Source organism: Brachypodium distachyon, chromosome 4 (genome assembly GCF_000005505.3).
Source record: "Brachypodium distachyon strain Bd21 chromosome 4, Brachypodium_distachyon_v3.0, whole genome shotgun sequence".
NCBI lineage: Eukaryota > Viridiplantae > Streptophyta > Magnoliopsida > Poales > Poaceae > Brachypodium > Brachypodium distachyon.
In genome coordinates, this window is record NC_016134.3 from 38,259,802 (window position 1) to 38,329,809 (window position 70,008).

Consider the following 70,008-nt stretch of genomic DNA (forward strand, 5'->3'; position numbering starts at 1 on the left):
TCGTCCAGCTTGCCGGGCAGGCTGGTCTCCGGCTCTTCTTCTTCTATGCCCGGCACTCTTAATACTCTTGGTGTTGGTGAAGTGTAGATCGAACTCCGACAACTCCATCCTCCACTCGTCCACCCTTCCGGTGGCTTCACGGTTGGTGAGGGCCCGCTCAAGGCAAAACCCTGATGCTACCATGACACGGTGTGCCTGGAAGTAGTGGCACAGCTTGCTTGATGCAAGCAGAATCCCCAGCAAGAGCTTCTGCACTTGCGGGTACCGCGTGCGGGCGTCGCGCAACACCGTGCTGACGAAGTACACCGGGTGCTGCACGAGCCACTTGCGCGGTGTTGACGCCGCTGGCTCGACGGCGGTTCCCGGGTCCGAGGCGGTTGCCGAGGCTGGCTCAGCCCCCTGCCCCGCAAGCTCAGCCCCCGGGAGGTCCTCTTCTCTCTCAAAAACTAGCACCGAGCTGACCACTTTGTCAGTCACCGCTAGGTAGAGTAGCAGCGGCTCGCCCGGCTTGGGGGCGACGAGGATCGACGGCGACTTCAGGTACTTCTTGAGATCCTGGAACGCCGCCTCAGCCTCGGGGGTCCAGTCAATTGGGCCCTTCTTCTTCATCACCTTGAAGAAACGCAGGGCGCGTTCGCCCAGCCTCGAGATGAAGCGCCCCAGCAAGGCTACGCAGCCGTTGAGGCGCTGCACGTCCTTCACCCTGCGGGGAGCCTCCATTTTCTCGATAGCTTCTATCTTTTTTGGGTTGGCTTGAATCCCCCTATGTGAAACCAAGAAGCCCAGAAGCTGCCCCGAGTCTACACCAAAGGTGCATTTCTCAGGGTTCAACTTGAGCTTGATCCTGCGAAGGTTATCGAACGTTTCCCGCAGGTCATCAATCAGCGAGTCCCCGCTCTTCGATTTGATAACGATATCATCCATGTAGGCCTCAACGTTTTGGCCTAGCTGGGATCCCAAACACTCGCGTAAAGCACGCTGGAATGTTGAGCCCGCGTTCTTCAACCCGAATGGCATGCACGTGTAGCAGTAACAGCCAATCGGGGTGATGAACGCCGTTTTTTCTTCGTCTTCGACTGCCATCTTAATTTGATGGTAGCCGAAAAAAGCATCCAAAAAACACAGCAAATCACAACCGGCAGTGGAATCTACTTTTTGATCAAAGCGAGGTACATGGAAAGTATCTTTTGGACACGCACGGTTAAGATCAGTAAAATCTACACACATGCGAAGTTTATTCTCCCCCTTGGGTACTACTACAGGGTTAGCTAACCAAGTAGGGTACAGTACTTCCCTGATAGCCCCCGCAACTTTCAGCTTGTCCAATTCTTGCTTGATGAAATCTTTGCGCTCCTGTGCTTGCTGGCGGATCTTCTGCTTGACGGGGCGGGCGTCTGGACACACCGGGAGTCGATGCTCGATCACCTCTCTAGGGACTCCGGGAAGGTCCGACGGTTCCCAAGCAAACACGTTGGCATTCTCCCGGAGGAAAGTGATGAGGGCGCTTTCCTATTTGGCATCGAGGTTCGCACCGACGGTGACGGTGCGCTCCTCGTTGCCGGCTTGGAGGGGCAGCTTCATCACCTTGGCGGCCTCCTCCTTGAGCTTCTGGCTCTTGCCGGGGAGTGAGCTCGAGCCTGCGCCTCCCCCGACAGGCTCCTGCGGGGTAGCGCGGGCCTTCTTTGCTGCGGGGCCGTCACCCGGCAGCGAGCCTTCACTTGCGGCAACGCCCTCGTCACCGGAGTCGGCTGCGGCGGCGGCCCTGACGACCTCGCCAATGCACCAAGCGGCGTCCTTGAGATCGCACCTGACGGAGAGGACCCCGTAAGTGGACGGGATCTTCATCACGCTGTAGGCGCAATGAGTTGCCGCCATGAACTTGATCAGCGCCAGCCGACCAAGGATCCCGTTGTACGGCAACGGGGTATGAGCCACATCGAACACGAGGTGCTCAGTCCGAAACGCTTTCCGGGACCCGAAGGTAACCGGCAGCGTGATGCGCCCTAGGGGGCGCACGATCCCGGGGTTCACTCCCCGGAACGGGTCGGTGGGTTTCAACTGCTCCAACGGCAGCTGAACCTTCTCCACCAACTTGGCGGACAGGAGGTTCAACCCCGCTCCGTTGTCCACCAGCACCTTGGTCACCGTCATGTTGTTGATGATCGGTGAGACCACGAGGGGCAGAACCCCTGAACCCAGCTGCCGGGCTGGGTGATCGTCGGCGCTGAAGGTGATCGGCACGTGCGACCACTTCAGCGGCAGCTGCGCCTCCATGCCCGGCAGCAGCGCACACACCTCCCGGATGAGGCGCTTCACCGCGCTATGGGATGAGAGAGCGTAGGCTCCCCCATGGATGCAGGTGACGCCGCGGGGCTCCTGGAAGCCGGGCTCGTTGCCCCTGCTGTAGTCGGACTCGCGCTGCTCCTCAGCATGAGCCTTGTCTCGTCCCCGGGGAGGCCGCTCCCTGCCGGCGCGGGCTTGGCCGTGTCCCCCCTGGGCTTCTTCTGGGGTCGTTCGGGCAATCCCGGGAGAGATGCCCGATATCCCCGCAGTTGAAGCAGGCGCCGGCCGCTCGGCGCTCCTCGTGGCGCTGCTCGCGCCTCTGCTTGATCCCCTGCAAGATGCGGAAATCCTGCACGTCGTGTGTGGCATTGGCGTGGATGGGGCAACGGGGTGCGTCGCCCGACTTGCCGCCAGACCCGCTAGCGGGCGCGGCCTTTTTCGCAGGCCTCAAGGCAGGCCCCGACTCCGCAGCGAGGACTTACTTCCTGTTACGCTTCCGGGAACCCTTCTTCTGCGAGCCCTCAGCGGGGCTCGCGGCAGCCTTAGCTGCAAGTTCAGGCGCCAAGCGCCCTTCCTCGGCCATGGCACACTTGTGTGCCAAGGCGTAGAGCTCCTGCGTCGTCCGGATCCGATGCGTTCTCAGGTTCTCCCGCATCTTGGGGTCGCGGACGTTGATGGCGAAGGTGTTGATGATGGCGGCAGCCTCCGCCTCTGGAATGGAGTAGGAGAGACTGGAGAAGCGGTTGACGAAACTCCGCAACGTCTCCCCCGCCTTCTGCACCACGGTGTGCAGCTCCGCCATGGTTCCTGGGTGCTTCTAGCCACCCTGGAACGCGCTCACGAATTGCTCGCGCAGGTCCGCCCAGGAGGCTATGCACCCGGCAGGCAGGTTGAGCAGCCAAGTTCTCGCTGCTCCTCTGAGGACCATCGGGAACCAGTTGGCCCTGACCTTGTCGTCCGCGCCGATGGCGTGCATCCCTAACGTGTAGGTCAGGAAGAAATCCTTGGGGTTCACGGACCCGTCGTACGTTCCAAGCGCAGGCGCTCGGAACTTGCAGGACCATGTCACCCGGCGCAGCTCGCGGGTGAACGCGGTGCAGGCGTCCTCAGCGCCCATGAGAGCACCCTCTTGCTCCTCCGGGCGTTGGCGCTCTACCTCGCGCCGGCGCCGGCGCTCCAGGCGCTGGAGGAGGTCTTCCTGCTGGCAGGCGTTCAAGACGCCCCGCGCGTCACCCCGCGTGACGGTCGGTGACGAATCTGAGGACCCCTCAGGATCCCCACCTCCTTGCCCTCCCTGCGGGCTACAAGCGTCTCGGGGGGTGCGTCTCCGCGCCCTGGGTTCTGCCCCCGGCCTGAGCCAGCCGGGGCGTCCTCACCTTGCGGCTACTGGGCGGCGAGCGCGAGGAGCGCGTCCATCTCTGCACTCCAAGCCTCGTGTGCCGCCGTGCCTTGCTGCGGCTCATACCGAACCATGACTCGCACGGCGATGATGGCTTCTGGCGGGGTTTGAGTTGGAGGCAGTCGATTCTCCGACCAGCTACCCTCCGCCCTGTCCCCCGACGCACCCGGGTGGGTAGGGTGCGACCCCGACGGTGTCGCTCGCGACGCGGTGTGTTCGTGGCGCAGTTGCCGCTGCGCGTCTTCGGCCCGCGAGTGGACTCGCTGGCCGGCACGGGCAACGTCGTGGCCACTCGCGCGACTGGCTCCGGCGCTGGGAGCCGCTGCCGCCCTCAGCCGGTTGTCCGTCGACGGCCGAGGAGGCGGGGGTGGCAGCTGTGACTCCTGCACCCGAGAGGGCTCAGGGTTGCGGGTCATGTGACCGCGTATGCGCCGCCGGGGCACCACGCGGATCGATCCGAGTCACCAGCCCGCTTAGGAGGCATGATGACTGGTCCTGTCGGCGAAGAAGACGATGCCGATGTAGCTGCAGACGACGGCACCGGCGGTCTCCGGCGAGCTATCCACACGCGCCCCCTACCTGGCGCGCCAGATGTCATAGCCCGGGGCTTAGACACCGGGGGTGGGTAGCACCCCCTTTTAGGTTCGGCAGAGGGCGTCGGGGATTGCTCCGGCGATCGCCAGCGAGGCCAATGTCAAGCGTGAATATGCACACGACCGTTTTACCCAGGCTCGAGCCACCCTGAGGTGTAAAACCCTACGACCTGCTTCTGTGTTTTTATTAACCGATGAACAAGGGTTTATAGGTTGCTGGGGGAGTCCCCGGGTGCTCTCTCCTTCCTCGCTAAGGGCTACTTGCTATTTCTGGCTAAAACTAGTAAGGAACCGAACCCTTTGACCGTTGGCGATGGTCCTCCTTTTATACTCAAAGGGATGCCACAGGTGCCTTGGTGCATGGCAACAAGTGGCGAACAAAGAAACCGAGCAGCTTGCCCTCGCTGTGTTGGCTTGCATGCATGGTGAGTAGCCCTGCGGCTAGGGCGCTACGTGCCTAGAATTCACAGCGGACCAGTCACTGTGGGCTGACTGGACGGGGAATCCCCTTTCTGTCGGAGCATTAAATGTTTGCTTGTGCTTCACTCCTTGCCCTGATGAGCGCTGCGCACAGGGAACCCGCCGGGTAGCCATGTGGCGTCGTTGCTCTACCCGCTTGGTCCCGCCCCTGTAGTAAGTGCCTACGCCCGGGGACGCCCTCCCAGGGGAACCCTCCCGTGGGGCACCCGGACGGGAACCCTCACGTTGCCTCCCAGGGCAACCCCCGCAACCCGGCTACCCTTGCCGGGCTGGTGACTTGCCGGGCAGCTTGCACGGGTCTGCCCGGGGTGATATCCTTGCGGGGAGCAAGCGAGGCGAGCCACGCGTCATGCAGCGGTGGTACCTCGGGTACCACTGGTGCGACAGACATTGATGGTGCTGATCCCAAAAAAGCCTGACGCCGCGACCTTGCGAGAATATAGACCAATCAGTTTAATCCACTCGTTTGCCAAACTTGTGGCTAAAGCTCTTGCGCTTCGCTTGTCTCCTAGGCTGGGTTCCTTGGTTGGCGAGAATCAATGCGCATTCATCAAGAACTGTTGTATTCACGACAACTTCATGTTGGTACAGCAAACGGCCCGATTTCTCCATCGGCTCAAGGAACCTCGCACTATGCTAAAGTTGGACATTGCCCACGTGTTCGACTCGGTGTCCTGGGCCCTTCTCTTCGAGGTGTTACGGCATGCATGATTCGGACCTCGATTCCGTGAGTGGATCGCCATTCTCCTGTCATCTGCGAGCACCCGCATTCTCCTCAATGGGGAACCGGAACCACCAATGTGGCACCGGAAGGGGCTGCGGCAAGGAGACCCTCTCTCGCCCATGTTGTTCGTGTTGGTGATTGACACGCTCAACCGGCTTTTTGCCCGAGCGGCCGAGCTGGGCATTCTCCGGCGTCTTGCGGACCGCCATCTATCCTCAAGCGTGTCCATGTATGCAGACGATGTTATCATTTTCTGCCACTCGGACCGCTCCGAGCTACGGACGGTCCGTCGGCTCCTCGCCTTTTTTGAGCAGGCATCGGGGCTACACACTAACTTTTCCAAATGCTCGGTGACCCCAATTGGTTGCACCGATGATGAGGCTGCGGCGGCGGCTGACACGATAAGTTGTGCCCTGGCCCCTTTCCCAGTGAAATACCTGGGGATCCCCTTGGCGATCCGGAAACCTTCTGCGGAGGCGTTTGGCCCGCTCATCGGCAAGATCGCCGACCGCCTTCCGACTTGGAAAGCCGGGATGATGACTAAGGCTGGTCGCTTGACTTTGGTCAAGTCGGTCCTGTCGGCCATTCCCCTTCACCAGATGCTGGTCCTGGGTCTTTACTAGAAGGTCCAAAAGCGGGTGGACAAAATCCTACGTGGTTTTCAATTGGTACAGAGTCTGCAAACTGCTATGCTTTGGCGAGCTGTGCATCCCGGACTTTTCCAGGCTGGCCGTCAGCCTCCGCGTTCGTTGGATGTGGCGTATGAGGACCGACCCCCTCCGCCCTTGGCGTGGTCTGGACTTACAGTTCTCTCAGTTGGAGAGAAGTGTCTTTTTCGCCTCCACCTGGATGTCAATTGGCAACGGTGAATTTGCGTTATTCTGGGAGGATCGTTGGTTGGAAGGTCGTGCAATCTCAGAGTTGGCACCGAACCTCACCCTGCTGGTCCCGAGACACATCCAGAAGAAACGCACCGTTCGCGAAGCTCTTGGTGATAGACGCTGGATACGCGACATCCAGGGGTCTTTGGATCCGCTTTCTCTGTGGCAATATATCCAGATTTGGGAAAAGGTCCGCACGATCCAATTTTCGGCTGCGACAGATGTCCTTCACTGTAGATGGACGGCCAACGGCGAATACTCTTCCAAGTCATGCTACCATAGTCTCTTCTGTGGAGGGGTTGTCTTAGACACCTGGAAGCTGAACTGGAAGTCCTGGGCACCGCCACGGGTTAAGTTTTTCCTCTGGTTGGCATGTCAGGACCGCTGCTGGACAGCGGAGAGGAGGGCGCGTCACGGTTTGGCTCATGCCTCGAGATGCTCGTTGTGCGACCAGACGATGGAGACCATGAATCATCTCCTGGTCGATTGTCCATTCTCCCGCTCAGTCTGGTACGAGGTTCTCTCTTGGATTCGATCCACGGGCGCCCCACCGACCACCGGTGTCTCGTTCGCAGATTGGTGGCAGGCATCCGTCCACTCTGCCCCTTCCGTGGCTAGAAAGGGCACTTCATCGATCATCATGCTTACGGCCTGGTGGATTTGGAAGCATCGCAACGCGGCCGTCTTTGACAATGCGACCCCCAATATCGGCTCCCTTGCTGACCAGATCAAGGTGACGCTTGGCTTTGGGCACGTGCAAGGGCGGTTGGGCTTGGAGCATTGCTCCCAGCGAGCACCTAGTTGTGTAGCGTTGTATTCTCTGGGTGTTGCCCTCTTGGGCCTGTACATAACTCTGTTTCTTAATATATGCATCGAGACGCAAAGTTTTTGTGTTTTCTCGAAAAAAAATAATGTAGATTTTAAAAGTGCGCTTATGGTTCACCAAATTAAGGGGTGGCTCATTTTATTTTATTCATTTTATTTTTGTCAACGGGCGGCCATCCGTATATGTAGTAATATAAAGTGTTTTTTCTCAAAAAGAAAGTAATATAAGTGCTATTTTAGTGATTGCTTATCATAGTTATCATCGTAACACTATTTTGTATTTGCCATTATAAAAGATGTGTAGTTTTAATTGGCATTATTGGCACCATTGACGCAATAAGATAGGAGTATAGACAGAAGGATTTTTGGCCATCTCCTTTTCTCCAGATACGCATCACTTATACCCAACAACTATAGTGCAATTGTACAAACTTAAACAGAAACTCGAAAGACTAGAAGAGGCTAGCCGTAGATTGTCGCTGGCAGCTACTTATAGAAAATAGAGCTTATTTTGATCATTGGTACTATATGATAGCATCAACCAGCTAAGATCGGGTGCCCAAATAATTAATGCCTTCGGAATAAAATGATTGGTTTGGTGCTGATCAATGGAGCGCACGTTTCACAGCCTAAATCTATATTCAACCGTTGGCAAATGATGGGTTGCTATCGCCATTTTTCCAAAGAAATTTGGGTCTACGACAGGTCAAAAATAAGAAACTAGTATATCCTGTGCAACTGTAAGCGAGGCAAAAAGAACGCCCTCTGCCAATTCAACCAAATAACGCAAGGTCACTGGTCACAGGGAATATTACATGCGAGTTAAAAAAGAGGACTATTTTTTAGAACGGCAAGCTCTCACTCTCTCTTCTTGAAGTCTACTTTATAAGTTTAGTTTTTGGTTACTTTCTTTATGTGTTCTCTAGAAGGAGGAAATCGAGTTTACTTGTGCAAGTTAAGGTACTAAATACTGATTCACAAGATAAGTTCATTCCAACCTAACCAAACAATTCCAAAACCTTAAGTTCCACTCATTCACAATGCTCACTTTGGTCCATAGGAACATACACGTAGTTATCAGCAACCTAACGAAATATTTCCAAAACGTAAGTCTTGCTCCATAAGATAAATCCAGATCGATTTCCAACCAAACCGGACCCTTCCAAAACCCAACTTTCCTTTTCTTGAACCGAATACACACACAAATGCACTTGTCTAGTTCTTAAGAACCATGTAGACAAAGGGAGATTATGTCAGCGGGTAGGTAGCTCAAAACCAAAGAGGAAAGAATATTATCCTTGTCTCGATCGAAGCAACAATCCCAAGGAAATATGGACCAATCGCATTACTCCTTAAAATTCCCTTTAATTTCATTTTGCCATCAGGACCAATTCCTTCACCTAAAGTAGCTTTAAATTCTTTTGTGACTCTAGGACTCCTTGGAATTAGAAATAATATATGATATCTCGGTGAAAAAATAGCGAATTCGGTATTATCCATGGAATGACATATCAACCTATCCAATTTAAGAATAGCAGATTTGCCAGAAATGAGTTCGTTCGATCAAAATCGGCACTGCACCGTCAGGTCCATTAAAATGTGCTGTGCCCAGGGTGGAAGATTCCAGCCGGCCAACCAGCAACCATGGACAGAGGTACGTGACACCGACGTACCAACTAGCAGAGACAAGCCCCAGCCACCTTCCAAACGAATTGACTACGTGCTGCCATGCTTCTGTCAAAAAATAAAAGACTACGTGCTGCCGGGCTCGATTGCTACGTGACAGCCATAAGCTTTCCTGTAGACTGTAATTCGCCAAAGTGTTCCCGTTGCACGCACGCCCACGAGTAATGTACTAGTCAGGAATAGTTGGCATGTTTGGATCGAAATGTCGAGTGGCCAGTGGAGGCTAGATATCAGAAAAAGATCAGCAGGCAACTGGTGATTTCTACCACTAAAGCCCTCAGATTAGAAAACAGGCTCCTCGTGAATTTCATGGCAAGTCCCACATTCGGTAAATTCCTACCGGCCCTGTCCCAAATAACTGGTGTCTAACGCCGGCTACAAATTAAGAAGATTTATTAGTTAGTTGGAAGACCTTCATATATTCTCCCTTGGAGAGACCAGTGGTGGAGCCAGCTCGACATGATTATACACAAGACTGGTTCATTGGCCATCAACGAATGATTGGAATTTTTCCTAAACAATTTCTAACTTCCACTGTCCATAAGTTAAGAGGTAGTTAGTACTTAGTGTACTGTGGCAAAGCAATTGCTCTCACAAATATAAAATGAGCAAATCAAAAAGATAGCCACAGCTTGCAAAGCATGTACCCCCAACCTTAAGATCCGGACCCCCTAACAGGACAGCTAAGTTCCCCGTTGGTTCGTTCAGCTAAAGGCACTAGCCAAAGCTTCATCTCGTTTCCTTTCCTTCCTTTGGAACTTAATGAAAGGTTAGGTGGTTGCCAATGATTGAGGATTACCTGGCTGTGATGGGAGGGAGCTGGCCGCATTGGTTGCCTTCAGGTGAGATGGACATGCAAACTTTGATCACATGCCCGGTTTCATCTCAATTCCTGTGTGAAAATGCTGTAACAATTCTCCTGACGCAGATGTAGAAAAAATTCCCAGTGCTAACCACTGTCAACGCCACAGCATGGCCCCAATTGCTACAGGCAAAAACTCGCACCAGAATGTTAGTTCTAAGAAATTGATGGTACAGGATATTACAGAATTTACCGTTAACTTCTAGCATAAAGCATGCAGGGCTGGAGGCCTCATGGCTCAGTCCAAGCTGTTAGCAACATCATGCTTAAAAAGATGAAACAAAATCTTTCACCTCCATACGCTTATCATATATGTTCATTCTAGGAATGTTTTTGGTCTCGTAAAAACACAAGTTGTGGATCTCATGCCAAATTATTATCAGAACAAGAGCTTGATAGCCATTCTTAGGACACATGAAAAATGAAAGAACAGACTGCTACAAAGAGTACTTAGACTAGATTCCCTCGAGCCTCCTTGTACCCAACTGAAGGACTTGCAACTTCAGTCCCAGGCTTTTCTTGTTTCTTATGCGTGGAAACAAAGTGTGCTGGACGTGTTATTTATTAGACGAAGTCCTATACCAGTTGCAACTGTGGCTCCTGCTGGTCGATTTTCACAGAGATGCGCCTGACTCCCTGCTTGAAGTTTGTAAGGCTTTGCAGTACAGGTAGCCAAAAGCTCGGAAAGTGTGATCTGCGTGTTGTTTTATCCAACCAACTCACCAAAAATAGCCGGAAGTGACATTATTCTTGTGCTTTCTTCAGACGGACTTGTCTCCACCAATCTATGGGTTTGCCTTGAGCAGGATGGAAGAGTATGGAGCTATTCTGTAACCTGATCCAGTAAATGGCACCCCTTCCGGTACAATATCATTTGGTGATTCCAGGTTGGTATCCACCTGCAAGAAGGCGAGAATAGCAGTTTCAAGCTAATTATCCATTCCACTTCTAGCCAAAATTCCCTCATAACTAACTAAGCCTCTTGCTTCCAAATTTGTGAGAATATGCTTTTCTTAGAAAAGATTATGAAAAAATATTGGTAGAATTGTCCAAGCGATAGCTATAGTAGCATATGAAGAACTACAGACAGTACTATTACAAGATTAGACCTTGACTATACTAGGACTACATAGTATTGAGTTACAAAATTTATCAAGACCAGGAAATATGTATACCACACGGTTCCAACGTTTATGCTGAGGTGCTGGGGGAATTACAGCATCCACAAAATAGTCATGGGCGTTGAATGCCAAATAGATATCTCCACCCGAACTGTGGTCATGTATCCTACATAAAAATTGCCAAATCAACAGTGAAAAAAATAATATAAGAATTCGTCACAACCAAGCTACAACAATACTATCATATGTTCAAAAGAAGTACATAATCAAAACCGATAAGCAAACTTCCTTACGTAAATGCCAAGAATTTGCTTTCCATGTTCTCCCAACAATCCTCATGCCAGGTGACATCATTCTACCAAAAAGAAATATCACAACGCAATGAAAACCTTTGGAAGAGAAGTTAAACCAAGAGTTGCATCATAAGAAGCGGTGGGTATTATCGCGTCCGTTATGCGTGTAACCAGGGAGATGACATTCTTAGCAAATACAAAATAGACACTGATAACTACTTTTTGGCAAAGGAAGATATGCTTATTTTCAATAAACCAGTCAACAGCCAGAATAAGAGTAAGAATACGAGCATACTTTGTTAAGAAACCTGTCTCGTTTCAGTATTGGGTGATTCTGGCGAAACTTAATCATCTCTGAGAAAAATCTGAAATGGCCATATCTTCTTTCTTCCAACTATATCAACACAAACACCGGGGGAAACACGTTAGCATATAGATCTTCCACATCCATAAACACATTTGTAATGGAAGAAGGAAATAATCATGTAACCTGTCCCCACTGGAAATTATTTATGCAGGTATCATGTCCATAGCTATTATTATTTCCATAACGTGTATGACCATATTCATCTCCCATCAACATCATTGGGGTGCCCTGTTTCATTAAATCGGAACTAATTTAGTAATTTTAACATGATGCAGTACTACATAAAATCCAACTGTGGAGTAATCAACGATATTTACTTGAGAAATCATTAATGCCAGATGGAAGTTCTTCATTTGTCTTGAACGCAGAGCTAACACATTTGAATCATTTGTTTCTCCTGTTTGATGAACATGACCATAAGTTAGTACCAATATTAAAAATAGCATGTATTCACATAACATGATAGCGTTAAGTGAAACAAATTCGGTTATTTCCTTTCAAGAAAATGGTAGCTTCCATTGCTGTATTTGAAAAGGTACTACAACACTTCTATAATTAATCGGTTCAACATTGATAGAGAAGCTTCACTACTAGAGTAGCCTTTGAGTTCTGTCGAAGTGCTAAATATACTGCAAAACTAGTTGAACAAAAACAAATCTCATTCTCCTGATAACCGTATAATATGCTAACAGTCAAATCAAGGACACAGGAAATACCATTGCTTTTCACTTGCTAGTGTTAATGTGCAGAACAATACATGACATCGGGTAACGCATGTACCTTCAACACCACAGTTCCAGCTAAAATTGTCATTGCATCCATCACGCCCACTTTCTCCATTTGCATCATTGTGCTATATTGATTGTGGTCAAAGAAAAAATATATTAACATGGATAGCACGTCTTGACTTAATACTGTTTGGTCTACTCCAGTTACCTTTAAGTTGTATGAAACAAGGTCGCATAAGGTAAACCCATCATGTGCGATTATGAAATTCACACCATGATAAGGCTTCCGCTTGTTCACCTGCCAAACAAACCCACATCAGGGAAACTTGACTTTACATATGTTCCTATTTTGAACAATGTAATCGGCAAATTTCCAAATAAATAGAAGTCTCGGAGCTCTTTCACAGAGGCTGCTAATACCTCCATACTCAGACTGCAGTTAATGCCATTAAACATTTTGATGGATCAAGGAGAAATTAATGAAGAACACTGGGAATAAAGAAAATCGTGCATAAATATAAATTTGGAGGTTGACATATGTTGATAGCATAAGCTGCACTCTGCTGAAGTGCATAGTTTCAACAACACTGAAGGCTTCGCTCTGGAATAAATACAACAAAACATCAAGAAAAAACAGGCTCTAACAGAGTACATTGATGAGATGACCAGGCAAGGAAAATCCTTAACAGGTGGATAAAATGGTAAAGTAGTCTGCAGAAGTGCGATCTAAACAAAATTACCTGGTAGAGATCGGCTGATCCAGAGACACGAGTTGCCAACACCCCCTTCATACCAGGATCACCCTGGAAAATTCCAAAAAGATTAGTGATGTTCGATCATTCCTTAGTGCTCGCAGAAACAAGCATTGAAACGAAATAAACACAGTAATCAGGACAAAAGAAATGCAAAACAGCACTATAAATTCGAACCTACAGTTGCAAAAATCCATTTTGGTTCTCAAAACAGATAATATTGATGTTGCAGAATCAAAGACATTACACTATGGAAAGGAGCCGGTGAAAGAAACAGTAGTTCCAGAATTGCATGCAGAACTGGGCCAATAAATTCAAACAGAAGATCGGTTGTAATCTGTCTCCCTGATGTTGTTCCGAGCTTTTTATGTGTCTCCACTTTTTCCACGTTTGTAACTTGAATTTGATCGATGAAATTATAAGATAGAGCATCCTCAATCTTTCGTCTCACAAAAACAGTTATCCACAGATTCATCTAACAGTTTGGCTCGAGTATACACGACGATGATAAGATTTGAAGACGACATGCCACCTTATTATAGCAAAAATGCACATACTCATTTTGGGCAAGGTACTATTTTTTAATATGTCACTTTGCGCAAACAGTACCTTGATGAATCTTCGAATATCGTCTCTGTACTTTCCATTCCATTCAGCCCACCTACAATAGCATTTTATCATATCTTAGAGATCTAGGCAGTAATCTACAACAACATTCTAAATATTGCGGCTCTTTGTATCTTGCAAATAAATTTTTTATAACAGAACATTGATCTGTGCATGGACAAAGTAGGTTCAACTCATCAATTTAGACAATAAAAGGGATCACCATCAATCTCATTTGAGAAGAAGTAATATGTGAATAACTCTCTGATCATTATATCAGCTATTATAGAAAAAAGACTGCTAGTGTTACATTATCATCATGATGTAAAATTAGTTCTAGCACCAAACACGAATACAGTCATAGTGCTAAATTACCTGTCCCAGTTAGGGAACTGCCCTACTAAATAAAGGCCACCACAATCCCAAGGTTCGGCAATAATCTTACATCGAGATAATACAGAATCTTTGGCAATTTCCTGTGACAAAAACAATAAACAATCTGACAGAACTGCAACTAACATCCCAGGCTGATATAGCTTTACAGAAACAGTAATGTAAGCTGTCAGATGATTAGAGATTGACAAACGAGATTTAGGGAATCATGAGAAGGTGTTCAGCATATAGAAATTCACACTGTAAGAATGTCATTCAAAAGGTTACCCATTCATATCACTCTCAGGTACCTGTAAACCTAGTTCATTCGTGCAGTCATCCAACACTTGATGTTGAAATTTTGCATGACTGCACTAAATAAGTGCCCAACAATAAAGAAAGAGCAACCAAATACAATATACAATGGAGTGAAGTCCATAAAATTCAAGCTGACATCCCAATAGGTTTATGTGAATTCCCTAGGTCACAGCCTGTATCCAATCAACCGTAGTATGTAACTTATGGTTAGCAGTTTATGTATAAATTAATGGCTTGTGTTTTCATGGTATCAATGAACTCCATCTGTCTGGCTAAAAAGAGGAAAATGGTAGCTCTTGTTTCAAGTTCATCTTTGCAAGTCTGCACTGCAACTATAAAATTACCTTAATGAGCGGAGGAGCATCAAGAGGACTGCCATCTGTTCCACGACAAAGAACACTTGCAAGGTCAAACCGAAATCCATCTATGTGATACTCCTTCACCCTTGAAGCACAAATAACCATGCAAATATGAAAACACACATGAAATATGATGGGTTTTAATACATAAATTACAAAATATGGAAGAAATCAAAGTGCAGCTGTTTGTCTGCAAATAAGTAGAGATGATTTGTTGGACCATTAGGGTACCCTCCAACCCTCTTTAGTTCAAACAAATGAACTAGTTTTCCAAAAAATGATTTGTTGGAATTTTAGTTCATTTGATTGAACTAATTAGGGCCGGAGGGTACCCTAATGGTGGCCATTTGCATCTCTAAGAATAAGCATGCAAGCAATGCCATACCAATGTCTCAAGCTGTCGAGTACGAGTTCCATGACAACCGGATGGTTGCAGTTTAGTGTATTCCCTGGAAATCAAACATATTGTCAAAATGTCAAGACTTACAGTGGACACAGGTTCCACTTACTTGAAGATTTTAAACATATCAGAACAGGCATGTTGGCATTGGCACGCGGGGGGATAAAACATACTCCCTCCGATCCTAAATTGTTGTCGAAATATCACATGTATCTAGACGTTTTTTAAGAATAGATACATCCATATTTGGACAAAATTGAGTCAACAATTTAGGATCAGAGGGAGTATTATTCATTTGAAGTAAATCACACCAGAGTAGTAGCCACAGATACAATTTAATTGCATAGAAAGAGACAAATGCAAGATGAATTCACAAGGTACGTGGCAAGTAAGCAGATAAGCAAAACAAGATACATTAGGATCCTTGGAGCCAAAACAAAGAAGAAGAGATAAAACAACAGGCAGCACCCAAGATTATACTGTTCACAAAGCACATCTCAAATAACATGGTTTTTACCACAGCCAGAGAAGTTCAGCAGTTGAGCGTTGTTCTTTGGATCTAAAATGTAATAAACCTGCACACAGAAGTAGTTATTTAGTATAAATTCATCCAAAACCTGAAGTAGGTTTACACTGCCAAACAAAGATGGCTCGAACTGGGTTAATTTAACATGGCCAAAGCCTTTTAAGACTACTGACTACTAAGTACTGACACATTATTAAATTAACAAGCCAAAAGCGTGGAATAAGTAAACCAGTACACAAAAATGACTTTAGCACCCTAGTTGGATTACGGGATTAGGTTAGAAAACCTAGTTATTTTTTTATTCCTAAAAATAACCTACTCCTGAACATAACACAGTCTATGCATTCTTGAGTCCTGTCCACAGTCTATGCCTCTCCTATAGTTTTCTCCCTCAGATAGATAAATCACCTTGTTATCGATGCCACGAAAAGAAGTAACATAAGGGTTAGCATCATCCGCTTCATTTGTATGATTGTAAACAACGTCCAGAATAACCTACACAGAATGATACAACCATTAAACATGTTTTATCATGAGGGATAAGAATACCACACTAGGTTGCCATGACTACTGGATGTCAATACCTCTATCCCAGCATTATGCAGTGCTTTGACCATCTGCTTGAGCTCTCTGGAAGCAGCCAGTGGTCCACCACCAGCACTTGCATAGCGGCTCATGGGAGCAAAGAAGTTTATTGTAGAATAACCCCATGTATTGACCTTCCAATTGAGAAATGGAAAGTCACTCCACAATGATCCCACTGATAATTTGTGTAGATATTATGCACGAAAGAGTATGAGAGTTTTACCATGTGGTCCCTTGGGTTTGGGTACCTCTTGAATTCCAGTTCATCAAACTCAAAAACAGGAAGTAATTCCACTGCATTAACTCCAAGTTCCAGCAAATGTGGGATCTACAAAACCACAACTATTGCATGCATAAGGCATTACATAATAAGCATGAACATTGGAATCTAATATGAATTACGGGACACATCAATTTATTTTGATATTTACCATAAGATGGCATACGATCCAGGCAATCTAAGGACCATACGAGTAATTGTGGTCACAAACCACAATAAAAAAACTTACTTTGTCGATAAAGCCAAGATAGCTTCCACGGACAGCTGGATCAACCCCACTTGATTCATCCGCAGTGAATGCGCGAACATTCATTTCATATATAACTAGATCTGTCTAGATTAAAGAACAGAAGAAAAGCAGTGAACTTAATGTATGGGATGCTTTCTACATTCTATTAATGATCCTAGTACCTCAGGCAAATTTGGAAGCCGGTAATCAACACCCCAGTCAAAAGGAGGGCTATCAAAATCATATGTTCCAAAAGGCTGACTTGGCTTCTCTTTGTCAACCCCAAAGTAATTTCGACCAGAGACTAATTTCGCATAAGGATCAAGAAGAATAATGTTGCTATCAAATCTATGGCCATGTTGCCATCCTTGAGGACCATCAACACGATATCCATAGAGAACTCCAGAAGTAGGCAACCCCTGAATGTACAGATAGAGACGGTTTCATTCAGCTTAGATGGAAATACATAGGAACCAAATAGGCGCAGATTTCTCCTCCTAAAAATTCTATATACAGCATAAGGATGTACTTTTGTAGCCAAGACCAAAACAAGAAGTTGCGAAACATGCTACAAATGACATGACAAAATAAGATTTATGGGCCTGCAATACGCAGTAGTGTTTTTTTTTTTGAAGAAGAAAACTGTAGGGCAGATCTCTACAGTATAAATAGGAAACTAAATTTGCATTCGTGAGGACTTGAACCTAGATGGTGGGATTGTACATCCACTCCTCCAACCAGGATCACTTCCTCGTGGAATCTTGTTTTGAAGAATATGTAATAATAGTACAAATGCACATGAGATGAGACTGAATTCTTGTTCCTTAAATGTCAGCCACACCTTTTTGGCAACATAGAAAAGAATAAGGCTTTATCTTCAAAGGTACCTATAACATCACAACTTTATAAAATACCTCCACTGACACATGCCATATATCTCCAGTTTTGTTGTTCTGGCAGTCTAAAGCAAACTCCACAACTTCTGCATTTTCTTCATCCTTGGTGCCTCTGAAGAACAAAGCAGTATGTCAGATGACGAGACATATCATATTCTTTTGGTAAGAGAATCCGAGATGAACAAACTAAATTACAGTGCTGATCTATAAAAGGTTATTTCAACCAGGCCACACTTCAGATCAACTAACAAAATGGTAACCATGAAAGAAATCAGGCATTGTTTTGTGCACTCATTTTCCAATTTTTCAATATGTTACAGCATAAAGCGATGCCATGGACACAGCGTGAATGCAATCACATACTGCACTTTCAAAGCAACCAGAAGCCAGGAACAACACGGGTTTGCATGCAGGGAAAAAGGAGTTCTGTAAGTTAGCAAACAGTTAACTTTGAGAAACATTTTCCAATTTGACCATAAAGGTGTCATAGACCATATCCTTTACTGGCTTGACTTCTGGGGTGATTTGCAGAAACACGGGGTTTGGTGTGTGCTGCAGCAAAGCTGCAAGGGTTCTAGGATGCTGAAGAACATGCTCTCAGAGATTTTTAACACATAGCGGGAATGGGGTCCTATAAGTCGTCTAATGCCAGTCGTTTGAAATGTGATGCATGTATGTATGAATGTATTTTGTCCTTGTAAACATATTGTTCTGTGGAAACCAGGAGTCATGAGTCAAAGCCTTTGTTTCTGGACGAGCTGGGTCACTTATCGATCTGGTGCGATGACAATCTGGTTCTAATTGGGTCACATTAATCTGTGAAGGGACTGATCTGTCACCCCTCTGCTAAGTTTTTCTTGCTTTTTTTTGTTTATTTTTGAAGTAGTTGTCATGTAACTTTGCCAAGTTTCTTAAATGGAGCTGGGAATCACCTTGTATATGTAAAAAGAAAAAAGAAACAGTTAACTTGAATGAACATCGAAAACAACAACAATGCCATTTTAGGAATCATGTCTGTACCTCTCAGGAACCTTGATGCAGAGGGTGACGGAAGAAGCGTGCTGAGAGAAAATTGCGAAGTTCAGACCACCTTCAACTTGCGACACTCCTAGTGGGGATGCTTTACCAGAAGAATATTTCAGGGTTTCTGACATTGTGCATTCCCTTTGCTGTGTTACAGAACGGACAGACGTTAGCAAAGATAACACAGCATAGAAGGCCAGATGAGAAGATGTGTGATCAGTACTGTGTGGGATGATACATTTAATGACTTATTTGCATAGCTGAAGGTTTTAGCGGGACAATACTTTATAACGTGCTAAACTATTACGAATACATCAAACAAACGATTCAGTAAACTGGTAGCAAAAGGGGGCGACGAATACAGCACCATACAACCATACTGGCCTGAACCCTGGAACACGGTGCCACATACCTCGGTCATACTTTTCCCAGCATTCCCGCTCTGTGCTCTCGCCGTGGTAATCCGAACGGACCCAAATCGCTGCGCCTAAACCGCGACAAAAACGGCTTTGATTAATCCACCAGTTAGTAGAATAGACACAGGAAGCCTCTGCATGCCACGAAAACAATAACAAAATCGAGACGCCTGCCTTTCCAAATAGCCGTCCTCCGCACCCAGGCGCGACCCCGAACCTGCTCGCTCCCACACTGCACAGTATCTCGATGAACAGAAGACACCACTCAGCGCGGCCGAAGGGCACGAATCGACAGAATGCAGCGCGGCGCGGAAGAACGAAAAAAACCCACCGGTTCGGAAGCGCGGAGCAGCTGGACGGGCTGCTTCGACGAGCGGCGGTGGCGGCGGAGCGCAGCGGGGAGCGATTTGTAGAGACCGAATCCATCCAAATGTGGGGTGGGACGGGTAGCAGGAAGGATCCCATTCGAGATCGGGGCTAGTTATAGGGGCTCGTGGACACGGTCATGGGTCGCCTCCTAGGCTAGCGGCTCTGGAGCGGAGAGCGGTGGGGGGAGAGTGGCGATGGGGAGGGCGTGTCGGAGAAGGGGGCGGTGATCTTACCTTGGGGAGCGCGCGCGGACGAATGGGGCGCGAGGGCGAACGGGATTGGCGGCGGACACGTGGTGTCGCATGCCGGAGGGGGGGCAACACGGTCGACAGAGTGAACGGACGACATCTCTTCCGGGCACGTCTGGTACTCTTATACAAAATCCGTCGGTTAATTCGGGACGACGGAGGGAGTAGCTCTTGTACAATTGTAATCAACGAGCATGTATGAGAAATAGCAAAGAATTTAGAAAATTCGATCACTTATACAGTTTACCAAAAAAAACTAAATAAGCAAGAAAAAAAAAGTGAGAACTGCCAAGAACCTAGTCCTTAGCCCATCTATTTATTGAGGCCCAACACACCACACATGCTCCATGGATGTGCACCTCCATATCAATCAATCCATGTACTGCTGAATCTCATTTTTCAACCTACAGAACCTAGACGTCTAGCATATACTCCCTCCGATTCTAAATTTTTGTCGTTGTTCTAGTATATTTTAGTTCAAATTTGCACAACGACAAGAATTTAGGATCGAAGGGAGTACATCATTGTGGCAACAGGTGGTGGCGGAGCCAGGGAACACAGTAAAAGCAAGCCGAACATGGAGCAGACTCTAAGTGAAAATAAGTGTACGGAAAATATAGAGATTGCAACAATTTTAGCAAAATACGCACTATGATCACCTATAAATATTGATAGCATGGCGATTTAGCAAGACAAGCAGCAGGAAGGCAAAATATAGACAATTAGATGGTAACTAGGAGTAGGTAACTGACAATTTTTACATGTACACCTCGGAAGCAATCATTTGAAAATCCGTCTTCCACTTTTTTCGAAGCCTTGTCGGAGTCATAAGAGTGTATATTATAAGACATGTCAATAAAAAAAATCAACTAATTCCAATCATCTCGGTTGTGGACGACTGTGCAAAAGAGCAAAAACTAAAGACGGCTAGAGGATGGGTCTCGGAGCGAAAATTCTAGGACCAGCCCAGCAGAGAGCACTGTTTCATACGGTATAATGGGCCGAAAAAGCTTCCACCTAAGCCATAGGCTGGGGGAAACCAGGACGATTGACGTTCCCAGATTCCACGATCCCTGGCACACGGGTGCCAAAAATCTACGTTCGGGCTCGGAGACTCAAGAGGATCATGGACTGAACAAAATGTCGTTGCAGCGTGGTGATCTATTGGGTTTTTCTCTTCTTTTGTCGCTAGCCGACAATTGTAGAACTTGATAGCTTTTATTTTGCTTCTTCTCAATTCCGTTCTTAGTGACTGTTGGTGTTGTTTGAATTGAAATTGACGGAAGAAGACCATTGTTTTTCTAATTCTAATAATATAAAGAAAAAAACTGATCTAAATCTAAAACCATGGTGGTCTGTCTTGACAGGACGAAAGATTTTCTTTTATTTTTTCTTTTGAAGGAGACGGGGGGAGTTTTTTTTTTGAGAGCTGACAGGGCGAAGATTTTTTTAATGAGAAACCGGCAGGGCGAAGATAAGATAAGTGCACCAAATAAGAAGAGAACGGAATTTATACCGTTCACTCGGGCCGGCCGAAGAAGCACCGGGCCCGATCAGCCCGATCCATCACCAATCAACGGCAGGGTGGGCAACAAATCCGACACCCGAAACCCGAACCCGAGAAACCCTGATGCGAACCCGAATAACCCGAAGCTGAAAAGTTCGGATGGGAACTCGGGTATCAAATATGGAAACCCAATTTAATTTCGGGAATTTCGGGATTGCACATGCGGTGCCCGATTAGACCGAACAACACGACTAGTCTAAAAGCCCATCACAGCTTCACTGCACAGCATGCCTCAGGCCCACTTCATTCTCTCAGCCCACTAGTGCTCTCCTTTTGCCCCTAAACCTAGCGCACGAGCAGCAGGCTGCAACTCCCGTCTCTGGTCCAGCCGCCGCCACCCGCGCTCGCCGCTTGCCGCCACCGTGGCGCTGCTGGCGACAATGCAACCCGGCCGCAGCTCCTCACCTCCTCCATCTTGTCCACTCGTTCGGTCCAGCGCGAGCGCGACATGGTCACAAAGCGACGACCACGGCGAGTCGACGACTACCTCGAGTTCGTTGCCTCCTTCCATCTCCCATCTCCTCCCACTCTACCTCCTCATCTCCTAGTCTCTCGCGACCTGTAATTCGGGATTACCCGAAGCCTGAATCCGAAATGTCGGGCACCCGAATTTTCAGGATTTGGTTTTGCAAGCTAAATTCGGGTATTAATTTTGGAAACCCGAAATTTAAAAAGCCCGAAATACCCGACCCGAATTATCGGGTAAACCCGAACGCCCAGCCTTTCAACGCCAATTGTCCAGCCGAGCCTCCAGCGAAACCCTCCTTCCTCTTTCCTTTTTTAAACTCGTTCTAGACTTCGGCCGGCCGCCGCCACGGTCCACGGAGTCGTTCCATTCGGGAGAGGCGAAGCGTTTTTAGGGCTTCTTCCTCCCCCGCCGCCGGCTCCGTGCACGACAAACCCTACCTTCTTGACGTCTCATCCGAGGTTAGTTTCCTTGTCCGCTTCGGTGTTTTATTTCGCGCCAAAATACAAGCACCTATCTTGCTCCTGCCCCGAGCTAATTGAAAATGCGGGAGCGCAGGTTCGGCTCGGTAGTTTGAGTCCCCCGGCTCCCTCTCCATGGCGCTCCGGTTCGAGGTTGGTCGAAGTTTTTTAGTTGATTACATCCCTTTCCTTTTCTCTTGGAAATTACATTTTTATAGTACAATTTGTGCCTTCTGATTCCGAGACGAGAATTAACGCTGGCCGGTTCTTTGTTTGGACAGCAAAATGCGAAGTTTAGCTGAAGTTAGTGGTGACGAAGTAGATAAGATTGTACTGCTTCTGTGGTCCTTGCTGATAACCTGATATGACGTTGGATGTGATGCAATGTGGGGTTATGAAAAATATTGTTTCAGACGAGTTTATTCAGCCATAGATTCCCAGTTAGGCTCATAACGTTTTATTTCAAGATTGCAATCGGTATTGACTAATCCCGAAAAGAGCAGTTGACCATAGTTAGTGCACGTGCTGTCCCAGGCCCGTGTTATCCAGAGTTGCGTATTGTATTTACCTGGCACTGTTGTAGTGTTGTTGGCTCAAGTGTTATAGCCAGATACCTTAAAAAACCATCTGTCTTAAGAAAAAGAATAAACAAAAATGCTTAAGAAGTGGGCGAGATGTAATAGCACGTGGCACAAGCTGTCAAAATGATACAGAGGCTGGTAGTCTGGTCTGGTGGTACCTGAGTTAGTACCTGACAGCTCAATGCTGCTTCTGTCAATCGTCATCACCTCTGTTGGATAAAATGATGGAAACGTTCTTATAATTGGGGATATAAATATCAAAATTTGAAATACTCCCTCCAATCCATATTAATTGTCTCAAATTTGTCCAAATATGGATGTATCTATGCCTGAAAAACATCTAGATACATGTAATATTTCGACAATTAATATGGATCGGAGGGAATAGTAGACCTTAAAGATGAAGCATTGAACATAATGATGAATACGAAGTGAAAATTATTTATTTTTGCTTGCAGGTATTAGGAAGATTTAATCGTGCTCGTGCAGCGCGGTTAACTCTACCACACTTTACTTGTCAAACACCGCTTTTTATGCCTGTTGGAACCCAAGGTATTATATATGTTATCTTAGCTCCATTTCTCTACCATATACTGTTTCAGTCTGAAATGGAAACTTTGTTCTTCTATAAAATATGATTTTCTGTTTTTCTTTTGTATATTGAGTTCATACAAGCAATTGCCTGAGGTAACTTGACTGGATTTATATACATGTAGTGTGCTCATGAATAATGTTTTATTGTCTTATCTGAAAAAATGGAAATTCTTATTTTGTATGCCTCCATTCCCCAGTCTTCACTAATGCAAATAATAGTTTCAACATTTAATTACTATTCTCGGTTAACCAAGGTTTGGCTATACTTGCTTCTTTTCCAAGAGCTGTTGTTTTCATGTTATCTGAGCCACCATAGCTGTGCACCAAAGAATCTTTATTTTCTATTAAAGTATTTCAGTGTGATTAAGAGATTTTGGATGTGATGCAACTTTGTGGAATTATGTGCATGTTTCTTGCATCTCACAATTTTTCTTTGTGGTTTCTCTGTTCTTTTTACCCAGGTACAATAAAAGGCTTGACTACTGACCAGTTAGAGGATATAGGTTGCCAGATTATACTTGGAAATACTTACCACCTTGAACTTCGTCCGGGCTCTCAACTTATTGATGATCTGGGTGGCCTTCACAAGTTTATGAATTGGAAAAGGGCATTGCTGACTGACTCTGGTGGTTTCCAAATGGTTGCTCCAAATCCTTGTTTTCTTTCACATTAAATACCATAGTTGCCCATTTGAACTTGCTGAACTGAGTCAGCTAATTCGTTATTCCTAATGTGTTTTTTTCATAAATGCTCCTGCACTCTGGATGTTACTTAAATTCTAGTGTCAACAATTATTGATTTGTGACAGTTGCCTAGTGATCTGCGATGGATAATAATGTTTGGTATACCAGTAGTCAGTTACTCTACACATGAAGTCTTGATTCCAGTTAATGAAGCAAAATCTGAAATATGTAGTTGTTCGCTAGAAAATTAAATAGCATGCTTTTTTTCATTCGTGTTCTTTACATTAGGACTGGATACGATCGCATATATATTCAAAATATGAAGCTGGTGTCTGTTGGAAGATTACTATTGACACCACCAACACTTGTTTGTCTTCGCAGCCCTTTCAATAGTTTAGGCTTGCTTCTGAAATGTTACTAATTGGTAAACATGGTTTAGGTTTCTTTGCTGCATTTGGCTGACATTACTGAGGAAGGAGTTACATTTCAGGTACTCTTGCAGCTAACTATGCTCTTTTTCTTCACAAAAGTCAACTTAAATTAGTTTTCTTACTTTCGTCACAGGAATATATGTCTTCCAATATAGTACGCAAATATTTTATTTCTGAATTTAGCTGTTTTTTTTTCCTGTGACCTTGTTCTTTTCCATTGTGCAAACTGTAGTTTCCCATATGACAAGGTGAATAGAAATTCATAAGTTGTCCTCTGAGGCTGATGTACAATTAGCTGATAGTATTTTGACAAATATATATTAAATGTTTGGCAGATATTGAATAATTAATATTCAGGTGTCGTGTTGCATGTCATATCATCATGTACAATATCCTTTTTCTAGTCTGTCTTTAGTTTTTCTGTGTCCCTGGATAACAGTTACTGCTGCCGATAACTGCTTCCTGTTTTGTGCCTTTTTTCTAATTTTCTTATTCTTTCACGCCCAATCTACAGTCACCTGTTGATGGGAAACCCATGCTCTTGACACCTGAGGAATCAATCCATATTCAGGTGCGTCCTTTCCTTGATGAGCTTTGTACTCATTGGGCCATTGGGAATTAGATCTGTGTTATCACAAGATCCTGATTTTTTTTACAACTTAACATGTACGTGCCCATCATTATTTTTCATATATATGGAACATGAATGCAGAACAACATTGGAGCTGATATAATCATGGCTCTTGATGATGTTGTGAAGACCACAATTACTGGTCCAAGGATAGAGGAAGCTATGTATCGTACCCTTCGCTGGATCGATAGGTGCATATCTGGTATGTTACTACTTACTAGTCTGTCTGACTGTTGACCAAATTGTATATCTATGTGGCATTTTTAATCAACTATTTCACATCTTCAAGTTAGAGCTTGGCTTCGTTTCACTTACTGCATCCTACTTACACTTGGTGTCAAAAACAATTTGAAACTGTTAAGCACGGCAACTAATGTCTGGTGTTCAATGTTCAAATGTAGCTCATAAGAAACCTGATGTCCAAAACTTATTTGGGATTGTGCAAGGAGGATTAGATCCAGTTCTTAGGTGAGTTTATCTGTCTTCTTGTAGTACATGCATATAAGGTACTTGTTAATGTTTGATAAGTTAATATGCAACTCTTTTAATTCCAGAGATATTTGCGTAAGGGGCTTGGTCGAGCGGAAGCTTCCTGGGTATGCCAGATTTAATATTCATAGGATTACAGTTTTTTGCAAAAAAAAATTCTCTCCTTAAATAACAAATCCATGGACAATTTTCTGACGTGCAGCCAAAACATGTTTTTAGTTTTTCCATACTTGAGAAGATGTTCTTTCTATATGCATGTTTGTTCTGTTCAAGGATTAATTCAACAGTTCATTGGCTGATGTTTTGAAGCTTTTGTTGCTAGATATGCTATCGGAGGTCTTGCAGGTGGTGAAGATAAAGACTCGTTCTGGCGTGTTGTTGCTCAGTGCACTGCTGGATTGCCTGAAGATAAACCACGATATGTGATGGTAAGTTTAAATTTCTCAAAGTGGTCATGTTAAGACGAATCTTTTCAACCACGCAACAGCTGAGCTTATTTGGTTGATGTTGTTGCTATACTGATATGCAGGGTGTTGGTTATCCACTTGATATTGTAGTATGCAGTGCTTTGGGTGCAGATATGTATGACTGTGTTTATCCAACACGCACTGCTCGCTTTGGGACTGCACTTGTGCCTGAGGTAGGAATTTTATCCCATTTGACAGGCCTATGCAATTAAAGCTAGAGAGTGACTGTCTGATACATTTTTTCTGCACCGACAACTAGATTTATGGTCTTCTGCTCGAAAATTTCTATCAACCTTTGGCATTCAAATTAATTACTCTTCCTTTAGCCTGATTTCGGTGTGGGAACATTAACATATGCAACGTCCATCCTGACTTCTGAGATTACTTGGTCTGCGCTGCATCACACTAACAAATTCACATAAATGTCTGGCGTTAGTGGGAGGGGGCATTTTTTTCCTGCAAACCTTATAAACTGGACTTGTTGATAAATCATTTGAGGGTGCACGAAGGGCGCCCCATATAGGGCTGTTGGAGACATCTTATAGATTATCAGAAGCAGACATTTTTTATAGGGGCTTTAGGCTTTAAGCTTATGTTAATGTCGTCTTAATTTCTAAGCTGGCGCTTTTTTACTTTATCTGCCCCCTTTAACCTGGTTACTGTTGATAATTTCTGCAATTTTTTTCTGCATCTCCTTAGGGTGTTCTGAAGTTGAAACAAAACGCAATGGCAACTGATGAACGGCCGATTGATCCTTCCTGTTTATGTATGGTATGGCTTCAGCACCAGTGTGAACAAAGTGGTAAACTTATTGATAACTATCACCTTTGGTATTTTATAACATAGTTATATTACCAGGTCTGCAAAAACTACACGCGTGCTTACTTGCATTGTCTCGTCACCAAAGATCCTATGGGTTCTCAACTGCTATCATATCACAACTTATATTTTATGATGCGGGTATGGTAAACATGTCTTGTTGAGTTCTTTGTTTTGAGCACTGTCGGCTATTGTTTGATCATTCACCCTGTTTCAGTTAAGTAGAGATCTCCACATGTCAATTCTTGAGGGACGGTTTCCAGAGTATGTTCTCTCATATGACCTAAATTTGTCTATATATCAACAGAATCATGGCAAATAATGAAATTCCCATGCCATATTGTAGATTCGTGAGAGGATTCCTGAGGGTACAGGTATGTGCTGTTCTCTGTTTTATCATGTACATAAGTCTCAGAGAAATCTTTTGTGGCTGAATACATAATACTTGAGCTGTTGAGCAGACAAGCTACATAATATAACTAGGAAACCAAAAGTATGCTCTGTTTCATTATTTTGTTTCTTGATATGCTCAAACCATGATGAAACAGTTCCCAAAGGGTGATGTCCCGAAGTGGGTTCTTAATGCGATGGAGGTTGCTGGCATTGACATATCAGAGTGCTGCACTCCCACCAAATGTCAGCATGATGCGATGGGGGCTGCTGGCGTCGACATACCAGAGTTCTGCGTTCCCACCGAATGTCCCTGATGGTACGGATTACACGGTATGAGGGCGGTCACATAGAGGTCAAGGTGACCCCCCATATTTAACATGACAGGTTTTCACAAGATTTTTGTCATAGATGTAGGCCTCATACTGCTTCAGCATAGAATTTTCCAACAGTATGCCGAGACTGGCTGATAGGTTTGATAGTTCCGGTGATGTCGGATTCTCTTTTTAGATTGTAGCTGCCGGCTGGGATATACTCCATATGTTGTGGATGGTTAAATGAACCATCGGTCGTTGTGTCGTTTGCAAAAGATTTTTTTATTGGTAGGAACAGACTACATGAAGTTGTAAAAGCAGTATTCTAGTCGTGTAAATTGTTGTTGCAACGGGGTCATTTAGTTTCATCCAAGATTGCAGTTTTCCGCAGTCTGTGAATATGGCGTCTACAGTCTTCACAATCTTTTTTCTTCTTCGAGACTGTCTTCACACTCTTTGTAAGCCTGCAGCCCAGGACGGTTAGTCGTTTACTCTATTGAATGCTTTTCTTGAGCTGTACTCTGTTGAATGCTTGCTATGCTGTTGGTTTCTTCGGAACAAGACAGGCATGGGAATCGTCGCGTGGCCGCGTGGGAAATGTGGCGATCTTACTGGAAAGGACTTGTGTCGGTATCTGGGGCGTTCAATTTCCATCGGACGACTCAAGAATTGCAAGGGAGTATCTACTGGTACACATGTTATCCTTCCATTGGCTGGGCTTCCCATCAGGACTCGATGCCTCGTGGGATTCGCCACTGATGACGAAGCTACTCAGCTCAGCCACACCACACAGGTGAGCTCCAACCCAAGATACCTCTGACTGCGATTGGACCCCACGCCGATTCCAGGGATCCCCCGTAAACAAACTTGTGCACTTCATAGCAATCATTCCTGACACACTGCCAGGCCGGTCCACCGAAGCTGCTCTACACATGGCCTCGCATGTCAGTGCGTAAATTTTCCGCCGTCAGTATCCCCCGTTCCGCCGTCAGTATCTAAGCTAAGTTTATTCTCTCTTTTTTTGCGGGAAAAGCTGAAGTAATTTGTTTTCGAAGAAACAGCATTCCAAGTTGATCTCCCGAGTCTAAAACCACTGCCCGCTTCCTGGACCACCACTCCGCCCCCCCTTCGCTCGCCGCCGGTGCCGATGGAGCACCTCCGGATCGCCGTCTCCCACCGCCCGCCTCTGCTCCTCCCCGCCCCGCAAACTCTCCGCCGCCGGCGACTCCACCTCTCGGCTCCCCTTACCCTCCCACCCGCCTCCCGCTCCCTCTCTTCTCGGCATCATCTCTTTCCCGTGCCTCGCCGCCACATCATCCGGCCTCTACTCGCCTCCCAAACACCTATCCCCGACTCAGAGACCGAGTCCGGCGTGCCCCCCGCCGGCGCCAAGCTCGTCCCGCTCCTCGTCTCCCTCGCGCTCGGCCTCGCCGTGCGCTTCCTCGCGCCGCGGCCCCTCGAGGTGAGCCTGCAGGCGTGGCAGCTCCTCTCCATCTTCCTCTCCACCATCGCGGGGCTCGTGCTCGGCCCGCTCCCCGTGGGCGCCTGGGCCTTCCTCGGGCTCACGGTCGCCGTGGCCACGCGAACCCTCCCCTTCGGAGTCGCCTTCTCCGCCTTCACCAACGAGGTCATCTGGCTCATCGTCATCTCATTCTTCTTCGCGCGAGGGTTCGTCAAGACCGGCCTCGGCGACCGCATCGCCACCTACTTCATTAAGTGGCTTGGGGGCAGCACGCTGGGACTGTCCTACGGGCTCACCATTAGCGAGGCGTGCATCGCGCCCGCCATGCCTAGCACCACCGCCAGGGCCGGAGGCGTGTTCCTTCCTATCATCAAGTCGCTCTCGCTCTCAGCAGAGAGCATGCCTAACGATCCATCGTCAAGGAAGCTTGGGTCTTATCTCGTGATGACCCAATTCCAGGCAAGTGCTATATTCATGGGATGACTTGATCCTTGATGTACTTGTTGCGAAACTCGGTCATATTAGATTGATCTTACAGCCCTGATACGTACCATAGGTTTCTAATAAATGATTGTCAGTATGGGTTCGGCACTCCCCCGGCCGACTTATGCTTCAGAAAGGGTTCAGTGCTGTTCGTGTTACCAGCTTGGTCCATACTCCATATAGTACTTTGGCACTTCATAGTGGCATACCTATGTTCAAACACAATCAACTCAAGTAACTGTATGATCCAGTTCAGCAAATTCAGACTAGTGTTTAGTTAGCCTATTTGCACGGCCACTTAAATTTGATGATTTTTTTAGTGATGGCAACATTACGTCCATTTATGATAATAAGTTGATGACCATGATTTGATCATCGATGTAGGAAATACATGGAGATTTTTGGAAGAAATGGTTCATTTCATTCTAAAGTCTAAACCAATGCCAATCCGAAGTCCCCATCTTAATTGGACAGTACTCATCATATCTTAAAACAGTTCTCTGCAAGTTAACTATCCTAGCAGGAAGGCTTTCTTACCTTGCTGGGTTACTTAGCATTCTTCCGTGAGGTTACAACCATATTAGCTAGGCATGTAGGGCTAATTTACTTAAACTGCACTGACGCTCTACAATTTCTATAGTATGTATGGTCTCGGATGATTATTATGCAAGTAATCTTTGTAATGTAAGTGTGTCTGGACTTTAGGTGTGTGGAGGTAGAGGCCTAGATTCTTACTATTCTAATTTACCCACTTATAACCATAAAATTATCGAAGATTTCTTATGCCATAACTATTTTGCTTTATGTTTGCTTGGCAGGCAGGTAGTAACTCGAGTGCTCTCTTCCTGACTGCTGCAGCACAAAATCTGTTGTGCTTGAAGTTAGCAGAGGAGCTTGGTATTATAGTTGCAAATCCATGGGTATCATGGTTTACTGCTGCTAGTTTGCCAGCTATTGTGTCTCTACTTGCAACACCTTACCTGTTATACAAAATCTTCCCCCCTGATATGAAGGACACACCTGATGCTCCGGCATTGGCTGCGGAGAAGCTGAAGTGCATGGGCCCAGTGACTAAGAATGAATGGGTTATGATTGGTACAATGGTTCTTGCAGTCTCATTATGGATATTTGGGTAAGCTCCTACTTTAGTAATAATTACATCCCCGTCTCAAAAAGTAACATAATCATCCCATAACATTGACTTGCAGTATCAATACAATTGCACATCTTGTGATCTCTCTTGCGTTGTAGTGTTTCCTATTGATTAAGATTTTCAATGGGTTACTGCTGCCTCTAAATTGATTACATGATCTACCAAAGCAAAATATTTTCTTAGTTGTTTAATTGCTGAAAATCAGAGGGAAACACCCTTAATTCGGTAAGAAGAATTGTTTAATTGATAAGCACCTAGCTGAAATGATCACATTTGATATCAATATGTGAATTTGGTAGTCCAAAGTTGTTGAAAAGTTTCAATTATATAATATTTATAACCCCAAAGGCCGGAAATTACTTATCAATGTTTAAGAAATTTTCACTTCAATATCATTTGATCTCCAGGATGACTAGAAAGTACTCCCTCCTACCCATAACAAATTTCTCAGGTTTAGTACAACTTTGTACTAAATCTGAGACACTTATTATGGATCGGAGGGAGTAACAACCAATGCATCTGCTTTGGATGATTTCATTTTCATCTAATCGTAATAACTGTCTGTGTACGCCTGGAGTGAAAAACATATCTTAGTCTGAAATCCAACACGGCATATCCCATCTGTACTCCTACTCCTGGTTCTACTTGTTTGTGTACCTCACTAACATGTTCATTACAGTCCTCTTAGTATGTATGCTAAGGGGTAATATAGCCATATAGGGATGGCTGGTGACCACCCGCACTATGAATCAGACGGAGCTTTGGAATACCATGTATAAGCTAGAGATTATGGCTTATGCCCTAAAAGTGCTCTGCAATATTAAATGTCTGTAATGGGACTATTGATCGCGGTCTCACTAATATAATACATTTCGCAATTCTTGTGCAGGGAGGCTATTGGTGTATCTAGTGTTGTTGCTGCAATGCTTGGGCTCTCTATTCTTCTCCTGCTTGGTGTGCTAGACTGGGATGATTGCTTGAGTGAAAAGTCAGCCTGGGATACATTGTCTTGGTTTGCAGTTCTTGTTGCAATGGCAGGACAGCTCACAAACCTTGGAATTGTGTCTTGGATGTCAAATTCGGTTGCTAATATGCTTCAATCTTTCTCATTGAGTTGGCCTGCAGCTTTTGTTGCTCTGGAGTCATCCTACTTCCTCATTCACTATCTGTTTGCAAGCCAAACTGGGCATGTTGGAGCTCTATACTCTGCGTTCCTGGCCATGCATGTAGCGGCTGGTGCTCCTCCTGTGCTGTCTGCACTTGCTTTGGCATTCAACACAAATTTGTTTGGTGCGCTAACTCACTATAGTAGTGGGCAAGCTGCAGTATATTTTGGAGGTGATTTTCTGCATAGATTCATTTAATTTATGAATTTCAAATAAAATTTGCCTGCATTTGTATATGGGTACAGATTGACATATAGATCGGAAAAAAAAAATACAAAACCATCACAGATAACTAGATAAGCATGTAGAATGAGAAAATCTATTACTCCGTATTTTCTTTTGTTCTGTATTTTTTTCTATATTTATGTATCATGTTAAATTGGTAAATCTGCTGATATCGATAAGGTCAGATGCTCATTAACCTGTTGCTTTCCTTACTCAGCGGGGTATCTCGAACTTCCAGACATATTCAAGATGGGTTTTGTAACAGCATTGCTTAATGCTTTGATATGGGGAGTAGTCGGAACCTTGTGGTGGAAATTTCTGGGGCTCTATTGACAGTGCCTGCAGTGTAAGTTGGCGGAACTTTGCTTTGGAGCTCATTGACTTGTCCATGCTCCGGGAGTGAAATTTCTTTGGCGGTCTGTTGATGATAGGGTATCTGTGTCAAGCATTTGCCATTTATTTATGTCTTGTACAGTGCCCAATTTTCTCCCTCGGGAGTGTGGTTAAGGACAGAAAAAAAGTTTGATGCTAAAATTGGTCAATCTTGTTACAGTATTCTTATGCGTGAGTACTAGTCCGTTCATAAATATCTGGCATTCTTGCACCTGCATCTTTTCCTCCCCAAATATTATCGTCTATGCAAAAAAAAACCAATCGAGGCCCACAGTAACTGTTCAAGGCAACATGTATGGAATATAATCTTCTGCAGCTAGCTAGCATTGCTACAAATTGAAAAATCCCAATCGCTAGAAAGTGCAGCCGCACTTTTTGTGTCGAACGAGCGCGCGCTGTGTAAACCATCTGATCCGTGCACCCGAATCGGTCCGACCAGGCGTTCTCGAGGCCCTGTCCTCGCTGTTTCATTCCAACTGCCGCCGACCAGAGCAAGGGAGGATCGAGAGGGTCTTCCTTCTAGTCATCAGCCTCCGACCTTCCAGGCCCGCCCCCACCCGCTCTCCGTCGCTGCCCTCCTCCTCCTCGCTGCCGCCGCAACCTCCCACTCCTCCTCGCAGCAGCAGCCGCGGCCTCCCTCCTCCTCCTCTTGCAGCCTTGGGTTACGAATTGGGAAATATTACGTAGATGAAACGGAGAGTTAAGTGGCAGAATCGATTCGTGGGATGAAGGAAAATAATTCCCTTGCTTCAATTTGAAAAGAAACGTATAGGAGCAAGAGAATTGAGGGAGAGTCAACAACAGGCGGCGTGCACTGGAGTTTCTCTCGTGGAGGTCGAACCACGGAGGAGGAAGACGACCCCGATTTGTTTGGTGGTTGGGCCAACCAGGAGATGTGGCCGGACAGTTGATGGGCCAGGAAGAGGAGCTGCGGCCCAAGAAGAAGAAAAAAAGGAAAAACATGAGAAAAGAAGGAGAGAGAGACGTGGGCTGCTCCCATTGAAAAATAATCCAAATAATTGCTTATTCTTTGATAAAAAGTTGATATACCTTGTATATCATTAGGCTCTTCTTTGAACATAAAGTTGCTAATTAGTTGCTAAATACAAATAGTTAGTTGATAAAATACACATAGTAGTTGCTTTTTCATACAATATTGTTGCACACATCCAATGTTTTAAGAATAGGAAACAAAATTGCCATCTTCGAAGGCCGCCGAGGAGATCTCGGCGAGTCGGTTTAGGGGAACCAGTGAGCAGTGGATTCAAGAGGCGGTGCCACCGACATCACCGGCCATAGCAGATTGTGTCAGAATGTCGGATTGGGGATTGGTGGATTGATCAAAGGGCAATGGTGCTGCATATGGAAAGCAGTTGCCCCTACTGGAGGCTCCTCTAATCCGACTCATGGATCTGAGACATGCCCTAGTTTTGGAGTCTTTTTTGCAGTCGGCTCTCGGCTACCCGGCTGGGATATCCTCGTCAGCACTGCTTCAACTGCCCGCGCGCGAGTTGAGGTAAGCAGCATAGAGCTGTTTTTGCTGTTGGGTCTTCGTTGTGCGCGGGTTGGTTTTGTCCTGGTTTTTCTATTGTGTTTTGAGTTCTTCGAGAACCCCGTCCCCTCCCCCTCTTCCTGCTACCCACGCTGGAGGTTGTACGTGAAGGCCATCGATGGCTTAGGTCATGTGGCCAAAAGTTACCCCTCTCTGTTACTGGAGTTGATGTTGAGGCTTGCGATGTGGGAGTGGGACTAGCACCTGCAATATCCATTTAGACATGTTGTCAATGTATGTTGGAACCCATATTTGAAATTTTGCAGTGCTACTGCTGGCAGGGATGAGACCAAAGAAGACAAAATGCTAGTGTGGTGACTATAGGCAAATTGATTAATCACCACATTAGCACAAAAAGGTGGCTAGCATGTGAAAACAGATTGGCACATTAGCTCAAAAGTTACTTCTCAAGAAATATTCATAAAAATATAGCCAAGTGGGATCTAGTTTTGAAGAGGTCGTCGCTATAGAGCCAATAGTGAAAACGGATCATTCCAACACACTGCTAATATGTCAATCAAAGTTGAGAAGACAAAGTTGCTAATATGATAGTCAAAGTTGCTAAATAGCCAAAGTAGGTATATATGTGAGTGAAAGTTACTTGTATAGAAACCAAAGTTGCTAGTATGTGAGTGAAAATTACCATTATAGAAGCCAATGTTGCTCGTATGTAAGTCAAAGTTGTCAGTATAACACGCACAGTTGTTATTATGTCATTGAAAGTTGCAAGTATAAACCAAAATTGATAGTATGGTAGTCAAAGTTGACAATATAGTAACCAAAGTTGCTACTATGTGAGTCAATGTTGCTAGTATGTGAAAAGTTGCTGGTATAGGAACCAAACTTGCTAGTATGGTAGTCAAAGTTGCTAGTATGCTAATCAAAGTTATCAGTATAGCACGCAAAGTTGTTATTATGTGAGTTAAAATTGCCAGTATAGCAGCCAAAATTGCTAGTATGTGAGTGAACGTTGTCAGTATAGAAGCCAAAAGTTACCGATATAGTAACCAAAGTTGCTAGTGTGTGAGTCAACGTTGCCAGTATAGCAAGTTTCTAGAATGTGAAAAGTTGCTGCTATAGCAGCCAAAGTTGCTAGTATGCTAGTCAAAGTTGTCGATATAAAATCCAAAGTTGCTAGTATGCTAATCAAAGTTGCTACTCCCTCCATCCCGAATTAAATGTCGTGGATTTGCATAGATTATTATGCAAATCCACGACAGTTAATTCGGGACGGAGGGAGTAGTATGCTAGTCAAAGTTGCCGATATAGATACCAAAGTTGCTAATAAGTGAGTCAAAGTTGTTAATATAGCAGACAAAGTTGGTATTATGTGAAAAGTTACTGGTGTAGCACCCAAAGTTGCTAGTATGCAGGTGAAAGCTGTCGGTATAGCGGCCATTGGTTCTAGCATGATAGTCAAAGTTGTTGATATAGAAACGAACTTTGCTATTATGTATATCAAAGTTGCCAATATAAAAGCCAAAGTTGCTCCTATGTGAAAAATTACTGGTGTAGCACCCAAAGTTGCCAGTATGAGAGTGAAAGTTGCCATTATAGGATCTATGATTTCTAGTACGATGGTCAAAGTTGCTAGTATGTGTATCAAAGTTGCAAGTATAGAAACCAAAGTTGTTTCTTGTGATTGAAAGTTGCCGATATAGTAACTAAAGTTGCTATTATGTGAGTCAAATTATTAATACAGAAGACAAAGTAGTTAGTATGGTAGTCAAAGTTGTTGATATAACAAACGAAGTTGCTATTTTGTGAGTGAAAGTTGTCGATATAGCAAACAAAATTGCTAATATATGAGTCAAAATTTGTCAGTATATGAACCAAAGTTGCTAGTATGTGAGTGAAAATTACCAGTATAGCAACAAAAGTTGGTATTATGTGAGCGAGAGTTGCCGGTATAGCAACCAAAGTTAATAGTATGATAGTTAAAATCGCCGCTATAGAGAAAGTTGCAATCGGGCACACAAAATTGCTAGTATAAATGACAACGTTGCTATAGTGGAGGAAAAACTGTTGCCGGTATGCATGTAACACAAAGTTGCTAGGAGAGCCGTAGTTGCATTGTTTATCATAAAAATTGCTTTTCGTAAAATATTGGTCAAAATATAGCAAACATGGATCTAGTATTGAAGATCTCGCCGCGAAAGAGCCAACAGTGAAAACAGATCATAATTTCGACGCTCGGTAAGAAAGTTATGGCGTTTTGAAAATCAAACGAAACTAAATGCACAGGCATGCAGCTGTAGTGCCGGAACGAGTTGATTGGGAAGCACGGCCTGAGATTAAACACGCACGTGGGGGAGGGGGGGAGAGAGAGAGGGGGGGGCTAACTTTTCTGCTAGGTCACACACACGAAAAGATGGTCAGGGGCAGCTGGATTAGACACATATGTTCCCGCCTATTTTTGGCAGGGACGTGGTTTCCATATTAGGGAGGCCGCTCGGAGGGCTTAACAAGCATACGGCCGCCCCCTAGACCTGTCCTTGAAAAATACACATGTTTTTACAGAATTCACATATGCTATTGCTATTCCGTGGAACATTAGCAGCTACTCCCTCCAATCCTTAATTTAGCATTGGATTGAATAGAGCAAAGTGTGCTGCTCATTGTCGCACGTCGCACAAGCCCAATAAACATCCTCCAACTTTTCTTGGTCATGTGCCGGAATGCTGGGCACCCCCTTTTTGGTTCGGTGGAGGGCGAGGTGATCGCTCCGACGATCGCCGACGTGGCGATAGACATGAAGTGTAGGCGCGAGAGTTTTCCCTAGGTTCGGGCCATCCGGAGGTGTAACACCCTACGTCCGTATATTCACAAGTTCGAGAGTGTATAGATCACCCGGGGGGTTCCCGGGCTGGCTACTTGGGTGAATGCTACGTTATGTTCTAATTACTTGGGTCGGAACCCTTTGACCGGTGGCATTGGTCCTCCTTTTATAGGCAAGGAGATACCACAGGTGCCACGGTGTGCAGCGTGACACGTTAGCTAGACGCGTGTCACGTCCACATGGAATACTGTAACATCCCAAAATTTTCAAATTCGGATGTTCGCACCTTTACATTTCTTATGCATATCACCTTGATCATATCTTAAAATATTGGTGTTCGTTATGATGTATTATTGAAAGTGTTTTAAATGGTGTTTTGGAATGTGATAGGTTGATAGAAATTGAATTGAGAATTTTGTAGAGTCTAAAAACGCATTTTAGGATTTCATTTGAGTTTATTTAAAGCTTAGAAACATTAAAACTATTTTTACAAATTTATTTTTGAGTGGGAATAAATTTCCTGGACTCTAAATGAAATATATTATTTTACAGAATTTTTGGGAATTTTTCTGAAGCCATTTGATATTTTGCGCATGCCCTCGCGCCCCCGCCCGCGCGCCGCGCTCGCGCATGCCCGCGCTCGCTCGCCCCCGCGCCGCGCTCGCGCATGCCCCCGCCCGCTCGCCCGCGCCCGCGCCTGGGCACGCGCGCGCCCGCCCAACCGCCGTCGCCGCACGCGCCACGACCCCACGTCGCGCGGTAACCGCCGGGCAGCCCGCCCACGCGCCCCGAGCCCTATAAAGCACCCCGCGCCCCCTCTCGCGCACTCCCTCGCCCGCCCACGCTCTCTGCCGCCCACGCGCCCCCAAATTCCGGCCAAAACCGCCGCCGCCGCCGCCCAACTCCGGCGAGAAATTGCCGGAGCTGCGCTTCCCGTTCGTCGAGCCGCCACCACCCTAGTGATCCTTGCGACGCCGTGAAGCTCCCCCAACTTTTCATTTTCTTCCCCGAGTCCCGATTCGTCGAATCGTTCATCTCCGGAAGGATTTGGGTATGAACTTGTTTAAGTTCACTGCAGCTATTGTTCTTCGGTTAGCTCTGTTTAGGCATCGTTTTCTATCAAATGAATGATCATTATGTGCTCTAGATTTCACCATTTTATAGAGTGAATGTTCCTCTACAAATTCTCTGTAGACGTTAGCCGTAGATGGTTCATCTAGTGCTTTGCATCGTCGTCGCAACATGGTATTCTAATCAGTTTCTCTGCCGCGGCAGAAAGTTGCAGCATCATTCTTAGGGGTAGCCTTATTCGCAGTAGTTCTCGTTGTTGCCCATAGCATCATTTTAGTTTTTTATTTTTGTAGATTGAACTTTAGGAACACCCCTTCACAGCCTTTTTCTAGTTGGACCATTTCAACTTCACCTTCACTAGCAGCACGACGGTAGAAGTTCATATCCTATTATGTTCTGTTTTAGAGTAGCTACATTCACCTGTTCATAGCTACTGCCTCATATCTCCATAGTTAGTGAAACCAGTGCCATTTGAAATAGTAGATCATATTCTTGAATTTATTTGTTTATTTCTTTGTCATTGGAATAGTTTAGCACCAGTAGATTTTCAGTAGAAGTTAGTATTCTTTGTCTGTCAGAATCTGACTAGCCACCTTTGCAAGCCAGTAACTTCTAATCTGTTTATCCAATTGACCTGAAACCTGCTGTGTTAGTTAGTACAACCCTAGAAATATACTGTAGCATAGGTTTCATGCCATGTACTGTACTTTAGCACTTATTACTTGTCAATCCTAGTTGCTATCTGTTAACAGTAGCATATTTCTGAATTTTCAGACTTAGCCACACTAGCCTTAACCTTAGGCTTTAGAACTTGAATTGTTAATACTATGGTATTACTTAGATGACGGTATTACTTAGATGATGTTTAGGTTCTGTTTTGTATGCTTGTGATACATCCTTTATCCGAAGTTCATTTGGAATTATATTTGGATTTTGAGAGATATTTGGAACTATGCATTTATTGTTGTTTCGTTCTACGCGTTAGATTATTCGGATTGCGATTGCGAAGAGTGCCAGGGAGTTGACGACCGCAACAACTTCTCTGATCCAGGCAAGTTAAACTTATTGACCATGTAGAACCTATATTTTTGCTTATGCCATTTTGTTTATAACATCATAGGGATGCATGTTAGAGTTATTTCTTTATGAAGTATTTATCAAATGCGTTTTCAACATGTTTAGTTATTCCTAGTAGATTGCTTATAGGATTTATCGCCATGCCACCAAATACCATAGGTTATGTATATACATTTTTCCAAAGCATGCTATACTATTATAACGGGACGGGACCCAAACTATGTTGCAAAGTATTAAGTGCTCTTTATGAGCGTGTATGTTTTTGGAAAAATGTTTTTGAAATAAAACCAAAATGTTTTATTTGGATGGAGTGGTATGATGGAGGCCAGTTGGCTGTCGGCAAGTGTTGTAGCCCCGTAACGGGTACACGCTTAGGAGAAGGTGATGACCGCTGTCCAGAAATCAAAGAGTTCAAACCTTCTCATGTACCCAAAGGCTTCATGTGCAACCACTTGCTATTATGGGCTCTGGCTTGGTCGACTAACTAGCGGGAAACCCTTACCTGGGTATCGCCATCCGGAGAGGAGCCAATGTGCTCATATGGGGCGGGCGGTGCCAGAATTAGGTATCAGGGGGCTTCTAGTGAAAGACTTCGTCACAATCTTTACCTGTTGCGCACGCTTGTCGTCAGGCAACACTTTGGACTGATTGTGTCAAGTGGGTAAAGTGTACAAACCTCTCGAGAGTGTCAATCTAATCGATTAGCCATGCCCCTGGTTACGGGCGACTTTGAGTCATTAAGTCAGGAGAAGTGGAGATCTTCAAGTTTTGTTTTCAAAAACCCCAAAACTGTTTGACTCGCTGGAAGGTTCCACAGAATGAGTCAGGGAAAAGGGATGCTATGTGTGTGTCAGTTGACCCAGAATGCATAGCTAGGTCGTGGAGTGAACATCCACAGAATGACCATACTATTGATCAAACCCTGTTTTATCAAAACTCAAGGATAGAGATTTTCAAAGCAAAATACTATGAGTATTTCGAAACCCCAAAAGCATCATTTTGCAAAAACAACCCCAGCAGCCAAACTAGGAAACCCTTCATCATTTCCATGCATTCCTCCTAACCACACAGGTGTGACTTGCAAGTACATTCAATGTACTGACCTGCACCTATCATGTGCAGAGAGTGACGCTTAAGAAGAAGACGCATGGTCGCGAGTCTACACTCAACTTGCCTGTGGCGTTGATGGGACTGCCTCTTTATCAGTGTGTTTTATTTGAACTTCCGCTTGGCTTGTATTAAGTACTCTGGATTTGTTAATCGAACCGATGTAATAGACATGTGTTTGGTATTTCATCAATGGAACTGTGTGTGCTAGCATTTGATTCAGGGGCTAGCACAGTTTACACAGAGGTCCAGATCCTTACGGGTCTGGGTCGCCACAGATGGTATCAGAGCGCATGTTGCCTGTAGGTCGTGACCCTAGTATTGGAAAAGCCATAAGGACTTATTTTAAGTAAATCAAGATGAATATATACCGATACTTATACTCCTATTCTTGTCTATCTAACATGAATTCCAATTCACTCTTCTCATCTTTGTTAAGAATTGTGTAGATGGCTGCCAACGGAGAGTTTCACCAGGCTGGACAGGGCGACTTTCCTTTTGAGGCACAGCTGCGTGATGTGACCACGTACCTGCGCATGCCTTTGCCAGAGTTCCGTGCTTACCGTTACGTGGACCGCCCAGGACACGTCGACATCGGCACCAAGATCCGTGGACGTCAGGTTCACCCCGTCACCAGGGACGTCATCTTCACCGTGGAAGCGGATACCTGGGAGGCTGGCCTGATAAAGGCTATGCAGGAGGCTCTTGCCCGCATCTGTGGCGAGTACGCCTCTGAGCTCGTCTTCACTGCCTACGAGGACTTTGGCAAGAAGACCCGATACGGGAATCTGTTTCCCCGTACCGGCGACCTCACCCCCAGCGCCCAACAGTACGATGACCTCGAGCGTTACCTCGACAGCGTCCAGCGTCAGCATGAGGTCACTAGGATCATCTCGGATGCACACCTCCACGCCCGAGATGAGCTGAACCGGGAGTTAGCCCTGGCTGATGTTAAGATTGCCGCCCTCAAGCGGGAGAATGATCTGCTAAAGTCCAAGGACATGGAGACACAGCAGAAGGTTCAGGAACTGGAAGCCCTGAACAAAAACACCAATGATGAGCTGCAGCAGCTTCAGGAGACAGCTGTCATACAGCAAGAGGAGCTAGGGGAAGCAGCAGATGAGAAGGAGGAACTGGAGAATCGGATCAATAGCTTTGAGATGGAGGTGCACCTTCTCAAGGGAACCATTTCCACCCTTCGGGAAGAGTTGGAGGAGGCACGTGACAATGGAGAGGACGTTCAGGCTGAGGACGAGGCTTTCCTCAGCAATGACGAGGACTACGAAGAGGAGATGCAGTTCAGAGTTGAGGTGTTCGACTACGAGATAGCCGACTCCGAAGATGAGGACGAGCCGATGGAGGACGAGGAAGACACCGAGGAGGTTATCTTCGAGTCCGACGTCGAGACCAACCGTGACGAGTAGCGTCCTTACCCTTAGTTTGTTTATGAGTTGTTTTCACGCTAGTATCGTTAGTATCCTGATCAATCGTCATGTGATCCTCAGGATTAGACTTCTATGTGAACTTACCACTATATTTTATCACTTTGCTTGTTCATGAATGAAGTTTTAATTGGAGTTATATGGTTCTTTCATGCTGCTAGCATATATGGTAGTATGTTATTTTGATAGATCCATTTATCTCGACTCTCACCTTTTCTAGCAAGATGGCTGCCCGAAACACCCGTCGTACCACTGGCAACAACGGGGGATTTCCCGGATTTGCTGAATTCATCCAAGCTCAAACCCAATTGGTCAATCTGATGACTCAGACTCTGCAGAACAACCGACAGAACAATCCACCCCCACCACCACCACCATCGGACAGGCTTACTCGATTCCTTAGACTCCACCCACCTACCTTTGCGAACTCAGCTGAACCAATTGAAGCCGATGATTGGCTTAGAGTCATTGAGAAGAAGTTAGCCACCATCCAATGCACCGAGCAAGAGAAGGTTCTGTATGCAAGCCACCAACTGGAAGGCGCAGCTGCCGCATGGTGGGACAACTTCAAGTTTGGTTATGATGGAGAGGTCATCAGTTGGGATGACTTCGTTCGTGGATTCCGAACCGCCCACATTCCAACTGGAAGTATGGGACTGATGAAGAAGGAATTCCGCTCTCTTCGCCAAGCTCCAAATCTGGTAAGGAGTATTTGGACCGTTTCACTAGCTTGGCTAGGTATGCCCCAGGAGATGTGGCTGATGATGATGATCGCCAGGAGAGGTTTCTCGAAGGATTGAATGATGAGCTTAGTGTGCAGTTGGTGTCCATTAACTTTGCTACATTTCAGCATTTGGTGGACAAGGCCATACGCCTTGAGGGAAAGCAGAAGGAGATTGAAAACAGGAAGAGGAGGGCAAGTAACCACAAGATTGATTCTAGGCCCCATGTCAAGTCTCGCCACTTTTCACCTCTTAGACACCACCACTCTGGATCATCCTCTGGAAGATTCCATGGCATGAGTCATCAGCAGCACAGGCACCAGAGTCACCGCAATCACCAAGATCACAAGGAGAACCGGCACGATGGAAGTGGACACCGTCACCACCACAGCGACTCTGCTCCTGAGAAGAGGGACATGAGTCAGGTGAAATGCTTCAACTTCGGCAAGATGGGCCACTACAAGAGTACTTGCACGGAGAAGCCGCGTGAGGACAAGAACCAGGGAGGTAGCAAGCCCAATCCGTTTGTGAAGGCCAAGCTCAACCATGTGTCTGCTGAAGAGGCATATGAGTCACCGGACGTCGTTGTCGGTACGTTCTTGGTCAATTCCAACCCTGCAGTTATCTTATTTGATACTGCAGCATCGCATTCTTTCATTTCTCAATCATGGGTGCAAAAGCATGGGTTAGCCACCAAAGCACTTCGTAGATACTTAGTTGTGACTTCCCCTGGAAAAGAATTCCGAGCAGACAGATTTTGTCATGGAGTTCAAATAAGGATTGGAAAGGAAATTTTTCCGTCAGACCTTATCCTTTTGGAGACCCAAAGTCTAGATGTGATATTAGGCATGGACTGGCTATCAAGCCAAAAGGGCCACATTGACTGTGCCAATTTAGCGGTTGTGTTGACCAGCCCTAAAGGCAAAAGAATTAGGTTTACCACCAAAGCCAGACCTAGAAAGGCCATAGTGAATTCCCTTAAGGGGGATAGCTCTGAGGAGATACCCATAGTTTGTGAGTATCCAGATGTGTTTCCCGAGGATTTGCCGGGCATGCCACTAGATAGAGAAGTGGAGTTTTTGATTGACTTGGTCCCAGGGACAGCACCTATAGCCAAGAGACCCTATAGGATGGCAGCAAATGAGTTGGCAGAACTCAAGAAGCAGTTGCAAGAGTTGCAAGAGAAAGGATACATCCGACCTAGTTCATCACCATGGGGAGCACCGGTTATATTTGTCCAGAAGAAAAATGGAACACAAAGGATGTGTGTTGACTATCGTTCCCTCAACGAGGTCACCATCAAGAACAAATACCCTTTGCCAAGGATCGATGACTTGTTCGATCAATTGGAAGGAACCACAGTGTTTTCAAAGATAGATCTGCGATCAGGTTATCATCAGTTGAAGATCCGAACCCAGGATATACCCAAGACGGCATTTTCCACCAGATATGGATTGTATGAGTATACAGTTATGTCATTTGGTTTGACCAATGCCCCGGCCTATTTCATGAACATGATGAACAAGGTATTCATGGAGTTCTTGGACAAGTTTGTCGTTGTCTTCATTGATGACATTCTTATCTTTTCCAAATCCCGAAGTGAACATGAGGTTCATCTACGGAAAGTACTGGAGAAACTTAGAGAGCATCAACTGTATGCCAAGTTGAGCAAGTGTGAGTTTTAGTTGGAAGAAGTAGCATTTTTGGGACACATTGTGTCAGGAAAAGGAGTAGCTGTAGACCCATCTAAGGTAACAGCTGTGACCGAATGAAATTCTCCCAAGACAGTGAAAGAGATCATTTCTTAGGACTTGCGGGTTATTACCGTAGGTTTATTGAGAATTTTTCAAAGATAGCTAGACCTATGACCAACCTCTTGAAGAAAGAAAAGAAGTTCAGTTGGACCCCGGAATGTGAAGCAGCATTTAAGGAATTAAAGAAGAAGCTTGTGTCAGCACCTGTTCTGATTTTGCCAGACATACACAAGAACTTTCAGGTCTATTGTGACGCCTCTCGCCATGGCTTGGGTTGTGTATTGATGCAAGAAGGCAAAGTAGTTGCTTACGCGTCACGACAACTCAAACCTCATGAGATGAATTACCCCACCCATGACTTGGAGTTAGCAGCTGTGGTTCATGCACTGAAGATATGGAGGCACTATCTTATTGGAAATCATTGTGATATCTTCACGGACCACAAGAGTTTGAAGTACATTTTCACCCAGAATGAGTTAAACCTCAGACAAAGGAGATGGTTAGAACTAATCAAGGATTATACCTTAAACATACAGTATCACCCTGGAAAGGCTAATGTAGTAGCCGACGCCTTGAGTCGCAAGAGTCATTGCAATTCCATCACAGCGAAAGTGATATCACCCAAGCTCTGTGAGCAGTTCAGGAGCCTAAGTATTGAGGTAGTACCTAAAGGATTTCTTGCAGCATTGGAAGTAAAACCCACCCTGTTGGATCAGATAAGAGAAGCGCAGAAGAAGGATGACAATATTGGAAAGATCAAACAAAGTATGAGCGAAGGAAGATCATTGGAGTTCTCAGAAGATGAGCATGGAACCATTTGGTTTGAAAAGCGTATTTGTGTACCCCAGGATCCTGAGATTAAGAAGCTTATACTTCAGGAAGCCCATGAGTCACCATAGTCTATACACCCTGGAAATACCAAGATGTATCTGGATTTGAAGGAGAAGTTTTGGTGGCCGAGTATGAAGCGAGAAATTGCTGAGTATATCGCGAAGTGCGATGTATGCCAAAGAGTTAAGGCACAGCACCAGAAGCCAACAGGTTTGCTGCAACCCCTTCCTATACCAGAGTGGAAGTGGGATAGTATTGGGATGGACTTCATCACTGGACTACCAAGGACCCGTTCCGGGTATGATTCCATTTGGGTAGTAGTGGACCGACTGTCCAAAGTCGCACATTTCATCCCAGTCAAGACAACCTATAGTAGTGCCCAATTGCCAAAGTTGTATATGTCTAGAATCGTGTGTTTGCATGCAGTACCCAAGGAAATAATATCGGATCGTGGAACTCAATTCACATCCAAATTTTGGGGTCAGTTACATGAAGCCCTAGGAACCAGGTTAGAATTCAGCACAGCTTTTCATCCTCAGACAGATGATCAGACTGAAAGAGTGAACCAGATTTTGGAAGATATGCTAAGAGCCTGCGCTTTGGATTATGGATCGAGTTGGGATGATAATCTACCATACGCGGAGTTTTCTTACAACAACAGTTACCAAGCTAGTTCGAAGATGTCCCCGTTTTAGGCCCTTTACGGAAAGAAGTGTAGGACGCCACTCATGTGGGATGAGGTAGGCGAGAGACAGTTGTTTGGGCCAGACCTAATCAAGGATACCGAAGAAAAGGTCAAGTTGATCAAGGACAGACTGAAGGTAGCCCAATCGAGACAGAAAAGTTATGCAGATCCTAAACGTAAGGCAGTCACATATGAAACAGGAGACCGAGCATATTTGAGAGTTTCACCTCTTAGAGGAGTGAAGAGGTTTGGAATCAAGGGAAAGTTAGCACCTCGTTTTGTTGGACCTTATAAGATTATGGGAAGACGAGGAGAAGTATCATATCAGTTGGAATTACCTGAAGCATTGTCTAGTGTGCACAACGTCTTCCACGTATCACACTTGAAGAAGTGTTATGCAGAGGAATCAGAGGTACCACTCAAGGATACAGTACCTTTGGAAGCAATACAGCTGAAGGAAGATCTGACTTATGAGGAGAAACCAGAAAAGATTCTTGAGACTACTGAACGAATCACCAGATCAAAGACTACTAGGTTTTGTAAGGTTCAGTGGAGTCATCACAGTGAGGAGGAAGCAACCTGGGAACGAGAAGAAGATCTGAAGAAGGACTACCCTCACCTTTTTACCAGCCAATCCGAATCTCGGGGTCGAGATTCACCTTAAGGGGGGTAGGTTTGTAACATCCCAAAATTTTCAAATTCGGATGTTTGCACCTTTACATTTCTTATGCATATCACCTTGATCATATCTTAAAATATTGGTGTTCGTTATGATGCATTATTGAAAGTGTTTGAAATGGTGTTTTGGAATGTGATAGGTTGATAGAAATTGAATTGAGAATTTTCTAGAGTCTAAATACGCATTTTAGGATTTCATTTGAGTTTATTTAAAGCTTAGAAACATTAAAACTATTTTTACAAATTTATTTTTGAGTGGGAATAAATTTCCTGGACTCTAAATGAAATATATTATTTTACAGAATTTTTGGGAATTTTTCTGAAGCCATTTGATTTTTAAATGATTTAAATGGAATTTCGGGTGAATTATAGATCCTGAAAAGTAATTTTTATCTTTTTTCTTTTATTCTTTTTCTTTCTCTCTGAAAATACGCTTTCTCCGCAGGGAAGCGTATTCACAGGAAATACGCGTTCACCGCAGGGAAACGTATTACCAGGAAATACGTTTTCAATCTCTTCTCTCTCTCACTGACAGGTGGGGTCCACCTGTAATCCCTCACCTCCGCCGTCTGCAACCGCCGCCGGCGCCGCGCCCGGCCGCGCCCCCGCCGCCGCCCGCGCCGCATGCCCACGTGTCCACGGTGTGCAGCGTGACACGTTAGCTAGACGCGTGTCACGTCCACATGGAATACAAATTTGTTCATCCATGCTGGACGCCATGCAGCGTCCGCCCTACTGTACACGATAGAAAAAGTAGCTCTTAGGGCGACCGTTCTAGCCTTGCTAAACACTGCCCGAAGGAGCAGGAGGATGCTCCCATGGGCCCTGAGGACGGCTGCGCCGCGTTCACTCGCGAGCTGCGCCGGATGACATGGCCCCGCAAGTTCCGAGCATCGGCGCTTGGAACGTACGACGGGACCGTGAACCCCAAGGATTTCCTCCTGACCTACACGTTGGGGATGCACGCCATCGACGCCGACGACAAGGTCAGGGCCAACTGGTTCCCGATGGTCCTCAAAGGACTAGCGAGGACCTGGTTACTCAACCTGCCCGCCGGGTCCATTGCCTCCTGGGCTGACCTGCGCGAGCAGTTTGTGAACGCGTTCCAGGGCGGCTACAAGCGCCCGGGAACCATGGCGGAGCTACACACGGTCGTGCAGAAACCGGGGGCGACGTTGCGGGACTTCACCAACAGGTTCTCCAACCTCTCCTACTCCATCCCTGAGGCGGAAGCGGCCGCCATCATCAACACGTACGCCATCAACGTCCGTGACCCGAAGATGCGTGAGAAGCTTAACACGCACCGGATCCCGACCACCAGGGATCTCTACGCTCTCGCACACAAATGCACGATGGCCGAGGAAGGGCGTTTGGCGCCCAAGCTTGGCGCGAAAGCGGCAGCAAACCACCGGAGGGCTCCGGGAAGAAGGGCTCCCGGAAGCGCGGCGGGAAGCAGGCACTCGCCGCGGAGCCGGGGGCTCCCCAGAGGCCCACCAAGAAGGCGGCGTCGGTAGGAGCATCGGGCAGCAAGCCGACAGCGGCCGCTCGCTTCCCCATCCACACCAACGCCACCCACGACGCGCAGGACTGCCGCACTCTCCAGACAATCAAGGAGAAGCGCGAGTAGCGCCACGAGGAGCGCCGCGCTGCCGGGGCCTGCTTCAACTACGGGGATATCGGGACCTCTCCCGGGACTGCCCAAACAACCCCCGCAGCGGAGCGGGCCGGGGCGCAGCCAGCGGCGACAAGGGAGAACCTGCGGGGGGCCGCGGCTAAGCCCGCGGCGACAAGGACCGGCCTCCCCGAGGACGCGACAAGCCTCGTGCTGAGTAGCACGGGGATATCTACAGCGACGACGACGTTGACGAGCCTGGCTTCCAGGAACCTCACGACGTCGCCTGCATCCACGGGGGAGCCTATGCTCTCACGTCTCATGCTGCCATGAAACGGCTTACGCGTGAGGTCTGCGCCCTCCTCCCTAGCATGGAGGCACAGCAGCCGTTGAGGTGGTCACACGTGCCGATCACCTTCAGCTCGAACGATCACCCGATCCGTCCCTTGGGTTTAGGGGTTCTCCCCCTCGTGGTGTTGCTGATCATAAACAACGTGACGGGGACCAAGGTACTGGTGGATAGCGGGGCAAGCCTCAACCTGCTGTCCGCCAAGCTGGTGGAAAAGCTTCAGCCGCCCCTGGAGCAGATGAAGCCCACCGACCCGTTCCGCGGGATTAACCTTGGAGTGGTGCAGCCCGTGGGGCGAATCACGCTCCCGGTGACCTTTGGCTCCCGGGAAGCGTTCCGGACTGAGCACATCATTTTCGATTTGGCTCACACCCCGTTGCCGTACAACGGGATAATTGGTCGGCCAGCGCTGATCAAGTTCATGGCGGCAACGCATTGCGCCTACGGCGTGATGAAGATGCCGTCGACATACAGCGTTCTCTCCATCAAGTGCGACCTGAAGGACGCGGCTTGGTGCGTGGACGAGGTCGTGAGGACCTCCGCAGTGGCGGATCCTGGCGACTGCCATCAGATCAAGATGGTAGTCGAGGATTAGGAGAAAACAACGTTTATCACCCCGGTGGTGGCGCTGGGGTGTTTCATCTCAAGGCTGGGTGAGCGAGCCCTGCCTTTCTTCAAGGTAATGAAGAAGAAGGGTCCAATTGAGGTCCAATCAATTGGACCCCCGAGGCAGAAGCGGCGTTCCAGAACCTGAAAAGATACCTGAAGTCGTCGCCAATCCTCGTCGCCCCTAAACCAGGCGAGCCGTTGCTGCTGTACCTAGCGGCAACGGATTAGGTGGTGAGCTCTGTGCTTGTCGCCGAGAGGGAAGAGAAAGTCCCGGGGGCTGAGACAGAAGGAGTGGGGGCTCCCGGCGAGCCGGGAGAACCCCCAGCTACCTCCTCTGCCCCTAGATCCGGGGGACAGCCTATGCAGGCTGCTCCCTGCAAGCGGCTAGTGCAGCATCCTGTATACTTCGTTAGCACGGTGCTGCACGATGCCCGGGTACGGTACTCGCAGGTCTAGAAGCTTCTGCTTGGGATCCTGCTCGCTTCAAGGAAGCTGTGCCATTACTTCCAGGCGCACAGCATCACGGTGGTGTCGGGGTTCTGTTTGGAGAGGGCCGTCACCAACCGTGAAGCCACCGGAAGGGTGGCCGAGTGGAGAATGGAGCTGGTGGAGTTCGGGCTGCGTTTTGCGAATACCAAGAGTATCAAGAGCGCCGTTCTTGCTGACTTCGTCGCGGAGTGGACGTCGACAGGCATAGACGAAGAAGAGCCGGGAGCGAGCCTCCCCGGCACATAAGACGAAGTGTACTGGGTCATGTACTTCGACGACGCTTTCTGCTTGCAGGGCGCCGGCGCCGGAGTGGTGATCGAGTCGCCCACCCGAGATCAACTCAAGAGTTGTAATCCAGCTTGACTTCGCCAACTCTACCAACAATACAGCAGAGTACGAGGGACTGCTTGCCGGCCTGCGCGCGGGGATCGCTCTCGACATCAAGCGCCTGGTTGTTCACGGGGAGTCCCAAGTAGTGATCAACCAGGTGAACAAGGACTACGACTGCCCCCAGATGGCAACGTACATGGAAGAAGTGCGGTTTCGCACCAGTGGCACCCGGGGTACCACCGCTGCGCGACGCGTGGCCCCCTCCCCCGGGTTCCCGGGAAGGTCTCATCCCGGGGAGCGCCAACGAGCTTCCCGGCAAGCTACCAGCCCGAAAGGGGCTAGCGGGGCTTTCGGGAATATTCCCGATTAGGCACCTCCCGGGAAGCTGCTTCCCGGGAGGGGGTTCCCGGGCGCGCTGGGCCCGGGTGCTTCCCGGGCCGACTTGCGGGGACTGGAGGTTCCCGGACGCGTGCCCCCCGCCTCGGGTCGTGGGGCCCACTGGACAGCGCCACACGGGCGCGTGGAAGGCGCGGAACGCGCGGTCCCACCAAGGCAAGGAGTAAGGCGCGCGGCTCAGTAAACGAGCCGACCGAAGGGTAGTTACCCATCGGGTCGAAGGAACAGTGGTTGTCCAATCCTACCCTAGGATGTTAGGCCCCTAGCAGCGGAGGTGGCACCCATGCATGCCACCAGCTCACCAGGGAGAGTTGCGTGCCTCCCCGTTGGACACTTGTAGCCCATGCACCGTGGCACATGTGGCATCCCCTTGTGTTTAAAAGGAGGACCCATGCCGATGGTCTAGGGGGTTAGAGAGGGGGTTAGAGAGGGTTGACGGGTCAGACAGTTGGAGAAGTTAGTCAGCTGGTCAGTTAGTTGGTTCGGACGAAGCTCGCTCGATAGACGCTTACTGGCTCCAGTAGGCAGCCAGCGGAGAGTAGTGAGGAGTGCCTAGCCACTGAGAGAAAGCCCGGGAGCTTTCCCGGCAACCTGTAAACATTTGATCCGTAATCAATATCAGCTCAGACAGGCAGGACGTAGGGTTTTACACCTCCGGGTGGCCCGAACCTGGGTAAAAAACGTGCGTAAGTCTGTTCTTGGACTAGCGCGTACCCCTAGCACTTTGCCTCGCCGGCCCCATAGGGCCTCGTCGGCCGTGCCGGCGATCATCTGGTCTCCACCCCAGACGCCCCTATCGAACCTAAAAGGGGGACGTGGCTGCACGCCCCCGGTGTCGGAGCACCGAGCGACGACATGCGGAAATTGGAGTCCAAGTTCAAAGGACTTCGATTTGAAAACGTAAAGCGCAAGGACAACTTTTTTGCGGATGAACTGTCCAAGTGGGCAGCAGAACGCAGCAAAGTGTTTCCTGGGGTGTTCGTGCAGAGGCAGTCGAAGCCCTCTGTCGACCCCAAGAAAGTTGCCGGGGAAGCCCCTCCGGCAACTCAAGGTGACCCTGCAACCGCAGGAGACCATGGTGGGATACACTAGCTGGGAACCACCACCCTGGGGGGAAGATATTATGCGCTACCTCAGGGCCGGGACCCTCCCGGAGGAAGACATTGCCGCGGAGCGAGTAGCCCGACAAGCTAAAATGTACGCCCCGGTGGACGGAGAACTCTACCGGAGGCGGCCTAACCGAGTCATGCTCCTTTGCGTGCCCCAGGAGGAAGGGCGCACGTTGCTGGAAGATATACACCGAGGCACATGCTCACACCATGTGGCCTCCAGGGCAATAGCTGGGAAAGCATTCCGGCACGGCTTCTACTGGCCGACAGCACTCGCCGGTGCCGAGCAATTAGTCAAGACCTGTGAAGCATGCCAGTTCCACGCCAAGATGAGCAACCAACCAGAGCAAGCCCTGCAAGTCATCCCGTCCTCGTGGCCGTTTGCGGTCTGGGGGCTGGACATCGTTAGCAAGCTACCGAGAATAGTCAGTGGCTACGAGTACTTGCTCGTGGGCATCGACAAGTTTTCGAAGTGGATTGAGGAGGAGCCTGTCCGAGCTGTCATGACGCAGGCAGCCATCAAGTTCTTCAAAGGCATTGTGTGCCTATTTGGTGTGCCCAACGGCATCATCACCGACAACGGCACGCAATTCACTAGTGCGCTGTTCCAAGCTTACTGTGAGGACATGGGCACTAAGATTCACTTTGCCTCCGTTGCCTATCCAAGGAGCAACGGGCAAGTTGAGCGAGCCAACGTAGAGGTGCTGCGGGGGCTGAAGACGAAAACCTTTGACAAGCTCAAAGGGCACGGGAAGCAGTGGGTTGAAGAACTCCAGCCCGTGCTGCGGTCGTTGCGGACCACACCGAGTCGGGCGACGGGTCGTTGCCCTCGTCTACGGGGCAGAAACTGTGCTGCCCCTCGAGCTCAAGTATGGGTCACGTTGGGTACGCGCGTACGGCGACAAGAGCCAACAGGAGCAGAGGATTGATGACCTTACCTTCATCGAGAATATTCGATGCCGGGCTGTTGTACGAGCTGCATGCTACCAGCAGGGACTCCGTCTTTATCACGACAGAAGAGTCCATCCCCGGGAGCTCGAGGTTGGAGACCTCGTCCTGCGCCGGATACAAGGAACGAAGGCTGGGAACAAGTTGACTCCAATCTAGGAAGGGCCTTTCCGGGTAGTGCAAGTGACTAGACCGGGGGCTGTCCGGCTGGAAACCGAAGAAGGCTTGCCGGTGCCCAATAGTTGGAAAATTGCGCACCTACGCAAGTTCTACCCGTGAAACGGTGGCGCCTTGCCCACGGGTGACGCTGCGGCAGCGTACCTCTTTAAGCTAGTGTAGCTGGGCAAGGCCCGATTGTAATCCGCTAGCACAAAGTTGAATAAAGATAAGAGTTGCATGGATAAATATTGTTCTTTGCTGTTTATAAATGCTTCTGTCTCCTGCTCTAGGTGCACAGAATTGTCTCCTCGTCCTTGGCTATGAGCTGGGGGCTGCCGGAACCCCGAAAACCAAAGCTCGTTGCCAGGACGCCCCGGAACGAGGCCTAGCAGTTGCCGGACCCATCCGCAACGTGCTACGTGCCAGCGAGGCACCGTGGAAATGTAAAGATGCTCACAAGCAGAATTGAGGTCGACTCTTCTGTGCCCGGGGGCTGGGAGGCAGGAAGTTATCCAGTTTATACTGTTTTTCGTACATTTTGAAATTTTTTGTTATATACCTTGGGCACTGCAGGAATCTGACATGCAGGATAGAGATAAGGCAGAAGCACACTGTGGTGCCCGTGAGGTGGTCACGGGTGTCGTCGTCTTGCGAGTAAGTTGTACATGTATGGCAATTACTTCGAGGCTCGATGCAGGAAACTGAGACAAGGCCAGCGCCTCCATGCGTCGACCGGTGGTCCCAGGCGTGTGGAGGCAAGTGCAACGCTTCGGCTATTTAAGGAGCCCGGGGCGAGTGCAACACCAGCAACGGGCAAGAAGGCGAGAGATGTCATGCACCGACGGTGGTGGTGCATCCCTCTGCGCTCGTCGCTGAGGGTGTTCCACCCTCACGGCCCTACCACATCTCTTACGAAAAGACACCGAAAATGGCGATGCAGTGGGCGAGGGGCGTCGCGAAGACGTTGTGGGGGTGCATGCCTCCACGCATGCCGCTGGAGGGTGCACTGCCACAACGTCCTTGCCACGGCTCTCAACAAGGTGCAACAAGTCCGAAGAGAACGGGAAGCTAAGTATCTCACTTTGGGTCCTTCGTTTTTTCCCTTCAGTAATGCTAACTTGCTGGGGTAGGTTTGGTCCTCGTGTTGCTGGAGCGTAGTAAGGACGCTTGCAGGGTGAGGATGCCCCCCATACGTGGCTCGCGGGTCCGTCCCTGAGGCGTGCGCGCTGGGGTAGTTAACCCGCGGGCAGAGTGACTAGCCGCTACTGTTTGGCCCTAGGTCGGCACTGCGGGTCTGTCCCGGGTCCCTAGTCTGGCCCAAGCACGTGGTTGGCAAGTCCTCGGGTACGCAAGGCTAAAGCATGAGAAGGACAGAGCCCTTCCTCGGCAAGCTAGTCTTAGGCAGAGAAGCAAGTAAAAATAACATTGGATATAAATATTAAAGCTTGGGCAAAACAAGTTGATAAATAACACTGGCAATAACAAGGGAAGCTAACATAAAAAGTACTAAGGCGCCTCGCGCCGCTCTCATGAAAACACAAAGAAAAAGAAAAGGAAACGAACTACGCGGGAGGAGCTCCCAGGGCGGCTGCGTCGGTGTCAGGGGCGTCCTTGAAATCGGGGGCTTCTCTGGCAACCTCCTCAGCAGTGGCTTCGTCCTCATCGACCTTGCCCTGCATTCGAGCCACCATCTCGTCCAGGACGCTCTGCACCACCTCCCGGTGAGTCTTGGCCTCTTTCTCGTCCGACCAGGCGTCAAAGACCGACTCAAACGGGAAGTCGGGGTGGGTGGAGTGGACCCGGGTAAGGATCTGCTCGGCAACCTGCTCGGCCACAAGGCCGACTTGCCGGTCACCGAAGGCTGTGACGCAAGTTTGGAGGCCACCCAGCTGGCCGACGAAATCGGCGAAGAACGAAGTGAAGCTCTCTAGATCCGCCCCACCAAAAGTAGCCATAGGGATGTCGAATCCCCGTAGCGCTTCCACCGCCGAGTCCGCCAGCTTCTTCAGCTGGGCCACCTCCCCTGCCTTGGGGGCCCGCAGCTCGGTGCACGCGCCACGAGCCTCCTGGGCCTGCAGCTTGTGCTCGCGGCACTCGGACTTCAGCCGACCGATCTCCGACGCTTTCTTGGTGTTGTCGTCGTTAATCAGCCGGAGCTTCATCCGCGCCACGTCAAGCTCGCCCTCAAGGGACGAGCTAGCATCTTGGGCGGCCTTGAGCTGCCCCGCAAGCTCGCGCTCCTGGGAGCGGGCCTGCTCCTGCAGCTCCTTCTCCCAGCGCGCTGAAGCTTCGGCTGCTGTTGCAGCCGCCGCTTCCAACTCTCCGACCTCGCGGCGGAGGCGCTGGATCTCCAGGGAGTAGCCGGACAGCAAGTCCGTCTTCTCCCTGAGACACCCTTGGAACGAGTCCAGAGCCGCCTGGTGCTCCTCCTCGCTCTTGGCGTGTGTGGGTTTCACCAGCTCGAGCTCCCGCTAGTGCTCTTGCTAGAGGCCCCACAGTTGCTGGAGGACCTGCGCCTTCGGCACACCTTGCACGGCAAGCGCTGCCATGGCTTGCCGCGCCTGCTGGAGCTCCTCCCGGAGCCGCCGCAGCTCGGGGCGCTTCTCCTCCGCCTCCCATCGCGCCGTGCCCAGTTTCGCCACTACGCGTCGTTCAAAGGAAATCGACGAACATCCGCAGCTGCAGCTGGATGTTGTTGATCACCTGGTGTCAGTGGTTGTGACTCGTTTCAAGGGCGTTTCCGGGAGAAGACGGACCTGCTGTCCGGGTACTCCCTGGAGATCTAGCGCCTCCGCCGCGAGGTCGGAGAGCTAGAGGCGGCGGCTGCAACAACAGCCGAAGCTTAAGCGCGCCGGGAGAAGGAGCTGCAGGAGCAGGCCCGCTCCTGGGAGCGCGAGCTTGAGGGGCAGCTCAAGGCTGCCCAAGATGCCGGCTCGTCCCTTGAGGGCGAGCTTGACGTGGCACGGCAGGAGCTCCGGCTGATCGATGATGACAACACCAAGAAAGTGTCGGAGATTGGTCGGCTGAAGTCCAAGTGCCGCGAGCACAAACTGTAGGCCCAGGAGGCTCGTGGCGCGTGCACTGAGCTGCAGGCCCGCAGAGCGGGGGAGGTGGCCAAGCTGAAGAAGTTGGCCGACTCAGCGATGCAAGCGCTGCAGGGATTCGACATCCCTGTGGCTACTTTCGATGGGGCGGATCTGGGGAGCTTCACTTCGTTCTTCACGGATTTCGTTGGCCGGCTGGGTGGCCTCCAAACTTGCGTCACAGCCTTCGGTGACCGGCCAGTCGGCCTTGCAGCCGAGCAGGTTGCCGGGCAGATCCTTACCCGGGTCCACTCCGCCCACCCTGACTCCCTGTTTGAGTCGGTCTTCGACGCCTGGTCGGACGAAGAAGAGGCCAAGACTCACCGAGAGGTGGTGCAGAGCGTCGTGGATGAGATGGTGGCTCGAATGCAGGGCAAGGTCGATGACGACGAAGCCGCTGCTGAGGAGGTTGCCGGAGAAGCCCCCGATGCCAAGGACGCCCTTGACACCGACGCAACCGTCCCGGGAGCTCCTCCCACGTAGTTCCTTTCCTTTTCTTTTTCTTTGTGTTTTCCTGCAAGCGGCGCGAGGCGCCTTAGTACTTTTTATGTTAGCTTCCCCTGTTATTGCCAGTTATCGCACCAGTGGCACCCGAGGTACCACCGTTGCTCGACGCGTGGGTCGCCTCGCTTGCTTCCCGCAAGGACGGCACCCTGGGTAGTGCGGTGCGAGCTGCCCGGGAAGCCACCAGCCTGGCAGGAGCCTGGGAAGGGGGTTGCTGTGGACCAGGACTAGCCAGGCTGCGGGGGTTACCCCGGAAGACAGCGTGAAGATCCCTGTCGAGACACTTTCCGGGAAGCTCAGTTGCCGGGGAGGGTGTATCCTGGCACAGGCGCCTGCAACAGGGCCGGCGCCTAGTGCAGGCAGAGAATCGACGCCACGTGGCCGCCCGACAAGCCCCTTCTATGCAGGGCTGGTCGGAGCGTGGAGTGTGGCACAACCTGAGCATTAAATGCTCCGACAGGGAGGAGGTTACCCGTCTAGTCAATCTACAGTGAGTAGCTTGCAGTGAGTAGCCCGTAGTTAATCTAGGGCACGTGTGGCCCTAGCTACAGTGCGCCTCACCGTGCATGCACGTCGGCTCAGCAAGGGCAGCTGCCTTGCGTCTCCATCCGACGCGTGTCCTAGGGCGTGTCCTCCATGCAGACTGTGGCACCTGTGGTATCCCCTTGGGTATAAAAGGAGGACCCGCGCCACCGGTCAGGGGGTTCGGTTCTGTTTCTTCAAGGGTTGGACTGGAGCTGGGTGACAATCCCAAGTGATTTAGGACAGAAGTAGCAAGTAGCAACTTAGAGAAAAGGGAAGAGAGCACTCGGGGACTCCCTCGGCAACCTTGTAAACGCTTGCTCATTGGCTAATAAACACCCAGAAGCAGGACGTAGGGTTTTACACCTCCGGGTGGCCCGAACCTGGGTAAACCGACTTGTGCATTGCAACGCTCGTCATTGGCCTCGCCGGTGATCACCGAAGCGATCCCCAATGCCCACTGCCGAACCAAAAAGGGGGTGCCTAGCATCCCCGGTGACCGCCGACGCCGTTGTCTGCAGCCACATCAGCTTCGTCTCCTCCGACGGCAAAACTCGTTGCTATGCCTCCCAAGCGGGCTGGCGACTCTCGGATCGATCCGTGTGGTGCCCCAGCGATGCACACGCGGTCACATGATGTGCAGCCCACGTCGCAGGATCAGGAGAACCCTGAGCCTGCCTGGGGGCAGCAGCCACAACAGCAGCAGTCGCAGCTGCCACCGCCACCTCCTCGGCCGTCGGCAGACAACCGGCTGAGGGGGCCTGCGGCTCCCAGCGCTGGAGCCAGTCGCGCAAGCGGCCATGATGCCGCACGCGCCGGCCAGCGAGTCCACTCGCAGGCCGAAGACGCGCAGCGGTAGTTGCGCCAAAAGCACAACGCGTCACGTGCGACGCTGACGGAATCTCGCCCCACTCACCCGAGGGCGCCGGGGGATAGGGCGGAGGGCAGCCGGTCAGAGCTTCGGTAGCCTCCTGCCCAAACCCCGGCAGAAGCCATCATAGCCGCGCGCGTCATGGTGCGCTACGAGCCACCGCAAGGCACGCCGGCGCATGAAGCATAGAGTGCGGAGCTGGACGCGCTCCTCGCATGCGCGCCCAGCAGCCGCAAGGCGAGGGCGCCCCGGCCGGTTAAGGCCGGGGACAGAACCCGGGACGCGGAGATGCGCCCCGCGTCTCAGAGCATGGAGAGCACCCTCCTTCGCAGGGAGGGCAAGGAGGCGAGGATCCCGAGGGGTCCTCGGATTCGTCACCGACCATTACACGGGGTGACGCACGGGGTATCCTGAACGCTCGCCAGCAAAAAGACCTCCGCCAGCACTTGGAGCACCGGTGCCGGCGTGAGGCAGAACGCCAACGCCTAGAAGAGCAGGAGGATGCTCCCATGGGCGCCGAGGACGGCTGCACGGCGTTTACTCGCGAGCTCCACCGAGTGACATGGCCCCGCAAGTTCCGAGCACCGACGCTCGGGACGTACGACGGGACCGTGAACCCCAAGGACTTCCTCCTGACCTACACGCTGGGGATGCATGCCATCGGCGCCGACAACAAGGTCAGGGCCAACTGGTTTCCGATTGTCCTCAAGGGATCAGTGAGGACCTGGTTGCTCAACCTGCCCGCCGGATCCATAGCATCCTGGTCTGACCCGCGCAAGCAGTTTGTGAACGCGTTCTAGGGCAGCTACAAGTGCCCGAGAACCATGGCGGAGCTGCACGCGGTCGTGCAGAAACCGGGGGAGACGTTGCGGAGTTTCATTAACCGCTTCTCCAGTCTCTCCTACTCCATCGCTGAGGCGGAGGCTACCGCCATCATCAACACCTTCGCCATCAACGTCCGTGACCCCAAGATGCGTGAGAAGCTGAGCACGCACCTGATCCGGCTGAGGAAGGGCGCTTGGCACCCGAACTTGCAGCTAAGGCTGCCGCGAGTCCCGTTGAGGGCTCGCAGAAGAAGGGCTCCCGGAAGCACAGCGGGAAGCAAGTGCTTGCCGCGGAACCAGGGGCTGCCTCGAGGCCTGCGAAAAAGGCCTCGTCCGCTGGCGGGTCTGGTTGCAAACCGGGCGATGCGCCCTGCTGCCCCATCCACGCCAATGCCGCCCATGACGCGCAGGATTGCCGCATCCTGCAGGGTATCAAGCAGAGGCGCGAGCAGCGCCACGAGGAGCGCCGGGCAGCCGACGCTTGCTTCAACTGTGGGGATATCGGACATCTCTCCATCGATTGCCCGAATGACCCTAGAGCTGGAGCGAAGCCTGCCGGCGGAGATGCCGGCTGAGAAGAAGCCCAGGGGGGTCGAGGCCAAGCCCGCGCCGGCAGGGACCGGCCTCCCCGGGGATGAGACAAGGCTAGCGCTGAGGAGCAGCGTGGGTCCGATTACAGCGGGGGCGATGAGCCCGGCTTCCAGGAGCCCCGCGGTGTCGCCTGCATCCATGGGGGAGCTTACCCTCTCCCATCCTATAGCACGGTTAAGCGCCTCACCCGGAAGGTGTGTGCGCTGTTGCCGGACATGGAGACACAGCAGCCGTTGAAGTGGTCGCACGTGCCGATCACCTTCAACTCTGACGATCACCCAGCCCGGCAGCTGGGGTCATGGGTTCTGCCCTTCGTTGTCTCACCGATCATCAACAACATGACGGTGACCAAGGTGCTGGTGGACAACGGAGCAGGATTAAACCTGCTGTCCGCCAGGTTGGTGGAGAAGCTTAAGCTGCCCCTAGAGCAAATGAAGCCCACCGACCTGTTCCGGGGAGTGAACCCCGGGATCGTGCGCCCCCTAGGGCGCATCACGCTACCGGTTACCTTCGGGTCCCGGGAAGCGTTTAGGACTGAGCACCTCGTATTTGATGTGGCTCACACCCCGTTGCCGTACAACGGGATCCTTGGTCGGTCGGCGCTGATCAAGTTCATGGCGGCAACCCATTACGCCTATGGCGTGATGAAGATGCCGTCCACATAAGGAGTCTTGTCCATCAAGTGCGATCTCAAGGATGCGGCTTGGTGTGTTGGCCAGGTCGTCAAGGCCGCCGCCGCAGCCGATTTCGGTGACGAGGGCGTCGCCGGAAGCGAAGGCTCGCTGCCGGGCGTTCACCCTGCGGCGAAAAAGGCTCGTGTTACCCCGCAACCACTAGCCGGGGGAAGCACGAGCTCGAGCTCACGCCCCGTTAAAGGCTAGAAGCTCAAGGAGGAGGCCACCAAGTTGAAGAACTGCCCCTCCAAGCCGGCAACGAGGAGCGCACCGTCACCATCGGTGCAAACCTCGATGCCAAATAGGAAAGCGCCCTCATCACTTTCCTCCGGGAGAAATCCGACGTGTTCGCTTGGGAACCATCGGATCTTCCTGGAGTCCCTAGTTAGGTGATCGAGCATCGACTGGCGGTGCATCCAGACGGCCGCCCCGTCAAGCAGAAGGTCCGCTGGCAAGCACAGGAGCGGAAAGACTTCATCAAGCAAGAAGTGGACAAGCTAAAGGTTGCGGGGGCAATCAGGGAAGTACTGTACCCCACTTGGTTAGCAAACCAGTTGTAGTACCCAAGGGGGAAGCGCATGTGTGTAGACTTTATCGATTTAAATCGTGCATGTCCTAAGGACCCCTTCCCTGTACGCCGCATTGATCAAATAGTAGATTCCACTGCCGGTTGTGATTTGTTGTGTTTTTTGGATGCTTTTTCCGGCTACCATCAAATTAAGATGGCAGTTGAGGACGAAGAGAAAACGGCGTTCATCATCCCGGTTGGCTGCTACTGTTACACGTGCATGCCTTTCGGGTTGAAGAACGCGGGCTCAACATTCCAGCGTGCCTTACGTGAATGCTTGGGACCCCAGCTAGGCCGGAATGTTGAGGCCTACATGGATGATATCGTCATCCAGTCAAAGCACGGTGACTCGCTTATTGATGACTTGCGGGAGACGTTCAATAAGCTCCGCAGGATCAAGCTCAAGTTGAATCCTGAGAAGTGCACCTTTGGTGTAGATTCGGGGCAGCTTTTGGGCTTGTTGGTTTCACACAGAGGAATTCAAGCCAACCCAAAGAAGATAGAAGCTATCGAGAAAATGGAGGCTCCCCGCAAGGTGAAGGACGTCCAGCAACTCAACGGCTGCGTTGCCGCGCTGGGGCGCTTCATTTCAAGACTGGGCGAACGCGCCCTGCCTTTCTTCAAGGTAATGAAGAAGAAGGGCCCAATCGATTGGACCCCCGAGGCTGAGGTGGCGTTCCAGGACCTGAAGCGGTACCTGAAATCGCTGCCTATCCTCGTCGCCCCCAAGCCGGGCGAGCCGCTGCTGCTCTACCTAACGGCGACTGACCAAGTGGTCAGCTCGGTGCTTGTCGACGAGAGCGAAGAAGATCTCCCGGGGGCTGGGGTTGCGGGGCAGGGGGCTGAGCCAGCCCCGGCAACCGCCTCGGACCCAGGAACCGCCATCGAGCCGGCGGCGTCGATACCATGCAAACTGCTCGTGCAGCACCCGGTGTACTTTGTCAGCACGGTGTTGCGCGACGCCCGTGTACGGTACCCGCAAGTGCAAAAGCTCTTGCTGGGCATTCTGCTTGCATCGCGCAAGCTGTGCCACTACTTCCAGGCGCACCGCGTCACGGTGGTGTCAGGGTTCTGCCTCGAGCGGGCCCTCAACAACCGTGAAGCCACCGGGAGGGTGGCCGAGTGGAGGATGGAGTTTTCTGAGTTTGATCTGCACTTCACGAACACCAAGAGTATCAAGAGTGTTGCTCTGGCTGATTTCGTTGCAAAGTGGACCTCGACAGGCGTAGAAGAAGAAGAGCCGGAGACCAGCCTGCCTGGCAGGCTGGACGAAGGCCACTGGATCATGTACTTCGACGGCGCGTTCAGCCTGGAGGGGGCTGGCGCCGGAGTCGTCATCGAGTCACCCACGGGAGACCAGTTGAAATTCACCATCCAACTCGACTTCCCCAACTCCACCAACAACACGGCTGAGTATGAGGGGTTGCTCGCCGGGTTGCGGGCGGCGATCGTCCTCGATATTAAGCGCCTGGTTGTCCGCGGGGATTCGCAACTCGTGATCAACCAGGTTAACAAGGACTACGACTGCCCGCAGATGGTAGCGTACGTGGACAAAGTCCGCAAGCTAGAACACAAGTTCAAGGGTTTGCGATTCGAGCACATCAAGCGCAAAGATAACCTCGCGGCTAATGAACTGTCCAAGTGGGCGGCAGAGCGCTGGAAAGTCCCGGCGGGAGTGTTCTGGCACAGGTAGACTGCACCTTCAATCACTCCCAAGCCGGCTGCTGGGGAAGCCCCCCCGGCAAACGAAGGAAACCCCGCGACAGCGGAGGTCCATGCTGCCGATGTGGCGGCATGCATGAGTAGGGAAACCCCGCCTTGGGCGGTGGACATCGCCCGCTACCTCAAGGGGGAAGCCCTCCCGGAAGACGACGTTGCCGCAGAGCGTATAGCCCGGCAAGCCAAGATGTACACTCGGGTGGACAGGAATCTCTACCGGAGGCATGCAAATGGAGTAAAACTTCTCTGCGTGCCCCAAGACGAAGAGCGCGCACTCCTGGAAGATATACACGGAGGCACATGCTCGCACCATGTGGCCTCCCGGGCTCTGGCAGGCAAGGCTTTTTGGCACGGCTTCTACTGGTCTACAGCACTAGCCGATGCCGAACAACTAGTCAAGACATGTGAGGCGTGCCAATTCCATGCAAAGAAGAGTAATCAGCCGGCGCAAGCCCTGCAAGTCATCCCATCCTCCTGGCCGTTAGCGGTCTGGGGGCTGGACATCGTTGGCAAGTTGCTGAGGGCGGTTGGCGGCTACGAGTATCTGCTCGTGGCCATCGACAAGTTCTCCAAGTGGGTGGAAGTGGAACCAGTGCGGAAGGTGATCGCTCAGGCGTCCATCAAGTTCTTTAAGGGCATTGTGTGCCGGTTTGGTGTGCCCAACGGCATCATCACCGATAATGGCACAATATTTACAAGCGCCGTGTTCCAAGCTTACTGCAAGGGCATGGGCACCAAGATCCACTTCGCCTTTGATGCTCAGTCGAGGAGCAATGGACAGGCAGAGAGAGCTAACACAGAGGTGCTGCGGGGGCTCAAGACGAGAACCTTTGACAAGCTCAAAGGCCACGGGAAGCACTGGATTGAAGAACTCCAGCCCGTGCTGTGGTCGATCAGGACCACACCTAGCCGGGCAACGGGTGAAACTCTTTTCGCCCTTGTCTACGGGGCAGAAGCGGTGCTGCCCCTCGAGCTCAAGCATGGATCCCCTCGGGTACGCGCGTACGGCAAGCATGGCCAACATGAGCAGAGGATTGACGATCTTAACTTCATCGAAGAACTTTGATGCCGGGCTGCTGTACGAGCTGCGCGCTATCAGCAGGGGCTCCGCCGTTATCATGACAGGCGAGTCCGTACGCGGGAGCTCGAGGTCAGAGACCTTGTCCTGCGCCGGATACAAGGAACGAAGGCCGGGAATAAGTTGGCTCCGAAATGGGAGGGGCCCTTCCGTGTAGTGCAGGTGACCAGGCCGGGGGCTGTGCGGCTGGAAACCGAAGAAGACTTGCCGGTGCAAAACAGTTGGAATCTTGAACACTTGCGCAAGTTCTACCCGTGAAGCAGCGGAGCCTGTCCCACAGGTGATGCTGCTGCAACATGCCTCTCGGACTAGTGTAGCCGGGCAACCCCCGATTGTAATCCGCTAGTTTCTATGAATAAAGATAAGTAATTTCCTTTGAATTTCAAGTTGTCTCGTTATTGCATGTTTTTTCCTCTGTCTCCTGCTCTAGGTGCACAGAAGTCTCTTTCCATCCTTGGCTGTGAGCAGGGGGCTGCCGGAGCCTCGAAAACGAATATCCCGTTGCCGGATCACTCCGGCACGGGGTCGTGCCGTTGCCGGGTTCCCCGCAACGCGCACCACGCAGCAGCTGCATCTTGGGGATAAAGGATGCTCACACCCAAGTTTGGTATCGACCCTTCTGTGCTCGGGGGCTGGGAGGCAGGAGGGCTATCTGTGCTGTACCTTTTTTCGTGCATTTCGAAATTTTTTGCAACATCTCAGGCTTGGTAAGAATCTGACATGCAGGATAATGTTAGGGGTCAGACACACTATGATACTCGTGGAGTACTCACGGGCCGTGTCGTCTAGTGGGTAGCCACTGGTGCATGGCGACCGCTTCAAGGTTCTTACCACAGGAGGGTGTCGCCACGTGTGCCGCGGTAGCTCGGCATGCGCGGCGGCAGGATTCTCCACCGTGCCTATAAAAGGGATTGGTGGCCACGGAGCAACTCAAAGCAATGCTAAGAAGGTGGCGAGTGATGTAGTAGAGAAGCGGTGGTGGTGCATCTCTCCACGCACAAGTGCTGAGGGTGTTCTGGCCATCGTGTGCCTGCCACATCACTCCACCAGGCGTCTCCAAGATGGGGGTTGCCACAGAGGCGTGATGGTGGTGCATGCCATCAGTGCTTAGTGTCGATGGGTGCACTGCCATCGCGGCCTTGCCGCATCCCCCCAGCTGGCGGTTCCAAGGTGAGGGTTGCCGCAGAGACGCTGTGGGGGTGCATGCCATCCGTGCTTAGCACCGATGGGTGCACGGCCACAGCGCCCTTGCCGCATCCCTCCAGCGGGCGTTCCAAGCGCATAACCGTTACGTTCGACAAGAGAACAGACAGCTAAGTGCATTACCCTAGGCGCCTAGCTTTCTAATCTCAACGCTGGCTCGTTAGTGTGGGTTGGGTCTTGCGTGTGGATGGAGTGTTAGAAGGACGCTTGCGGCGGGCGTGCGCTCCTCATGCGGCTTGCAGGTCCGTCCCGCATGCGCGTGCTTGGGAGTAGCTAACCCGCAAGTGGAGTGGCTCGCCACTGCTGCCTAACCCCAGGTTGGTACTTCGGGTCCGTCCCGGGTCCCTGGTCCGGTTAAGTGGGTAGAGTGCAAGTCCCCGGCAACACAAAGCATAACACACGAGGACGGGAAGACCCACCACGCGAGCCAATTTCAGGAGCAAATACCAAGTAGAACCAGAAAGCGGAATTTCTAAAAGTAGCAAACGATTACATGGGCTAATGAAACCATAATTGTTCAACGGCGCCAAGCGCCAGGCCACTTGCAGGAAACAAAAATAGAATAAAAGATAGCAGGGAACTACGACGACTTGCAGCCGGGGTCTTCCGCTTGGGGCTACGGCTTCCGCTGCATCCGCTCCACCACCTCGTCGACGAACCTGCCCACCGCCCTGGTGTGGGAGGGACCGTCCTCGCTGTCCGACCACGCGTCCAGCAGCGCCTCGAAGGGGAAGTCGGGGTGGTAGTAGTGCACCCGGGGGAGGATCGTCTCGGCGATCTCCTTGGCGCACGACGCTATCTCCCCGTCGCAGAATTTGGAGATCCACACGTCCAGCGCCCCGAGCTTCCCCACCATGTCAAAGAAGAACAGGATCAGGGTGCTGACATCCGTGCCATCCACCTTCGCCGCCGGCAGCTCGAACCTCAGCAGCAACGCGCGAACAGCCTAGGCAATCACGTGCAGCTTCTCGGTCTCCCTCCGCCGCTGCTCCTCTAACTTGTCGTGGTTGGTGCGTGACAACGCCACCGCAAACTTGGCCTTGCGGAGGAGTTCCATGAGCCGCACGATCTGCTTGGCCTTGCCCACATTGTCCTCCCCAGTCTTGACGAGCTCACCCTGGGCAGTGGTCAGCTCGGACTCGAGATGGGCGCTCCTTTCCTTGGCGGAATTGAGCTCCCCCACGAGTTCGCGCTCCCGGGTTCGGAACTGCTCCCGCAGCTCCTTCTCCCGCTGTGCCGACACCACTGCCGCGTCCTCTGCAGCCTTGGCCTGCTCTTCCAGCTTCACGCGCAACACTTGGAGTTGGGAGCAGTAGCCGCTGACCAGCTCGCTCTTCTCGTTGAGGCGAGCTTGAGCTGTGGCCAGCATGTCTTCGTGCTCCTTGTCGGCCTTCTCCCGCGCCGCGGCCAGCGAGTCCCGTACCTGCTGGTGCTCGGCGGGTTGGGCCTCCAGCTGCCGGCGGAGCTCAGCCTCGGGGACGACCGGCGTTGTGGCCTCGTCCGTGGCCTACCGAGCTAGCGGGGTCTCCTCCCTTAGCCGGGAGAGCTCCTGCCGCTCCCTCTCGACATCCTGCCGCACTTCGCCCAGCTGAAGCTTTGCGAGCTCGTGGTGTTCCCTCACCTTGTTGAACGAGGTGACGAACGCCAGTTGCTCCTTCTTGATGGCGTCGAGGAACTGGTGCCTCTGATCGTAGATACTTGGGTCCCAAGTCGCCCTGGCAAGAGTGCCGAGGTCCGGCTGGAGGTAGCGGCGGAAGACGTCGAGACCCCCGCTGCCATGGTTTGGCCGGGGGGAGCATCGTCTCCTTGCAGGGGAGCTACCGGCTGCTCCCCAGCCATGTCCTCCTCCACACGCACGCCCGTGGGTTGCGGGTCCGGTGGAGGGGCCACGCTCCCGGCAGGAGTCGTCTCCTGCTGGGCGGCCGCAGGACTCGCGCCCCCCGCCTGCGAGGCCGGGGACACGCCGCTGAGCCCGGCTCCGGTAGCGCCGGCGGGCACCACCACCGTCGCGTCTGGGGCATCGGGGCTTGGCACGGGAGCCATCTCCAGCTCGTCCCTCAACTCTGCGTCCTCGACGTCAGAGGTGAGGTCGATCACCGTATCGTCCGCCCCCGTGGTGGCCAGATCGGGACCTCCAACAAGGACAGAGTGAGTACTTCGAGCCAAGATGGGGTAGCTGGCGACGAGCGCAAGGGAATTATGGATGTGTATCTTGCAGGGTCGCCGCGCTTGTGGGGGAAGGCTTGTCCCCCTCTATCCGGGCTATCTCAAAAGAAAATAAAATCTTGCAGCGGAAGGCAGAAGATATAGGAGTCCCATAACAACTCCACAGTCGAAACATGTTGGAATGTAAACTCGCAACCCTAACAATTTGTACCTCACTCTTCACCTGGTTCACCTGCAACCTTTAAACGTTGCAGCCACTAGGGGGTCAATACATTGAATGTATTGGCAAGTTCACCAAAGGGTTATAGCAGACCTAACAAGTATATGCATTATTTGGCAAGCTAGAGGTTTGGCTATTTGCCTAAAAGCATCAATGTTTCATCTTATCATTTCTAAACAAATAGTTTTATCACTATTGGACACGGGGTAGAAACACCCATGCTCCTATGAACCTAGAGCACATTGAGTAGATACATCAATTGCTCCTACCCTGTTCAAACCATTCATTTTATTTAAGAAATTGGAATGAGTGAGACCTTCCTTACAGCCCCCATATCTAGTTGCTCATAATTGTCCATAACCAGGGACACGGCTAAGTATTTAGTTTGACACTCTCGAGAGATTGTACACATTCCCACAAGAATTCGACGTGTTAATCCCTTGCTGTCTTGAGGGTAGAGTAGCAACGGCATCGACTTCAAGAATTTTCAGAACACCCAGACCACCTGAGGGACCTACGTTCCCACCTACACGGCTACATCTACACAATCCCTCGGATCTGGGTTCATATTTCTTACTCCATCCAGCCAGAGCCCATATTAGCATGTGGTTGTACTGAAAACTAGTCCAGTCTCTGGTTACCCCGGGTGGCATCCCACATTTGCGAAGCAGGCGCTCCCATAGAAATGGCAAAACGACTCATAGAAATGGACCTAACGTCGCATACGTCTCCAATACTCAAAGCAGCCCACCCAGGACGGTTCATTGAATTACTTGTTTTGCCATACACGAGAAAAACCATATTTTAATTCAAGAACATCACATTGTAATAATACCACCCTCGTATACTATCATAGCATAGCATTTTACTACTACGATGGCAATTGGTGGTAAGGACATGGCAACGGTATCCTATACTATTAGGAGAAATCATAGCTAGCATAGATACAATAATAATCCTAACAATGCAACTAATAAAACTAGTGCATAATAAAATAATAGGATGATGGTCAAAGTAAACTTATCTGATTAGTGTCTTTGTATTCTTTTTCTTTTCGATACCCACAGTTACCGCACTTCGTATAATCTATCGCGAAGAACGAAAAACAATAATAAATAACTATTCGAGAACTCCAAATCATAACTCCAATTAAAAAACCAAAAGCAAATACAAAGTTTAAATTAAATAGTACCTAACTACTGTTAGGTTGTCCTAGGCATAGATTTAAGAGGTAGGAACAAGGTTAGGACAAAAGCGGAGTTAGAATGGAATTGATTTGGTAACCAACAGGCTGTTAACAGATACAATTTTTTAGGGGGCGTGGGCTACTGTAGATTAACTTTGGAAGGTGTACAAAGTGGTCCCGAAATTAGAGTTTGGTGTACTCTAGTTACAACAGAAAGAATGCACTGGTTTGAAACTATGGATCAACAGATATGCCTCTTCGAAGGTAGCTAACTAGTAATCAGACTGCAGCAGATACAATTTTCAACTGAAAATACACTATTGATTATGAACTGGAACAAGGTGAACAAATTGGACTAGTGTGAGGAGGGTGATCTATTCTTTGTATTTCATAAGGAATTGGCTTAATAGGCCAGACAGATAAAAAGATATGAGCTTGTAAAGACGGCTAGTCAGATTCAAACAGATCAAAGATACTAAGTTCTACTGAAAAGGTACTGGTGCTAGAGCGTTCTAATGACAGAAAACAAATAAGATAAAACAAAGGTCATACTGCACTCTTGGATTTCCACTGGTTTCATCCTAAACGGATACGTGATACACAAACTGATGACAGAACAACAAGGCTAATCTATAAGAAAGTTTCTGAATTCATGGCAGAGAAACGGCCATGGGAGGCTCTTAAAGATACAGTTTTGCAACGACGATGCATTAGTGTGGATGAACTTGGAAAGGTGTTAAAAGAGGTCTAGGATGTAGATTTGTATTTGATCTTAACATGAAAGTAAGAATCATCTAATTTGAAGTAATGGCTCAAAAGATATAGGTTCCGGAAGACAGCTAACTGATGTGACAGTGTTAACAGATACGACTTTTGATTGAAGATGCACTTATGTAGAAATATTCTAACTTGCACACCAAGTACACTAACGTGTAGAACATGATCTAATTGATGAACTACAGAAGGTTTGGAACCAAACGGATCAATGGAAAAACCTACATGAATTTTGAAAGGTGACTAATCCAGAAACAACATGCAGTGAATAGCAATTTCAAACGAATATGTACTACATAATATCATTGGGAAGGGGTATACAAAGTGATCTAATCCATGGATAATGATGTGTTCTAACTACAGCAAAAAGAATCGGATCAAAATGGTCTATGGTTCAAAAGATACGGGCTTCCAAACATGTCTAATCAAAACAGATCATGCTGAAAGTTTTCTCACCGAAACGGAGTTCGCCGGAGTTCGGAAAATGGCAAAGGAGTCGTCGGCAGGGTCGGTGTGGTTGGTGAGGAGGCTAGGGACGTGCACGGCGTCAAGGCGGACGTCGTGACGCGGTCGAAACGGTTGGAGAGGCTTCTGGACGGCCACGGGCGGAGCTCCGGATGCGACGTCCGCATGGGGTCGGGGACGTCTCGGCCAACGTTGACGGTTCTTCGCAAAACCTTGTCAAAGGGGTAGAGGGGGGTCATGGGAGGGAACCGCTGAAAAGAATTTGGAAACGAACCTTCGAGGAGAGCTCACCGGCAACAATGGCGGTGTCGACGGGCGGAGACGGGCGTCGATGGTGCGGGATCTACAGAGGGCTAGAGGCTAAACATTTTACATGGGAATGGGAGAGGAGAGGCAAAGGCTCAAAGTGACGCGCGTGGAATCCTTTTATACTGGCCGAGAAGGGAGATCGGGCATTGAATGTCGACAGGCGGCATTCGGGGCGCATCTTTTGGAAAAGGCCATTATGAGAGGAAACTTCAAATTGATTGCCTGAATCGGTTCCCGAGATGGTGAGGATTGATGAGGTGGTTTCCTTTCGAAGAGAGACGCGCGGGAAGAAAAGAAATCCAAGGAAGGAATCATGGCAGGAGGGGCTTTTTTTTCGTGCAGAGGAGGAAGAAGACCAGCACGAGCTCGTGCTCACTAGGCTGGGCTGCTCGGCCAGGTAAGTTAGGCCGGCCCAGTTTGGATCGGTCCATTCTCTTTTTTTCGTTCTTTTTTCTATTTTCATCTATATCTTTTGATTCCTAACTCCAAATAAGTCCAAATAAACTTCAGAAAATTTGTAAATTCAAATCCTCCAAAGTGTGAGCTTTTGGGACTTGAATCCTTTCAAAATAAAATAAGTAAAAATACTTTTGCTTATATAAATGTCTTTAGGGCTTTATAAGTAGTAAATAAAATAGATTTGGAAATCTATCATGAAACATTTGTTTCATAAATTAGTTTAAACTGCAATAAAAAATATTGGGTTGGCATATTTTGCACTAAAACCCTTCCTTAGCTAAATACCCCATTGGGTTGAACTCTAAATAATTGAACTCCAAATAAAATCTCATAATAATTACATGGTTCACTAAATTCCCAAATAGTTTTATAACACCAAATCACAAATCATGTAAACCATCGCAGATGTTTCCAACTATATATATATTTGGGAAGTCACGTTATCCCACTCTCAATGACAGAATAAATGTTGAAATAATATTTGCACATGAGGACGTCGCGTTATCCTCTTCTCGAATATTTGATAGTTTCCTCTCGGAAACAAAATTAACACGACAAAACAATTATCGAGAAAAACATAGGTGAATCATTAAATACGTTTTCCAACCATATACTTGGGAAAGTCATATTATTCCCTTTCTTTAACATTTAAATAAATGTCGGAAATTATTTCTAATTGATTCAAATATTCCAACGA

The 70,008-nt window shown here is 49.2% G+C and overlaps 3 protein-coding genes and 1 long non-coding RNA gene across 6 annotated transcripts; 3 read left to right on the forward strand and 1 right to left on the reverse strand.

The window, feature by feature from the left end:
- Positions 1-9,996: 9,996 nt before the first annotated feature.
- Positions 9,997-19,724, reverse strand: LOC100831289 (isoamylase 3, chloroplastic). 2 transcript variants are annotated; one of them, XM_024454438.1, is made up of 25 exons: positions 19,336-19,724; positions 19,179-19,236; positions 19,001-19,075; positions 18,586-18,734; positions 17,584-17,677; positions 16,852-17,088; positions 16,670-16,774; positions 16,384-16,488; positions 16,160-16,294; positions 15,984-16,070; positions 15,567-15,624; positions 15,035-15,098; positions 14,635-14,734; positions 13,976-14,076; positions 13,604-13,655; positions 12,983-13,045; positions 12,451-12,540; positions 12,295-12,367; positions 11,832-11,911; positions 11,638-11,742; positions 11,443-11,541; positions 11,148-11,209; positions 10,909-11,020; positions 10,457-10,632; positions 9,997-10,369 (listed from the first exon to the last, which is right to left on the reverse strand). In XM_024454438.1, exons 1-24 carry the CDS (start codon positions 19,467-19,469, stop codon positions 10,519-10,521), a joined length of 2,352 nt encoding a protein of 783 aa, XP_024310206.1. In that variant the 5' UTR covers positions 19,470-19,724; the 3' UTR covers positions 9,997-10,369; positions 10,457-10,518. The 2 variants fall into 2 exon arrangements, with proteins under 2 accessions (XP_024310206.1, XP_024310207.1); XM_024454439.1 differs by lacking the exon at positions 19,179-19,236 and having other exon boundaries at positions 9,997-10,632; positions 19,607-19,691.
- Positions 17,603-18,572, forward strand: LOC112268607. The gene is made up of 3 exons (XR_002959960.1): positions 17,603-17,727; positions 17,886-17,993; positions 18,097-18,572. It is a non-coding gene; the product is annotated as an uncharacterized LOC112268607 (long non-coding RNA).
- A 1,963-nt stretch (positions 19,725-21,687) lies between the features above and the next one.
- LOC100831593 (queuine tRNA-ribosyltransferase catalytic subunit 1) lies at positions 21,688-27,913 on the forward strand. Of its 2 annotated transcripts, XM_003578219.4 has the most exons (16): positions 21,690-22,115; positions 22,213-22,268; positions 23,155-23,248; positions 23,752-23,930; positions 24,413-24,463; positions 24,919-24,975; positions 25,117-25,237; positions 25,437-25,503; positions 25,590-25,631; positions 25,847-25,952; positions 26,054-26,164; positions 26,691-26,762; positions 26,850-26,951; positions 27,028-27,074; positions 27,157-27,184; positions 27,359-27,913. In XM_003578219.4, exons 2-16 carry the CDS (start codon positions 22,251-22,253, stop codon positions 27,515-27,517), a joined length of 1,254 nt encoding a protein of 417 aa, XP_003578267.1. In that variant the 5' UTR covers positions 21,690-22,115; positions 22,213-22,250; the 3' UTR covers positions 27,518-27,913. The 2 variants fall into 2 exon arrangements, 1 of the variants encoding a protein (XP_003578267.1); XR_732605.3 differs by lacking the exon at positions 27,028-27,074 and having other exon boundaries at positions 21,688-22,115; positions 27,118-27,184; positions 27,359-27,416.
- A 641-nt stretch (positions 27,914-28,554) lies between these two features.
- LOC100831897 (dicarboxylate transporter 2.1, chloroplastic) lies at positions 28,555-32,590 on the forward strand. Its single transcript, XM_003578220.4, has 4 exons — positions 28,555-29,435; positions 30,278-30,591; positions 31,502-31,950; positions 32,221-32,590. Exons 1-4 carry the CDS (start codon positions 28,662-28,664, stop codon positions 32,334-32,336), a joined length of 1,653 nt encoding a protein of 550 aa, XP_003578268.1. The 5' UTR covers positions 28,555-28,661; the 3' UTR covers positions 32,337-32,590.
- Positions 32,591-70,008: the final 37,418 nt, after the last annotated feature.

What these genes read in the sequence shown, in the direction of transcription:
- LOC100831289 (XM_024454438.1), bottom strand. Translation starts at nt 19,469, where the DNA reads ATGGGATCCTTCCTGCTACCCGTCCCACCCCACATTTGGATGGATTCG. An exon ending in TGCATCAAGGTTCCTGAGAG is followed by an intron (nt 17,678 to 18,585) that starts GTACAGACATGA and finishes TTTGTTCTTCAG; the next exon opens with AGGCACCAAGGATGAAGAAA. An exon ending in ATCTTGGCTTTATCGACAAA is followed by an intron (nt 16,489 to 16,669) that starts GTAAGTTTTTTT and finishes GTGGTTTTGTAG; the next exon opens with ATCCCACATTTGCTGGAACT.
- LOC100831593 (XM_003578219.4), top strand. An exon ending in AGGAATCAATCCATATTCAG is followed by an intron (nt 24,976 to 25,116) that starts GTGCGTCCTTTC and finishes ACATGAATGCAG; the next exon opens with AACAACATTGGAGCTGATAT. An exon ending in GTCGAGCGGAAGCTTCCTGG is followed by an intron (nt 25,632 to 25,846) that starts GTATGCCAGATT and finishes TTTTGTTGCTAG; the next exon opens with ATATGCTATCGGAGGTCTTG.
- LOC100831897 (XM_003578220.4), top strand. Translation starts at nt 28,662, where the DNA reads ATGGAGCACCTCCGGATCGCCGTCTCCCACCGCCCGCCTCTGCTCCTC. An exon ending in TCGTGATGACCCAATTCCAG is followed by an intron (nt 29,436 to 30,277) that starts GCAAGTGCTATA and finishes TTTGCTTGGCAG; the next exon opens with GCAGGTAGTAACTCGAGTGC. An exon ending in GTCTCATTATGGATATTTGG is followed by an intron (nt 30,592 to 31,501) that starts GTAAGCTCCTAC and finishes ATTCTTGTGCAG; the next exon opens with GGAGGCTATTGGTGTATCTA.